The sequence below is a fragment of the Bidens hawaiensis genome, unplaced genomic scaffold, assembly GCF_021521415.1.
Source record: "Bidens hawaiensis isolate Kalapana, Puna unplaced genomic scaffold, B.hawaiensis_p1.1 tig00036417_1, whole genome shotgun sequence".
Lineage (NCBI taxonomy): Eukaryota > Viridiplantae > Streptophyta > Magnoliopsida > Asterales > Asteraceae > Bidens > Bidens hawaiensis.
Window position 1 is genome coordinate 66,721 of NW_027496365.1, and position 72,089 is coordinate 138,809.

At 35.5% G+C, this 72,089-nt stretch overlaps 4 protein-coding genes, 9 non-coding genes and 1 pseudogene across 15 annotated transcripts; 11 read left to right on the top strand and 3 right to left on the bottom strand.

The window, feature by feature from the left end:
- Positions 1–12,608: 12,608 nt before the first annotated feature.
- LOC143588497 (putative xyloglucan 6-xylosyltransferase 3) lies at positions 12,609–13,894 on the bottom strand. The gene has a single exon (XM_077069486.1). It carries the CDS (start codon positions 13,772–13,774, stop codon positions 12,704–12,706), a length of 1,071 nt encoding a protein of 356 aa, XP_076925601.1. The 5' UTR covers positions 13,775–13,894; the 3' UTR covers positions 12,609–12,703.
- A 4,353-nt stretch (positions 13,895–18,247) lies between these two features.
- On the bottom strand, positions 18,248–21,328 carry LOC143588502 (protein NEN1-like). The gene is made up of 6 exons (XM_077069490.1): positions 21,016–21,328; positions 20,088–20,245; positions 19,455–19,501; positions 19,302–19,365; positions 18,580–19,184; positions 18,248–18,488 (listed from the first exon to the last, which is right to left on the bottom strand). The coding sequence occupies exons 1-6, from the start codon at positions 21,293–21,295 to the stop codon at positions 18,248–18,250; spliced, it is 1,395 nt and encodes a 464-aa protein (XP_076925605.1). The 5' UTR covers positions 21,296–21,328.
- Positions 21,329–22,644: 1,316 nt separating this feature from the next.
- LOC143588486 (galactoside 2-alpha-L-fucosyltransferase-like) lies at positions 22,645–25,601 on the top strand. Of its 2 annotated transcripts, none has more exons than XM_077069471.1 (2): positions 22,645–22,970; positions 23,972–25,601. In XM_077069471.1, exons 1-2 carry the CDS (start codon positions 22,709–22,711, stop codon positions 25,462–25,464), a joined length of 1,755 nt encoding a protein of 584 aa, XP_076925586.1. In that variant the 5' UTR covers positions 22,645–22,708; the 3' UTR covers positions 25,465–25,601. The 2 variants fall into 2 exon arrangements, with proteins under 2 accessions (XP_076925586.1, XP_076925587.1); XM_077069472.1 differs by having other exon boundaries at positions 23,975–25,601.
- Positions 25,602–25,718: 117 nt separating this feature from the next.
- TRNAT-AGU (transfer RNA threonine (anticodon AGU)) lies at positions 25,719–25,792 on the top strand. Its single transcript has one exon. It is a non-coding gene; the product is annotated as a tRNA-Thr (tRNA).
- Positions 25,793–26,999: 1,207 nt separating this feature from the next.
- Positions 27,000–27,073, top strand: TRNAT-AGU (transfer RNA threonine (anticodon AGU)). The gene has a single exon. It is a non-coding gene; the product is annotated as a tRNA-Thr (tRNA).
- Positions 27,074–30,608: 3,535 nt separating this feature from the next.
- TRNAT-AGU (transfer RNA threonine (anticodon AGU)) lies at positions 30,609–30,682 on the top strand. The gene has a single exon. It is a non-coding gene; the product is annotated as a tRNA-Thr (tRNA).
- Positions 30,683–31,013: 331 nt separating this feature from the next.
- TRNAT-AGU (transfer RNA threonine (anticodon AGU)) lies at positions 31,014–31,087 on the top strand. Its single transcript has one exon. It is a non-coding gene; the product is annotated as a tRNA-Thr (tRNA).
- A 1,099-nt stretch (positions 31,088–32,186) lies between these two features.
- On the top strand, positions 32,187–32,260 carry TRNAT-AGU (transfer RNA threonine (anticodon AGU)). Its single transcript has one exon. It is a non-coding gene; the product is annotated as a tRNA-Thr (tRNA).
- Positions 32,261–32,633: 373 nt separating this feature from the next.
- TRNAT-AGU (transfer RNA threonine (anticodon AGU)) lies at positions 32,634–32,707 on the top strand. The gene has a single exon. It is a non-coding gene; the product is annotated as a tRNA-Thr (tRNA).
- Positions 32,708–38,872: 6,165 nt separating this feature from the next.
- Positions 38,873–38,946, top strand: TRNAT-AGU (transfer RNA threonine (anticodon AGU)). The gene has a single exon. It is a non-coding gene; the product is annotated as a tRNA-Thr (tRNA).
- A 1,748-nt stretch (positions 38,947–40,694) lies between these two features.
- TRNAT-AGU (transfer RNA threonine (anticodon AGU)) lies at positions 40,695–40,768 on the top strand. The gene has a single exon. It is a non-coding gene; the product is annotated as a tRNA-Thr (tRNA).
- A 3,015-nt stretch (positions 40,769–43,783) lies between these two features.
- On the top strand, positions 43,784–43,857 carry TRNAT-AGU (transfer RNA threonine (anticodon AGU)). The gene has a single exon. It is a non-coding gene; the product is annotated as a tRNA-Thr (tRNA).
- Positions 43,858–47,195: 3,338 nt separating this feature from the next.
- Positions 47,196–48,968, bottom strand: LOC143588487 (NAC domain-containing protein 79-like; annotated as a pseudogene). The gene is made up of 3 exons (XR_013145118.1): positions 48,532–48,968; positions 48,138–48,415; positions 47,196–47,985 (listed from the first exon to the last, which is right to left on the bottom strand). The product of XR_013145118.1 is annotated as an NAC domain-containing protein 79-like (transcript).
- Positions 48,969–61,762: 12,794 nt separating this feature from the next.
- LOC143588488 (pentatricopeptide repeat-containing protein At4g01570-like) lies at positions 61,763–64,632 on the top strand. The gene has a single exon (XM_077069474.1). The coding sequence runs from the start codon at positions 62,084–62,086 to the stop codon at positions 64,448–64,450; it is 2,367 nt and encodes a 788-aa protein (XP_076925589.1). The 5' UTR covers positions 61,763–62,083; the 3' UTR covers positions 64,451–64,632.
- The last annotated feature ends 7,457 nt before the right edge of the window (positions 64,633–72,089 follow it).

Consider the following 72,089-nt stretch of genomic DNA (forward strand, 5'->3'; position numbering starts at 1 on the left):
TTAGAACGTTCTAGTTTTACCTTCACTGTCTTCCTTGTTAGCATACCATGACTCCAAACCAGCTTTATTTTGATTTATTGAAAGATCAACTGCTGCAACTATAATTTTATACAGGGGTGTTGGTTAGGTATTGTATTATACAATTAAATTAAAAAAAGGTGTTTACCTAATTCATTTAGACTTCCTTCTTCAGATTGAGATCCAAATGGTGTTTCTTTAGAACAACCTTTTTGATAGAATTTAGCTTTCCAAGCACAACACCTATCAAATAACCATATGTTTGTTCCATGTTTTTCTTTACCTCTCTTTACCAACTCATTGATTTTAGAGACAATTTTATCAAATTCCTCTAACTTGTTGTCCAATTCTTTATTCCAATTCTGCAATAAATATTTTTGTTAATTTTTTTACAAAAATATATTTTTGTATGTTTAGAACTGTTACCTCTTCGTCTTTGATGAAACGTTCTTTTGGCATATATGCAGACGATCCAGACAACTCAGGTTGGGTATTTTAGTAGTCTATTATTTCTTGAGTTGCTGTTCCTATATGCATCTGGAAATAATCTTTATAATTTTTTTCATTTTGTTCTTTTTCTTTGGCATTTTCATTTTCTTCTTTTTCATTATCCTTGCCATCGCTAGTGTTCAAAATACCATTATCCTCTTCAGTCACATTTTTCCCACCTTTTTAAACACTGCTTTTCGCACGTTCACTTACTTGATCATATATTATTTCTTTTTCATTGCAAGCTCCAGTGATCATCAGAACCTTACCTTTTCAGTTGGTTCAATATTTGATGGAATATCGTTCACTGTTTTTGGTTTTTTCAATGATAAAATTAATATAGCATCAGTAGTAATACTTATCATGATCAATTTCAACTATTTCATTCTCGTTTGCAGCAGCAGTGTTCATCATAGCATTATCCGCTTCAGTCACATTTTTTTGCACTAATTGAGCATGGCTTGTTCTATGTTCACTCACTTTTTCATTGCAAGATACCTTACCCTTTTCAGTTGGTTCAATATTTGAAGGACCATGATTCACTGTTTAGGTATTTTCAAAGATTAAATTATTATAGCATTAGTAGTCATATTTTTAAAATTAGAAAGCTATAGTTACTTACTTGAGTCTTCGTTGTTCTCCTCGGTATCAGTTAATGGACCGTTATTATACACGTAGCTATCCATGCTCACAAGAGTTGCTGTGGTAATGTAACTAATTGTTGGTGTTCTGATTGGCTTCTCAAACGCTCCATGACGTTTCTGATACTCATGTGTGTAAATCACTACAAGCAATGTTGTTGGACCATTGAATTGTTCTTGTTTTCCATTTTCTTTTATACCTTTCCATTCATTTTTTGATCTCTTCAAATTATGAATCATGTAGCTACACCAATTCATATTTGAGATTTTTGAAAAGTCATCAATCGATCCGACGAACATTAAATTGTCTGTTGTTGATTTTGTTATCAACCCAATGCATGTGTTGAACAACACAAGGAAATTCAATTTAAACTCATCCCTTTTTTCATTATGTTTTTTCATTCTATCCAAGACGTTTTGAATACTTATCCTCGAATGGTCAAATTGTTTTAAAAACATGGCTGCACAAATGCTTGAGCCTAATCTTGGTCTGTTTTTTTCTACCACTGTTTCTTCACCAATTGGTATCCCAAAAGCCTCATGAACTAATTGAGGTGTTATCTTAACAATATGGTTTCACATATTTAATTCATTCAGATCAGGATCATAGTTCATAACCAACCAATATGCCAATCGACCAGGTATTGAGGCATTTAACAGTGACCCAAATCCTATTTCTTCAATCCATTTTTTTTCTTTTTCATTCATCACTTTAATTGCTTCATGAATATTACCTGGTGCACACCTCATCCAAAGCTTTTTATCTACAAATTCTTGAAAAGGTTTTCTACAACGTGTTGGTTGAAGGTTTGGCCTTTTGGCTTTTTTCTTTGGTGTTTCAAAGTCTGAATCAGAATTGTGAAACTCGGCTTCTGATTTTCCTTTTTTTTCTTTTTATCATGTTGCTTGTGTTCCACCTTTCTGTGTTTGAATTTCAATGATTTGATTGGTGTTTAAAAGTCGGAGTCGGAATTTCTTTCTTCGGCTTGTTTTGTTTTAACTTTCTTATTTGCACGTTCATGCTCATTTTCATCACTTGGTTCTGCATTTCTTTTTTTCTTTTCAACATCTTTATTACAAAAAAATATGATCAGTGTTTCTAATCAAAAAGATGTTAGTAACATCTTATGCTAATTTGTTTGTTGTTACAAATCAAAACAACAAACACAATTCACACCTAATTAGTAACAGCTTAACGTTCTCATGATTTCAACCTCTATTATTCCAAGCTTAAAACACCTATACATTTTTTAAACGTTCTAACACGTTCTGCTGATAATTCACATTAACCACCCTCTTTTTTTTACTAAACAAAATTGAACATTAAACACGTTCAGTTTCAAAGTCAAAAAAATTTAGTAAGAGCTTATGCTAATTTGTTTATTGTTACAAATCAAAACAACAAACAAATTCACAACTAATTCAATATACGTTCTAGGGTAACAATTTAGAAATGTATTACCTGATTTTTGTACGTTTTGATGTCTGTCGTTGTAACATCCCGAAATTTCCAAAATGATATTAATTATATTACTTAATAATAGAGGGAAAGTTTACTCGGGTTATCGGGAAATAAATAAATAGAGTAGGAGTTGGTATGGGTCGGGCTAGTGTTGGGTAATGGATATGGGTTATGGACTTGGATTAATGGAGATGGGTTAAATGAGAATGGGCCTTAGGTCCATAGGATTTAAGGGATATAAATATCCCCTAAACCCTAAACTATCACTCATTTCATCCTATCCTCTAACACTCCAAAACACACACACCACACACCAACACTGCCGGCCGAGGGAAGAACCGAGCCAGATCCGAGAGAGAGTGAGGGTTAGTTGTGATTAAACAAGTAAACGAGATCCAAACAAGCTCAAAAAGGTATGATTCTTGATCTTTGAAGTTTAAAGATCCAAGCTTTATAGTGTATAAACGACCGGAAACGGTTGGGGAACGTAGTGGGTGATGTTAAACCATAACAAGGGTGTTAAAATCGCCAAAATGATTGATGAAAACCAAAACAGCGGCGGAACTGGGCAACTTCGCCTGCAACTGGGCAACTTTGCCTTCAAAGCGATAACTTCGCCTTCAAAGCGATAACTTCGCCTAAAGCCAAGTTTGCCTGATGACAACTTCGCCTAAAGCCAAGTTCGCCTGATGACAACTTCGCCTAAAGCTGAGTTCGCCTAAGGTTTAACTTCGCCTAAAGCTAAGTTTGCCTAAGGTTTAACTTCGCCTAAAGTCAAGTTCGATTAGAGAATAGATTAAAACGATAAGTAAAAGTAAGCTAATACTAGGCCACCAGATTAGATCAGGCGAGTATTGATACGTGTAACTTATACAGTCAGCCGAGCACAGTTAAAGAAGGGATTTACAACTATCAGAGGAAAAAGCAGAGTTCAGGTGAGTTTCTAGCCCCATTCCTTGTTATGTTTTCGGGGCTGTGTGCATACTCGATGTGTTGTTAATACATTTATCATAAGTGATAAGTGTATGCCATATGTGATATATGTGATGGATATGAATGATTGCTTGTCGGTACGCGAACGATCTTCGGATATTGCGCGTACTGTCAGGTTAAAAATAAAGGTACGAATATTATATATCGAAGATGTATGAATATTACAAATGAATACTTGTCGGGGCGTGAACGATCTTCGGATATTGCACGTAACGACAAGGGGTATGGTTGTTAAATGAAGGATGTAGAGAACGCCTAGAGTGTTCTTATGCTATAATGTAATTATTGTATATGTGAAGTATGTGTATACAGGTACACGAATGTGAGTTCTACGTTCGACATAGTAAGTTAGGATGGCAAATCCCTCTAACTTCTGTTGGACATAGACTTGGCAGGTGATGGCGTAGTTAAGGACTGCGAGCCTTATACGTGATGTAGATGATAGATGTAGACGTAGATAGGGACGGTGGGCCTTATACGTGTTATAGGAGATAGACGCCAACGTAGATAAGGACTGCGGACCTTATACGTAACGTAGATAAGGACTGCGGACCTTATACGTAATTTAGATAGGCGTCAGCACAGGAAATGACTGTGGACCTTATACGTGCTTTAGCATAGGGGAGGACTGCGGACCTCGTACGTGCTATGAATTAGGTTGCAACATAGGGAAGGACCGTGGACCTTGTACGTGTTGTGGATGTATGATGGTATAGGGAAGGACCGCGGACCTTGTACGTACCATGAATGGTGAACATAGGTAAGGACTGCGGACCTTTTACGTGTTCACGATCGTGAGTACAGGTATAGACGGCGGACTATGAACGTACTCTCGGTAGACTGAGGTTAGTGATTGTAGATATGTATGTATGTATGGTAGCAAGTATGTATGTAGAACAGAAGGGTAACTAGTGAAGTATGGATATGTATCTTCGGATATGTATGTATGTGTTGTATTGTATGGCGTACGATTAACTAGAACTCACTCAGCGTAGCTGACTTTTAGTATGCACGCAGGTGAGTAGGATGAGGCAGCTTGCTTGAGGAGACACGTGGCACTGAATAAGAGGCTGGCATCGGAAGACTCAAGACGTTTAAGTTTAATGTTTCGTTAATTTTGAAAGACAAAATGATGTTTTAAGACAAGACGTGTTTTGTTATGAAATGTTTTATGAAAGTTTTTATATTCCGCGAAAGTTTTAATGAACTCTGATTTGTAAGAACTGTGTTTATGAGTAAATCCGACGCTAAAGTAAGGCTACCGGGTTCGGGGCCTTACAGTCGTTGTTCGCTTTGGGCCTTCGTTCTTTATTCTTAACAACAAGCTTCGTTGAATTAGGATTTCCGGCCGAGCTCGCATTCAACTCCATGGTTTTTCGAGGTACTCCGTTTACTTCAAAAACGTATTGACGAACAAATTGGGGGTGTTTGATAACTAATTTGGGGGGAACTGGAGAACTGATTCACGTAGTGGGAGGTTAAATTGAAATATTATCTGGACGGAATTGCCCTTTTGATAACCGGTATGTTGTCAATTTCCTTTTAATTACAACTTTGCCACCGCGTTCTATTGTACGCTCCAGATCCTCTCGTACGTCTTGTATGATAGTATATTAGTGTATATTAACCACCCCCTATATATATATATATTATACGTACATAATATAATTACAAAAACATATCAATAATTATGTAAAACAATTAACTATTTGGATAAAACAATAATGAGCCAACCTCAAACTAAAAAAATTATAAACGAGTTAAGCTCAAGCTTTGAACATAAAACTTGAAACGAGCTCTCTTAAATTAAACAGGCCGAGCTCAATTCAATGAACTAAAACTTAGACCATAATGGTATACAAAGTTCATTATAGTTCCAATTTGTGCATGGTTTTTGCCCACCCTTATCGAGGGATAAGCATATAGTACCGGATACTTGTATCAAACCGGTACCAAAATAAACATTTTGGTACCGGTATCAAATTTATAAAAAAGTCAGAGTCAGTACCATGGATATCGGTACTTACGTAATTTTTATCTTTGGTACCAAGATTTTAAGAAATTCAGGATTGGTATCGGCTTGATACCGAGCTCATCCGTACCCTTATCCAAGTATTTCCTACCCACCAACCATATGATATAAATTATGATTAGCACTTAACTTATGTTATGTTGTAATCTCTCAATCAAAACAAAAACAAAAGTAAAAAAATAAAATAAACCAACATTGTGTGGTTGTTTACTTGTATTTAACATAAATGAAAATACGAATAAAAGTCATAACTACTTTCTATACGAATTAATATAAAAAAATAAAGAACAACAACAACAATAATAATAGTAATCAGGTAAACATGGTTTTTTGGATAGTGACCTAATTATTGGTGCTTGTTTTCTAAGTTACCGCCCAACTAACTTTTTTACCCAATTCATTAGTCAACCGTTGACCATACCTGATTTTAATGTTTGTTTTGAATTTAGGTACAAACCATATTGCAAAAAAAAAAAAGGAATTTTCACTTTAATACTTTATTCAAGTATAATATATTTCTTTTTTTCTGGATTAGGCTTTTAGAAAACACTATATTTATGACAATAAAGATACGAATCAATAATTTACTACAAACCATAAGAACCAGAATTCGAATGCACTAAAAGCTACCGAAAATAGATTATTACAAATCTAGTAAAAAAATTAATAAGTCCTCATAGCATTGTTTTTCAAAAAAAATTATGTACTCATTCTAAATTGTTACTCCACTTGATATGTAAATATTAAATTATAAACCAAAATGCAAAATACAAAAACTTGCGATGATACCCATAGTAAAACTAAGTATTTTAAAAACTACAATGATAGATTTTGGGGTACAACAAATATACACGAGTAGATAGATATAACACCAAATTCTATCAGTCAAAGTGTATTCAGTAAGTCTAACCTTTAACTTATTTTAAGTTACGTCCCCAAGGGACATAGTGTGACAGTAAATGTGCTTCACGTCTATTATGAATATTAAGGGTTTAAATCATGCAACGTACATGCATAAAGTGATGTAAAGAAGTATACTAATTTGCCGTTAAAAAATGGAATATCATAGTTACCGATAACAATTATACACAATAAGATAGATATCGATGAATTCTTCCGAACATTATGATACCGAATTCGATCAATCAATGAATCGAAGTGTACATTGTATTATATTCAGTCTAGCAACTATTTACTACATGAATCTAATCCAGAGGAGAGTTCATCAACTCATTCTCACCCTGTGATTTCAATCCAATTCCAAAATCCAAAACAAAAAATAATAATAATAACAAAAAAAATATAAAAAAAATTTCAAAGCATATTTTTTTCCAAACACTTTACCAATACAACATCTTCTTTAATCCTGTTTGATTCTTCATCACCAATATTATTCTGATCATAAACAATTTTACAGTTCTTGAAGAACTCACACCCGATTACGACGTCGATTATGATGAGAATAGAGTATAAATAAGCAATGAATAGTCCTTCAAATACCATGCTTGAAGTTGGTTTATCAACTCCGGAATTGGAAAATGGTTTGATCACCCGGAACTGGAAAAGGAATTCAATTCCGGCCAATGCGATGTTAACCGGAAGTGATATCGCTAGTGCGATTGATGTTCTCCCTCTGATCATGACACAAGCTTTGAGAAATGAGATGAACCCACCACTCATTTCCATTCCTGAGAGAATTAGAGCAAGGTTGCATGTGATCAATGCATTGGTTATAACTATGGAATACACGATTCCGCCGAACAGAGTGATGATAGTAGAGTGGATGTTAATCATGTTAAGGTTTTGTAGACAGTTGAAAGCTATAAAAAGAACCCAAAAGGAAGTGGCATTTGCTGAGATTATTATTAAGGTGTTACAAATTTGTGTTTTGAGGATGGAATTGAAGATTCCGGAGATGGATGGAATTGAATTCCGGTGGAATTGGAATTGGATTACGGTTGCTTTAGCTAATAGTAGAAAGGATAATGAAAAGGGTAGGAGTAGAATGGAAGAGGAGATGGTTTGGGAGAGTTTGAGGTTGAGAATGGAAAAGAATTCTGATTCCGGGGGGAATCCGGCTGCGTCGAAGAGAGACCGGAGTCGGGTGTGGACGGAAAGGGAATCAGGGAGGAGGGAATTGGAGATGAGGATGGAAGTGGAAAATGGGAGGGCTAAAATGGCTGCAAAAGTGAAGTAATTGTAGTGATTGAGGAATGTGTGGATTGATGTTCTGATGATTGGAATGGTGGATTCCATTGGAATTGGAATTGAATTCCGGTGAGAAGATGGATGTTGTTGGAATTGGAATTGGAATTGAGGGTGGATTTGGATTTGATGATAATATGATATGGAGGGTGTTTGGTGCATTAGATGAATGGATGGGTAACCAACTAAAAGCTAACTAACAATATACATGGAGTTGTTTAGGCTTAATTTTATCATGCTAAAAAATAAATTTTGAAATAAAATATGATATTATTAGTTGCAAGGGTTTGGAATAATTAGGGGTTTAATAATAAAACCAAGAGTAGGAGTATTATTATTATATTGAAAGAGATAAAAAGTTGAAATGTCATGTGGGTTGCTTGGTGATGCAAAGAGGTTGATGTGGGGCTTTTGTTATAGGTTTGGGTGGAGTAGAATGGACTCATATTAGGGATCTCACCTTTCAATCATTACAAGTTAAACATTTGGGTGTTTATGGGTTAAGTTTCGGGTTTCTCGGTTTTGGTTAAATAAAAAACTTAGACTGAGCTTAGTTCATAGTGATTAAAAGTGAATTTGAATTTGTTTTTGGTTTTACACAGGAAACCCGAATTTTAACAAGATGAGTGTTCATTGGCTCTGGTTTTGGGCTACTCGGTTTGAATACATATAATTCAGTATGTTGTGAGCGTAAAGAAAGATAATTAAGTGGTTTGAGTTGAATCGGATATTGTTTATATGATGTTAAAGTGTACATTATTGTTGAATTTAGTCAATTTGGATTGGTTTCTCTAAGCTAATAAGTAATAAATATCCAAATTTCAAAACATGAAAATTCCTATAACAAAGAAATTATAAATATTATATATAATGATGAAAAGAATAAGTTATAACTTACAAACAGTTGGGGGGGGGGGGTGCGGATAAAAAACATGAAGGTAAATTGTATTTTTGAAAAACTAACTCTTTACTATAAGCATAAAACTAATATTAATTATACCAGTTTATATTTTTAGTAAGTGATAAGGAATAACTCTAGACCAAGTGGCATACCATGTATAGTTAGCTATTTGACAAAAGGAACAAAAAAGTTGTTTTCGTTGCTCAACTACCATGTCAAGTTTTGCATTAATTACTAATTATAAACTTAAGTAAAAAATTCAATTAGGGTATTCAATAAAGAAAGTTTACCCGTATGTAGTGACGGAGATTGCGTAATTTATAAGGTTATACTATGTGTTGATGGGGTTGCTTTTGTAAATCGAAAAGAAAGAAATAACTCAAAATATAGTGGTAATCAAGAGTTACATGACAACATAGTTGAGCCGGGCTAAATACAAAATACTAGGGGTGTAAACGACAAGTGTGTAAAAAGTTGTTTATGGACTTTTATGAGGGAAAAAAGTATGTTGTTTATTATACTATTTTCCATTTATTAATCACACTTAATTGTAGGCTTTGACCTCGAGCTTAAGCTTGCCTCAATTCAATCTTTTAACAAGTTGATATCAAGTAGCTTACGAGTTAGGCAGTGCCGGCCCGTTAATATTACAAAGTATGTTGTATTATCTTCCAATCAAGTTATTTTCATATCGTATTTCAACATGTTCGCTTTTTGTTGGTTTCTTTTAACAAAAAATCTAGCATTGTCATTAACTAGGTGTCTAACTAGATATTAAACTATTTTGATTTTATATTTAACTTATTCATTTAATTAAATGTAAAAAAGAATGATTTGAATAAAAATTTGAAAAGCGAAACTCATGTATTTTTTTTAAAGGTCCCGTATTTTTTGTTCGCTTTAGGCCATCAAAATAGTTGTGTCAGCCCTGAAACTAGCTTGGCTCATTTACAGCTCAAACATAAACACGTCAATTCTCCAAAACTTCACATCGAGAAAGTAATCAAGCATGAGTACAAAGCAACAATTATCACATGCATATAATGACTAAAATCCAAATATAACGTAATATTACATAACAACTTCAATCAAGGACCGATTACAGATAGATATACCACTTGAAGACATAACATAATGAAGTAATGACCCATGCTATTATAACTTTGTATAAGTATAAAAGATTTGTATCTTAAGTAACTTCTACCGTATCCATAAGTGATGTTAAAGTCATTGATATAACTAAGTTTTATATGTTACATAATGAGATTGGTGACAACATAAGTGATGTATATATGGTTTATATTATTATTAATTTGTGACGAGTGACAACGAAGTTATTTAACCATCTTTACCGGTTACGTGTGATGGTTTTAATAAAAGTATAAAACTATGATTTGTTATCATTTTCTTGATAGTGCTTTTAGAAGTTAAGTAGTTATAATTTTCCTTTTAAAGGTGGTATGGAGATGATCGAGTGGGTAAGTGACCCATCAGTAATCCGAATTGACCGTTAAAAAGAATTTGTTAGTCCAATCATTGCACATCGGCTTTTGATAGAAGAATATCAACATTTTACTTCAATGCGCCTTGTTTGTATATGCCTATATGGAGACAGTGGGATACTACTATACTAGGATGTGGGCTACATTGGGCTTAATGGGCCGGATCTCATTTAGCCCAAGCTGAAGCATTAAGCTTTATTTGGAGTTTTGGGCACCATAAGGACGCACCAACAAGTCAAACAACTGGCAATTCATATTTTCACATGAACCAAAAATGGCTGAAAACGAATATGTGTTATATATTCTAAAATACCAAGAAACAAATATACAAAACCAACAAATTCAACATATGCAAATTGACACTCATAAAGCAGTACACTAGGTAACATATATATTGGATATTTGATGGTCAAATGCTGGATCAAATAATCAAACATTGACAAATAATAATGTAGGCTTACTAATTGGATGAATACGGATTCAACATTTCCTTTGAAAGATATATTTCAAAAGAAAATAAAAAAGGTGATTGGTGTTTTTTTTAACTTTGAAAAGCAGTATGCATTTGTAGATGATGAATGCAATGTTACAAACATATTATATATCAAATGTTTGTTCTTACTTTCATTGCAAGGCATACTCTTGTTCTTCTACTTTCTACTTTCATAGTTTCGTGTAATATGTACACTCTTTTGAACCTATGCAATGCAAGAAGCATCAAATATTTACATATAATAATTGATTCTACAAAGTATATAACATGTAATTAAAGACAGACGTAAAAGATAAATTCTGTAATTTTGTCAATAAATTTCTCAGAAAGCTGAAGCTTTCAGGGTCTTTCGTCGCGGGCATAAAAAGGTATGAAAACTTGTGTTTGAATAGAAAGTATGATCTAGTTATTAAAATGTATTTTTTGGCTCAATTAATGATTCTAAAATTACTTGAGAGTTGTAAACGTAGGTTTGAAAGTTGAAGGTGTGTTGGGTACAAAACATGATTTTATAAGGATGAGAATAACATTAGATGAAACTGAAAACAAACACGTCCAGTTCCAAATTAAGACAAAGGAAGTATTTCAACATTTTCACATCAGTACAAGTGTTTACATTTGATTTGGTAACTTTCTAGAACATATGGATTACCAATAAAAACAAGCACAATATTTTCTATTTAAAATCATTTCCCATATCAATTTACTTTTACTGATTTTGGTTTTTAATTATCTTTTTTTCATATTAGTATCAATTTTGTGTCACGATCTATACATAAATTCTACCAAGTTGTCATAGGCTTTTAACATGAGCTGAATCATGACATTATTTTTTTGAACGACCAACAAATAGAATTGCCTAGGTACTTCGTACGGGGTGACCCAATGAAATCGTGATATATGTATTTTCATTATTATGTGATTAAGCATTAGAATTTTCGTTAAAACCTTGTTGACTTTATATTATTAGAATGTTCGTTAAAACTTTATATGACCCGGCCCGCATACAAATTACTCAACTTAGTCATGACATTATTTATGCGACTCCTAATACGTATTTTTATAATCCCAAAGTGTATATTATTAGAATTTTCGTTAACTTTATTGACCCGGCCAGAAAACAAATTAGTCAAATTAGTTGACATCATAGTTATTAATAGCGCTAGGCGCACTCAAGGCGCACAAGTCTCACCTAAGGCCTAGACGCAAAGCGCAAAAAAAAACGAGGGCTTGAGAAAATAAAATCGCACCTAAATGAATAAAATTAAAGATATGTATGTATTAGAAAAATAATACTATTATTCAAATATAAAAAGCAAAAGCGATTATGTAATATGCATAAAAATTAAAAAGTAAGTTTAAAATTTTATTATATAAAGATTAGAAAACTAAAAAGATTCATTAAAACTTGAAATTTATTTTAATAGTCATAACAGATAGTTTTAAAATTAAAATTTTATTTGAAAAGTACATAGATTTATTTATGTTTTTAGTTTTTTACTTTAAAAAGGTTGTTAAATTTAATAACTTATAGAAATAATAATGTCAAACACTTAAATAAAATGTGTATCGGATCGGATCTAGATCTTGTAATTATGAAAGAGATTCTTGTAATCAAAAATCATGATTTGAACCACATTATCAAATCAAAGTCAACCCGCCGGAGCATGACTCCCATTAACCCGTTACATCTTGCCCATCAACTATTCGATAAAATGTCTAACCGAAAACAAAGTGACACTCTATTCACTTTTATGATTTTTATCCAATAGAATCATTCAATATCCAGTTGTTTTATAACAATTTCAAAAGCTACAATATATGGTTCTAGTAAAGTGTAATAAAAAATTCTACATTGTTTTGAACCAAATCAAATACAGTGGTAACAAATTAAACTATAATAACTTGTTCAAAACTCAAAAACCCATAAAGATTATCACCTCTTAACAACAATGGTTGATCAGTTGCTACTTGCTAACCCGTTGAGCCGAATGCCGAATATCAAACTCGTCTACATACTTCAAGGGATTCGCGGTTTCATTCCTAATCCTTTTAATCTTCGGGCTCAAAAGTCCCCGATGCCTAAACCCGTACAACTTCAAAACTTGATTATCCGCAAAATTAAACGCCCGTTCCATACTACTCAAACACCTCTGCACCGGGTAATCCCCATAACTCCCACACGGCTTACACCCGACAAAATGCGTCACAAACGGCCATCTCTCATCACCCAAACCCGGGTGATACTTCTCCATCATTTCCTCATACCGATCCACCAAACCCGCCCAATACCCGTGTAGAAAATAAGAGTTTTCAATAAAAACCTTCTTCATCCACTCAGGTTTTGTAATCAATATATAGATTAAAGCCGACTGATCATCGGCTTCAAACGCAGGGCGCCCTTTCAAATTAGCCGTCAAAATCTTCCCCGCTTCCTCACGAACGGGGCCTTTCGGCCCCATTGGCGCCCAATCGTCGAGTAAATCCAACGACCATTGACGATTCCGAAACAAAAAACTCCCGGTGTTCAAAGCAATCCAAGACTTCTGATCAAACAACAAATCCGGGTACCCATGAATAACCATATTATGATCATTATACTTGGATAACGGAAGCTCGAACACCATATCCGTAAACAATGCATCACTATCCATCCACCAAATCCACTCAACTTCGGGGTGGGACAACATTAGCCTCCGAATCAAAGGCAATTTCGCCCAATAACCCGACAACTCCTTATCCAAATGAGCCATATTATACACAATCTCAATCCCATGAATCCTACAATAATCAATCTTATTCTTAATCGATTTCAACAAGTAATGATCACCAATTGCATTATCACACAGGCTCGGTGGAGACCCGGTGACAAGCATTATTCGGGCTTTCCCGTTAACCACATTCGGAAAATCTTGATTATGTTCAAGCCATAAACCCCTCTCTTGATCCCAATTTGAGATCTTGGCACCAAGGGTATAAGTGTCATTTAAATTGATACTAGTTTGGTTTAAAATGTCATCAGGATCGTCTGGATCCATATCGGACCGGATCTCAGCTAAGATCCGATTCGTTTCTTCGATAATGGCCTGGGTTTCCAGGTCATTATCGGAGGACAAGGAACCGAAGCCGATAGTGCCACGGAGGACAAGGATTGTGACTAGGCCACAAAGGATGGTGATCTTGATGTTGTTTAAGGTTTTGTGGATGTGGCGTTTGCCGCCACGGGTGGTTCGGGTTGTTCGGGTTGTGGTGCCCATTGTTATTGTTATGTAACCTGGGGTTTTGGAGATATGAGTGTGTTTATGGATATGAAGAAGAGTGATTGGGTACCATGATGAAGAACTTAGGATAATAATAATAATAATAATAATAATAATAATAATATTAGTGTTAATGATAATAATAATAATAATAATATGATGATTGGAACGTGAGAGATGAAGGACACCGACTGTTGTTGTTTGTTTATATTAATTGTTTGGGAGTAGATATAGGTGAAGAAGATATGAGACAAGATTAATGAGAGATTTGATTTGGTAAAAATGGTAACTTTGCAGCTTTTGGAGTGGATTTGTTTTGGTACGATAAACGCGTAGTAAAAGTATTGTGTCATGTTTTGTTTTGTGTTTTGTTTACTTTTGTTAAGGCTAAGGGGTGTGGGGGGTTCTAATGGGGGCTTCAGTGGGGGCTCCAGCCAATAATATTATGACGTGTGGCAGAGAGAGAAACTTGATAAGGAGGGTGTTGGAGCCCCTGGCCCTGGTGTGGAGAGGCTCCAGCGGATTTTTTTTTTATTTTTTTATAAATGTATTAAAAAAACGTATTATTAAAAAAACTCATAAATTATTTAAAAAAACACACATTAATTAAAAAAACACATTAATATCTAAAAATAAAATAAAAATTAAAGTACAAAAAAAAAACATTATTCTTATAATCTGAATGTTGGATGGTTGAAAGCCGGATGTTTCTTGCGGCCCCGAATAAAACATCGGTTGGTCTGGTGACGACCATAAATCGTCGTCAATATAATCTGAATCTAGGTTTGGGTACCAATTTCCAGACATTTTTGGGTATTATATAGGAGTTTGGGATATTATATAGGAGTTTGTAAGGTGAAATTGTGTTTTGATATGGTTGAAATGGGAGTAATTTGGGGTATTATATAGAGGTTTTTAAGGTTTTTTTTTTATTAATTCCGAGCTCAACGGCTCTTTTGGGCATCCACACCAGCTTTTTCTCTCTCTTCTCCCGCGACCACACTCACGCCTGCCTGGGGGCTCGCGCTCGCGCCCCGTTCGCGCCCCGGTGGTGGTGTGGGGTTAGCGCCTGGGGGCGCGAGCGGAGGGGCTCTCGCGCCCAGGTTAGCGCCCCACACCCCTCAGCCTAAAGCTAACTGGTGTTTGACTAGGACAGTTGTCAGTTTGGTTGGGATCCATGGCCATTTTACAAATTATTACTTGGTTATTATTTTATTAATAAATAATCAACTAATATGATTTTTCCACGTGACATTATTTTCGGGTCTCTACATAAGATGTCACGTAGATATCATGTGAACAATTTTTTATTTTATCAAGGCAATCAATTATGTTATGTTCAGAAGTTCCAATAAATAAGTTATAAAAATATTTTAGATGAATGAATAATTGAATATACATACAATTTCATGAATATCCTATTAGTATATTATAAGTTAACCTTTAAATATGTTTAATATAATGATCTTAACAGTTCCCCTAATCACACGGGGCACTATCCAATATTGTATTTAAAAAGGTTTTTAAAGGTTTATGAATTGTAAAATTTTGTTTATCATTATTTATATGCTATTAATCTATAATGTATGTTATTATGTATATTATTAAATTTAACTTTTTTATTGTATTTTTTTAACCACATGTGTATTACACGGGCTATATCCTAGTTCAACATTAATTTAACTATATTATTAAAAGAAAACTTATTGTTCTCATGACATTCAACTAGACCCTCCACATATGATGCAAGTGTACAAGTTTTCAATTTAACAAATTTTACTCTATTATCTATTTGGTTTAATTAAAATTGTTAAAATAAAAAATATGTTGTTGTGGGAATCGAACTCACTACCTTATTTTCAAAATGTTTAAGGCTTACATAATCACTAAGATGATTTGATGTTAAGCCTATATTTTCCTTTATAGGTATATATTTACAAAATTCTATTTTGATTTCTATTAAAATACAAATACAAATTATTTTTACTAATCTACGTATTTTAGAAATATTGCAATTACACATTCATTAATATTCATTATGTAATACCTTATATATAATTTATAAAATGTTAATGTTCATTATGTAATTTATATTTGTATATTTGACGTTTTTTTTTTATATTTTCCACATGTGTGTCACACGCGACACTAACCTAGTAATTTAGTAAAGTATTGGTTTCGTCAATCTGATTAGTTCATATTTACTATATTAATCCATTAGTTTAAAATTTCTTTTTGAGTACCTAAACTTTCATTTTCGTTGCAATCAGATCCAACCTCATTAACACCGTTAGAATTTTTTTTGTTCAATGCAGGGTATTTTGGTATTTTTGCATCAGGTACAGATACTAAAGCACCATGTGCAACCATACGCTTACCATCCCCAACTTACTCCCCGGCAATGCCCTTTCCCGGTGAGCTCTTTTCTTACCTCTTACTCCGTCTCTCTTGACATCTCTAGAAAGTGGGTTTCAAATTTGTTCGGACGACTTTAAATTCGTAATTTCACAAATCACAAATAATCTTTGTTTCAGCGATCCCAATCGTGTGGTTTACAAGATAAATAAGTCGATATAAAAAAAATAAGAAGTTTTTAAAATTTTTATTATGTGTATTTATAGGCCTCATACCTTTTATCAAGTGAAACATTTTAAGTAATTATACTTTAGATATTTGTTGATTATAGAGTTATGTGCATATTGTTTTCTTCTTAAGCTGATTTATGATACATCCAAACCATGACCATTCCTCATTATTGTGTATAGGACACTTGACATGTGACTGAACCAAATCTTGTAATCAAGAAACATGGCATACTGACTTCAAAGTATGATGTAACAACATAACATATTATTACTTACAACAGCAAACATTCATGAAAGCATTTTTCCAATTTTAAGTGGCACTTGACCTTGACTAGAGACAATACAAGGGTGTGGTCCTTTTCCCATGTTCCTCTTCTAGCATATAACAACCATTAAAAGCTTTGTTTTATACTGGAGAAGTTTTGTTTTTCAATTACCACTCACATTTACCAAAAACTGACAAGCATGTTTGCATCAAAGGTTCGTGTATCGGCAACGGTGGACCTAGCTAGGTTATAATGGTAAAAAAAAATTTATTTTGTTGTATATGTATTTCGCATTCGAGTTACATGGTGATACTGATACGGAGTTGGCCCAAAATTTGCAATATTATTATATGGACCAAGCAAACATATGCAAACAAGGCAAAAGATGAGCTTTTACTGACGCTGACTTGGTTGCTGAAAAGAAAGAATTAACGCTTAGGATAAGTTTTATGTTTGATTTTAATATACAGGATCCATTATGATAGGTGTTTTTTCAATCATCTAATATTGATGTAAACTTTAGGACTTGCACATGTGAAATCTATTCCCCGTATCATTGCTTTCGTTATACGCCATTTGTGTTCGTGAACGTTCAGTAATGTGTTCATTAATGTTCTTTACGTTTGTTTGTTTATGTTCGTAAGTTAAAGTTTTGTTTTATATTTTCATAATATTTTTATTTGTAATTATCAACCTAGCATTTAAATTTCAATTTTTTTTTCATTTATGTTTAGTTCGTTTCGGTAATGGTTTGTTTAGTAAAGTCTTGCTTTAACTAACAACAAATCTAATTTGTGCTTCGTTGACATTATCATAAGAAAACTGCTGATTGAGATATATCTAATTCAGACGATTATGCCAAATATTACATGTTCGTTTGCATTCATGAACAAGTTCAGTTCCTTCACGAACGAACACAGACAATATTGTTCGTTCGGTTAGCGTTCATGAACCGTTCTTGAACAAGTTTAATGCTAAACAAACGAACATGAACAAGGCCTCGTTCGGTTCAGTTCGTTTACAGACCTAATGGCACTTATAAGAAACTAGTCTATCATGATTTAGCACAAGAAATACCTTTCGTCCAATGGTTAGTGACCCATACATCATGTTACTAGCATTGCGTGCATTAACGACTTAAAAATCCTGTGTTTTTACTGAATCTGTTCATAACAAAACCAGTTCGCCCGGCCCATTTATTTAGTCTAACAAGTAATATGATGTTACATTCTTATGAACCAAAAACTTATGCATATTATATAAATGTTCATGATTTCCGATTATGAAAGGTTATAAATGTATCAAAGCATACGGAATTTGATATAACTGAGAAAACACAGATAGATAAGCTGTAAAGCCACTGATATCCTACATTGCACATCAACACTGTCAGCTAATGATCAGCAACTATGAATAATCAACTTCTTGGCGACTAAACGGATTCCAACGTTTTGTTGATAATTGTATAACTCTAAAGAGAAATATGCATCCACCAAGTACCCCGGACGAAACAACGAGTTAACTTGTACCACATCAGCATACCGATTGGAAACAAGTTGTTCGCTGCACGGAACTGATGATGAATTCATGTAGTAAATCTCGGTTATCCATCTGGTATTATCTTCTGCCATAGTTGGTAAACTGCACAAACCACATATTAACAAATTAACAAATTAACAAATTAGCATGTTTAATTAAGCAGCATTACTCGAAAGTTGAAAAATTAACTTACTGCAATCTAATGGTGGGCGAGTTAACAAAGCCCGGGTTTCTAGTTACAACGGGTCTCCACTGCGAGTTTCCATCAGAATCCACAAATCTTTTAGAAATATCATCACACGCATCGAGTATGTGACAAAGATTTGAAGAACTTGCATCGACTACAAAACTTAGGTGCGGGTTTCCAGCAAGATCAACAAACTGTGTGCTTAAATCAAACCGGATTTTCAAGCCAACGCAATGTATCTGCATAGGGGTGTCTCTGTGAAGTATTCGTATCTTGTTGGGCCCGTTAATAAAGGGAGCAACGGTTACAGTTATTGAAGCCAATGAAACCGAGTCAGGGTGTATGAATTCATTATTGTTGCTGTAAGCGGTAGATAGAGTGGTGGTAGATGATTCTTGCATCATAGCTTCATTTGACTGAAGGGTTTCGGTCTCCATTTGGTCTGCAGATGGGCCCGTTTGAAACGGGCCGGGTCGAGGGTTAACAGATTCAACTTGGTTTGGTAGATTTGGAGGAAGTGTATGGTTTATGGTCAAATTTCTGTTATTATTATTAATGGTACTAGCATTAAAAAGAGGCAAATTGTTTTCAGTATTTTGTTGGCTTGATTCCTGCATGAACATTTGAAAAAAGTGTTTCGTGTCAACCCAGCCAGTTTGACCGAATGCTAAGATAACAATATTCAATACTTCAAGAATAAAAAAATGAATGCTTTTATGAGAAATTACCAAGAAAAGAACCGTGGCACAACACTTGACGACTTCAAAATTTAATCGAACGTCATCTAAACTCCTGTAAGTAATTGTTGAAGAAACAGAAGTCAGTCTTAATTTTTTTTCCCTTGATTATATAAATTTTGATCTTAAAAAACGAAAAATTACCGGTGACTTTGCTGTCCAAGCCCGAAATGTGCAGCTATAGTGGCCATCTGAATACATACAATTCATTAGCAAAGGTAAAGCTAAATTACTAAATAAAGCCACTTACACAATCATATCAATTTTGTTCCTATTCCATGTTTATAATTTCTTTTTGCATTACAAGGTTTCTACATATCCGAAATGTGTACAAAAATCAAAGCTTGATCGCAAACTATACGGGCATTTCCCATGTGATAATTTCTAGGATTGACAATAGTGTGGGACCACAACTAATATATCTATTCAAGTCAAAGGTATCAACCATATCCGTTTAGCTAAACGAGTCAAACAAAGTTGTAAACAGATTGCCAACAGGCTTAATGGGTCATAAACGGGTTGTAACAAAAGGGTTAAATGGGCTTTAATTAATATTTTGAACGATTGTCAACCGAAACATGACACATTTATCAAACGGGCTAGAAATGATAACTAAAACCTGATTATCTCCATGTCTTGTTAGCAACTAATATGATATATTGATATTTGATCCTAAACAAATCTATGAACAAATTTTTTCAATCTATCATACATAAACATCATATATAATCTATTCTCATCAATATAAAGCTACATAAAAGGAAATTGAAAATACACCTTCATGTTACCGGCTCTCCTCCCAAACCTTTGAGTCAATAAAACCAATGTATCAATGGTTCCCTTCGGTACCGGAGGCGGCCTGTTTATCTGCTCATAGGCCTCCTTTAACCTCACACAATCAAACCTTAGTATATTGTGACCAGCCCATATTCTTCCTGCATGTCAAACAACCCATCAAACATTTTGAAACCATATTCACTGTTAGGATAGGTTAGACGCTGTTTTGACCAAAAATTTTCAAAGTCTAACCCTATATGTTCCGATATTAATCCCCTATTAATCGTTAGTTCCTACTTCACTGATTAATTTTGGGCTAAACGGTCAATGGTCAAATCCGGCCAAAATCAAGATTAATCGGACTTAATCAAAATTTTCTAATGAAATTCTAGCCAAAATCAGTGGTTTTCGCGAGATTCCAGCCAAAATCGGCGGTTTTCAGTGGGATTACAGTCAACTTCCGGCCAAAATGTGTTTGAATATGTATAAAACTGAAAATTACATATAAAAATGCATGCTTGTATATATAGAACTGAAAATTATACATTAAAGCGATTAATCACTAGTCCCCACCCCACCACCCAACTAGCGATTTTTATATCACTGGTTCTGACAATAAGTTTTCAAAGTTTGACTTTTTTTCGTTCAACATGGCCATGACCCAAAAAAACACAAAAATGAAGATAACTTTACCGTAAAAGATGTCATAAACACTAATCATTAGGCAACTACAAAAACATGGGTCACCAGCTATACAAACACCATGTGACGTCTAATCCCAAACCATTTCAAACGGCTGTCTGGATATGTCAGGATACGTCAGATGCCATTTCAAACGGTCGAGAATGATCATTGTGACCATAAATGTAGTTTACTTTTTTGTCAAAACGCCAATGACCCAAAAACACAAAAAAGAAGATAACTTTACCATGCAAGACGTCGTAAACCTTATCCGCGATCTCTGCGAACGTCGGGCAGGAAACGACATCATTAGCAGTGATACCATTGGCGTTAACCGAAGAAGGTGTAATGAGGGAGAGATCAAGTGGTCTAACGAGCGTATCGTAGCTGTCAAGTTCGGTTAGCTTCTTAGGACATATTAAAATGGACCCGAATTCCAAAATGGCATACGGCTGTCCGGTTCGGGTCGGGATGGTGGTTTCTAAGTCGAAGAACACAATCTCGGATCGGTCTACAAGAGAACCCATGTTAATATTATTGCAAGTGTGTGACAAAGAGATGGTTGTAATGAATTTGGTAACTTATAAGATGTGTTTTTGTAGTTGAATATAAAGATAAATACAAGAGGAAGTGGAACTCGTGAAGGAAAGTATAACGTGTAAATGAGAAACATCATGCAGAGATACTTTGCCCCATGTAACTTGGTTACTTGTGTTATAAGTTATTTGGGAGATTAGAGTAATATATAAAATTAAACTAGACGGAAACAAAAATCCTAGTAATTATATAATAGTTACAAATGTTCAAAGTTATATGCCCACGATGATTCGAAGTAACCACCCACTATTACCACAATTAAGTTATAACATATTACACATTTAATTGTCTTAAAATTTTGATATAGAATTTCAAAAGTCGACTTTCCAAATCTCATTGTTGTGTATTCAATTCATATTGGAATGAATTATGAATATCAACATGCACAACTTAAAATTTCCAAATTAAAATAATAAACGTGTTTTCGAAGATTATTATTGGCTTGCTTAACAAATAGGATACATGTCAGGCAAAGGGATCTACTAGGGTTCGAATCACATATGTGACAGGAGTTTTGTGAGAACGTTTATGAGGCCCTGGTTCGATTCAAATAACATTTTTTTAATTAATTTGCTTTTTAATTATTTAAAGAATATTATTTTAAAAAAAGGTTTAGAGAAGTTCGAGACGACACCATGAATTTAAGAAATGAAAAGGGAAAATGACGATTTCACGTTAATTTGGAACCGGGTTTCCTCCGTCCAAAACGGAGGACCATCAGGTTTTGGACCGGATCCAACCTAGAACTGAATCACTAAGTTTATTAAAACCGAACCCCATACCATTTTTAATGTTTGGATTCAGATGAGTCGAGTATTACTGGTTAGCCAGGTTTGAACCATTATATTATGAAAATGAAAGCTTGAAATACTCATTTTTCTAACACACATCTAGAGGTGCATAAACCAGTATTTTCTTAAACCAGAAGGAACCAGTTCAGAGTATAGTCGGGTTTTTGACTTTTTTTTTCCGGGTTTCATGCAGGGTCAGGTTTTGACCGGGTATTTTCAATTCCGGTTTCGAGGAGAAATCCTATATATTTCCTTGTTAAACTTATATTTGGGCCTTCTAAGTTGTTCTTTCTTGGGCTAAATCTAAACCTTAAAATTTTAACCCAAAAATCATCCAACGTTGTTTGTCACCGATCACGTACACACCGACACCAATAATTAACAGTCACCGTCAACCACATAATTACAACCCACCACAAAGCAAAACAAAAACAAATAAAAAATTAGCCGCAATCAATTCAACATTCAACCCATCAAAGAATCACACACTTCACCAATTTTTAACTGTTTCGATACAAAAAGTCAACACCTTTGACCTGGGTTTGGTTTCTTATGGTAGACATGAGAAGATTAAACAAGAATTCAAATGATCTACCCAAGTATTCGGATCTTGGTGACCCAGATGTAACCCGGGATCAACCCACAAGATTTTTTGGGTTAAACCCATTGAAGTTAATGGGGGGTTTTGTTGTTTGCTTGATGGGGTTTTCAGTTTTGTTCTCAATTTCTGTTATTTTTAGAGGTTTTAGTGGAAATAATAATAATATTTGGACTGTTGCTGATGCTAGGGTTCTTGATGTTGCTCATCCAAGAGGTATATTAATATTATTTGTTATTGTTTTGCATTACATTCTGTAAACAGTTATAAACTGAAATGGTCAAATGGTCAAATCTAGTGTAATATACAAGCTGTAAATATATAGCATATACCATTTCCAGATCTGTAAAGTTATTTTGGCCTTATATATATATATATATATATATAAAGGTTCATATGGTAAAGTTTTATGGATCTGAAGTTATGATATATCCATGTTGCAAAAAGTGTTCTGTTATTGGCAGGGACGTAGGCAGCTTTAGGGGAACTGGTTCGGCCGAACCCGTACAAGTTTTTGTTTTAGTGTGATATATTTGTGTATTTTGACATCGAATCTGTAGAAATTTCAACATCGAACCCGTAGAAAACCCAAATCTAAGTGATAAACAGTCGGTCATCCGTCCCTCGAAATTTTCTGAACCCGTAGGATAAATTTTCTGGCTACGCCACTGGTTATTGGCCTAAACCGAAACTGAAACCGAAGTCATCGGTTATCTTTTTTTTAAGCAGTTGGTTTTCAGTTAATCGGTTAGGTTTATTCGATTAGTTTGTTGGTTTTCAGTTTGGTTCTCTTATTAGCCTAAACCGAAACTGAAACCGACGTCATGAGTTAAACTTTTTTTTAACCAGTTGGTTTTCAGTTAATCGGTTCGGTTTATTCGTTATTCGATTAGTTTGTTGGTTTTCAGTTCGGTTCGGTTAATCACCAAAACCAAACTTGGGTTAAAATTTTGCTTATAAATACATAAAATACATGAAATGGAGGTATAGAAGCTAGAAATATATGAAAATATGAATGGTTCGGTTCGGTTAATCTCGGTTAACTGAGGGTACAAAATAAACCGATGACCGGTTTTTGGTTAATTTGGTTTTTGGTTGGTTTCGATTCAGTTTCGTTGGTTTTTGCTTCGGTTTTGGTTAACGGTTTGGTTATTGTTCACCCCTCATGTACGTTAGAAACTCAGTTACTTGATTATTTACTTCACTTTTTTGTGTAGTAGATTTAGTACAAGAAGATGAACCGTTGGCGGAATTTGTAAATCACCAGAAGAAGCTACATTCTTCAAGTTTTGAGAATGAAGACAAGTTACTTAACGGGCTTCTGTCGGGTCAATTTGATGAAGATTCTTGCTTGAGTAGACACCAACTAGCATTATACCGTAAAGAATCACCATACAAACCGTCTTCTTATCTTATTTCCAAATTAAGAAGATACGAAGCCCTTCACAAACGTTGCGGACCCCACACAGAATCCTACAAGCGACATGTAACAAACCTAAGGAACGGTGAAAGGAACCAAGAGACCTCAGACTGTAACTATTTAGTTTGGGTGTCGTATAGCGGGCTCGGAAACAGAATTTTGACTCTGGGGTCGGCTTTTCTTTATGCTCTTTTAACGGAACGTGTGTTGCTTGTTGACCGTGGAGTTGACCTTGATGATCTGTTCTGTGAACCGTTTCCCGAAGCCTCGTGGTTACTTCCGCTCGATTTCCCGATTATCGATCAATTCAAGAGCTTGAATCAGAAATCTCCCGAGTGTTTCGGTAACATGTTAAAGACTTCAAACACTTCTTCATCGCCTTATGTTTATCTTCATCTGGTTCATGATTACGATGATCATGATAAGTTATTCTTTTGTGATCAAGATCAAAGCTTTCTTCAAAATGCGACATGGGTAATCATGAAATCTGATAATTACTTTGTCCCGTCACTTTTCTTGATGCCATCTTACGAACAAGAACTTCATAATCTTTTCCCGGAAAAAGAAACGGTTTTTCACTTCATTGGACGATATTTATTTTTCCCCACGAATCCCGTTTGGGGACTTATAACACGGTACTATGATTCTTATTTAACACACGCGGATGAACGAATCGGGATCCAAGTCAGGGTTTTTGACACACGTCCCGGTCCGTTTCAGTATGTTCTAGATCAAATACTCGCGTGTTCGTTAGACAACAACGTTCTTCCAAATATCAACCAAAACGAGTCTTTTATCACCTCACCCGGAACCCAAAAGTCAAAAGCGGTTCTGTTGACTTCTTTAAGCTCCGGGTATTTCGAAAAAATAAGAGATATGTACTGGGAATACCCGACAGAAACAGGTGAAGTTATCAAAGTTGTTCAACCGAGTCACGAAGGGTATCAACAAACCGAGAAGAAGATGCATCACAGGAAAGCCTGGGCGGAAATGTACTTGCTAAGTTTGACCGATAAGTTAATCACGAGCTCATGGTCAACTTTCGGCTACGTAGCTCAAAGTCTTGGAGGGTTGAACCCGTGGATATTGTACAAGCCCGAAAATGAAACGACCCCGAATCCGGCTTGCACTCGGGCCATGTCGATCGAGCCATGTTTCCACGCTCCACCGTTTTTTGACTGTAAAAAGAGGACCGGGACGGATACTGGTTTGGTAGTTGCGCATGTTCGGCATTGTGAAGATATGAGTTGGGGTTTGAAGTTAGTTAATCCAGCAGTTGTGACAGCATAGATTAGTGCCACTTTATGAATTTTGTTGAGCTAATCTTTATTTGATGTATGTTGTAGTGGTTGTGCAAATACATTTTGTGGTTTGCTGCCTTATTGATATGTAGTGTTTTTTGGAATCATTAGTAGAACTGTAAACATGTTTTGACTTTTGTAGGGGTGTTTTAGGCACAATATGCAATGAAATAGTACTGTACTTTTGTGAGCTCAGTGGGTTCATAATAAATGAGTAAAAAATGTACGATTATATAACAAATAGCTTTCATAGCTCAGTTGGTTAGAGCACCCGTTTAGTAAGCGGGAGGTCTTGAGTTCGACTCTCAATGAAAGCAAACTTTTTTATTTAATTTTATAGTTTTGGAGATTTGTTATAATTTGTGTTTTATAACACTTGTATTATACAAACTTGTAGAGAACGAATTAAAAGTGAGTATGGGATATCAAAGCTACCATGAACAATAAGATTCATTTAGTATAGTTTAGAAGATGTGAAGTTTGAAATTAAACATGAACTTGTAGACATATTTCCTTATTGAGTATTCGGTTTGCTTGATCATGGTGCACCAGGCCTCAACCCGTCTTCTTAACAATAGAGTCACATTAATTCGGCGTTCGTTTTTTCTACTTGATCTTAATGAGAAAAATTTGTGTATATATTTAGTTATTCACTGCTTCATAAGACAAATAAACTTATACTAACAACCGTTTATATCGTTAGTAGATGAGGTTAAGGTCATGTCCAAGTTGTTGACTTTAGAATAGACCTAGATGATCATTGATCAATTCATCAGTTTGAATCAGCAATCTTAAGTAACATACTAAAGATTTCAAACAATTCTTCAATATCTTCATGATAATAAAGAGCTTTTCGTTTGCGATAAAGATCAAAGCTTTCTTCAAAACATTTCATGGGTAATCATGAAATGTGATAATTAATTGACCCGATCACGTTTCTTGATGCCACCATTTGATCAACGACTAAATTCCTTCCTTCCTATCGGGTTTTCACATTTTACGCCGGAATCTATGCTTCCCCATTTGTGGTCGTGTAGTGAGGCAGGAGGTATTATAGTTCTTATCTAGCACAAGTGAGTGTTACAATAGACATTCAGGACAGGGGTTGTGACACCCGAGTTGGCATGTTAAGGTATGCTCTAGAACAAATACTCGATTTCTCTTCAGACAACAATCTGCTTCCATGAATTATTCCAAACTTGCTATATGCCTTTTGTAATTGCAATAAGATAACAAGGACTGACTGATATTAATGAAGCAGTCCCTCATATTAAATACTGTGGTGGACATACACTTTTACGGTTTTCTTCTCTTCTGAGTCTTTGTTGATAAATTTTTTAGTAGTTATGAAATGCATATGTTCAAAGTTTGCTTCCACAGATATGTGATGTTGGAAACTTGGAATCATGTAATCTGTCTAATGGTGTGGTGCACCATTGCAACCTGATCCACTTGTTACGGTGAGAAATGAGAGTTTGTTTTAATGAAAGGAGATATATTATTATAGGGTATGTAGATCAACTTGCTTTCATAGCTCAGTTGGTTAGAGCACCCGTTTAGTAAGCGGGAGGTCTTGAGTTCGACTCTCAATGAAAGCATTTAATTTTTTTTATATCGGCTTTAAATGGAATGCTAATTCGAGCTTAATTGCATTTTGTGAAAATTGTACTTTTTGAAGGTGCATTTTAGAATTTACTTGTGTGGTATTGATAATTCTTTAGATAAACTCAATTAACATTGTTGCTTGATTTTTTTTTTTTGGCTCATATTGTTAGGGTATCATCTATTGTAATTTTGGTGCATCTTTTAAAGTTTAGTTTTTCACTTCAAGAACTGTTCTTGGATGTCAAGGTAACTAGTTTGATGGCATCATGTGACTAACATACAAGGGTGATGTGCTTAACATGTACATTAGCTTTGTGAATGCTTAGATTCATATCTAAAGCTAGATTTATATGTGAACTTGGTTTTGTGATGATGTTATTGAAATGTGTTGCTAAACATAATAACACGGGTTGTGTGACTCGATAATCGATCTACTGAAACCATGCAATCTGCTATGTCCAGCTCACGTCCGGCTCCCCGTTCGGTAGGAAGTTCGTTTATATTCGTTCGTTTAATAAACGAACCGGACACGGACAAAAAAAAAACTTTGTTCAGTTGCTTAACGGACAAACACGGAAAAAGGCCGTGTTCGTTCAACGGTGTCCGTGAACCTCTGGTAAATAGTGTTGTGTATGTTAAAATTCCTTGAAGAATGAAGAATTTGAAGCTTGCTTCTCGCGAAACACTAGAAGTTTGTGGATTTTGAACACCGAAACATTATTTTCATATGATTAAGTGTTTGGTTACTATGTTAAGTTTTTAAGTATTCTAGATATCATGTGGTGTAATGTCCATTAGTGTTTATGTTAACTATTTTGATATGTTTATGTTTGTTTGTCCATTAACATTGATTAGTGTCCATTGGTATTTGTTTGTCCATTAGTGTCTGTTAGTGCTCAGTTGTCTATTAGTGTTTGTTAACGTACGTTTACAGTTCTTTAGTGAACTAACACGAACATAAATTTTTGTTCGGTAGGGTGTTCGTAAACCGTCCGTTTGTCCGGCAAAAACTTAACGGACGAACAATGAGTATGCCTCGCCTGGTTCAGTTCACTTATAGCCCTACTATTTATAAAAGAACTAACTTTATAATTACTTTAAAAAAATAGAAATTTAGTAATGAACTTTTACTTTTTCACTTTCTCAAATATATATTTATCAACCATCGTAAAACTTAATAGTTAAAATGACTTTTGCTGAACTTGTAATTAACGAATTTTAGATCAACTGATATTGGAGGGGAAGTAGATATGTGGATGAAGGCCGCGAGTTTTCAAGTTTGAATCCGATCTTAAACGGGTTTTTACCCTAGTGGATCTTTGGGCAACGGTAGGTATCATATGGGTTATCTAGTGTTTGCGATCTTACAGTTGGGTTACCACAAGTTTTTTATTCAACGATATTTCATATAAAACACATAAACTGAACTGTGGTTTTCGTCCCTGTGGTTTATCCAAATATGCGGTTTTAGTCAAATGGTTTCAAATTTACGATTTTTGACCCCGTGGTTTCATTTCACTTGCAATTAACCCGAATTCATTAACCCGTTAAGTATGGTCTTTAAAACCATCAACATGCCCCTCACGTGAGGGGAATTTTTGTTCTTTTTCTCCACAAATAAACCCCAGTCGTAATTCGCAAGCCCCCTCACTTAGGGGCTTGGGTATATTTGGAAAAAAAAGACCAAATTGTCCCTTATGTGAATGGTACGCTGATGAGTTTAATGATCAGACTTAACGTGATTAACGAATTTGAGTTTAATTGCAAGTGAAATAAAACCACATAAACAAAAATCACAAATTTGACGTTATCAGACTAAATCCGTAGATTTGGACAACAAAACCGGAAAAAATAAAAGGAGAAGAAAAAAGAGTTGAATAGTATAACGTAATTCGGGAGTTAATTTGAAGGAATTATGAACCCTAATTCCCAAACTAAACTACAAAAGTCACCGTCGATCTCTGATCAGTGAATTCCTTCGATCTACCCAAGCTTTCCAATGGTATGCCTTTTATCTTTATAATCAATCAATTACTTACAAGCTACTTACTTTTACATTACATTACATTCTGTATTAGTATTATAGTTTCTTCAAACTGAAATGATCAGAATGGAGATTATTAATTAGTACAGTTTGAATTAGATCATGAACTTTCACACATATTGATTGTTAGGCTAGATAGTTAATTTTAAAGAACTTGATGAAGTCATGATCCAATCGATGCGGAGGAGTAGCAATTTCATCTAGTTGTTTAACATTAGAATCTCATTGATTATGTGTTGTCTTTTCCACCTGAATTTGATGATAGAAAATGTAGTGGGAGTACATAGTTATATACCGCTTGATATGAGTAGTTTGAATACGTAGTAGTAGTAGTAGTAGTAGTAGCAGTAGTAGCAGCAGCAGCAGCAGTGGTGGTGGTGGTAGTCGTAGTCGTAGTGGTAGTAGCAGTGGTAGTAGTAGTGGCAGTGGCAGTGGTAGTGGTAGTCGTAGTGGTGGTGGTAGTAGTAGTAGTAGTCGTGGTGGTGGTGGTAGTAGTAGTAGTAGTCGTGGTGGTGGTGGTAGTAGTAGTAGTAGTAGTGGTGGTGGTGGTAGTGGTAGTAGTGGTAGTGGTAGTAGTAGTGGTAGTGGTAGTGGTGGTAGTGGTAGTAGTGGTGGTGGTGGTGGTAGTGGTAGTAGTGGTGGTAGTAGTGGTGGTGGTGGTAGTGGTAGTGGTAGTGGGAGTGGCAGCAGAAGCAGCAGCAGTAGCAGTAGCAGTAGTAGTAGTAGTAGTTTATCGCTTGATGAGAGGGGTAAAATCTTGGCCTATTTGCTGACTGTGGTGCTAGGAGTAGACCTGAATGATCTCTTATGTGAACTGTTTCCAGAGGTTTTATGGTTACTTTTGTTTGATTCCCCGAAAAATTGATCAATTCGACAGTTTGAGTCAGACTTCTCTTAAGTGTTTTGGTAGCATACTAAAGATTTCAAACTATTTTGACATCATCAATGTATGAACTTATGATGATGATGAAATGTTTCTCGTTTGTGATAAAGATCAAAGCTTTCTTTAGGTAATCATGAAATGTGATAATTAATCTGTCCTAGTCGCTTTTCTTGATGCCACCGTTCGAATAAGAACAAAATACCATCTTTCCAGAATAAGGCAATGCTAAATTTGGCTTGTACCTTGCGAATTGAACTTTGTTTCCTCGCTCCACTAGGCTTTTTTTATTGCAATAAGAGAACCAGGGGAAGGGAACCTTGTGATGAACCTCTCGCTTATAAGTTTTGGCCTGCCAAACCGCCATTGACTTTGTTGATGAACGTTCGTTACGTTTTAATACTTATGATATGCATACATTCACTGTTTGCTCCCATTGGTATGTAATATTTGAAATCATGACTAGACTTGTAATCTTCTTATGATAGGGGACTTGCAGTGCACGGTGCACCATTGCAACCTGATCCACATGCTGTGGTGGGAAATGATTATAGTTTGATAAAATGAAAGTTTGTATATTATAGGGTATGTAGTACATTAACTTGCTTTCATAGCTCAGATGGTTAGAGTACCCGTTTAGTAAGCGGGAGGTCTTGAGTTCAAATCTCAATGAAAGCAAACATTTTTATGTTTTTTTTTACTTTTTTTATTTCAGCGACTGAATCAGTTAGTATGTTGAAAACCTCATATAGAATTATAGATGAGTCTTTCATTTAAATGAAAAGTAGTATCAAATTAACATAATATAAACCTTTAGTTCAGGTACATCTATTTTCTTATTGATATCTGATGTTATGGCTAGACCTATAATCATTTTGTAGGGATATTTTAGATACCAATATCATACCATATGCAACCAAATTGTCTGTAGTGCACCCTTATCCATTTTCTGTGGTAAAGAAGGATAACTTGTTAAATATAAAGTGACTGTGTGGATGAACATCAGCTTGCTTTCATAGCTCAGTTGGTTAGAGCACCCGTTTAGTAAGCGGGAGGTCTTGAGTTCGACTCTCAATGAAAGCATACATTTTTATGTTCTTTTTCTTTATTTTTTATATATTATTTTATTTCCTGAGTTGAACAGACCGAATTTCGGTTGAGTCTTTTGGTTCTTTTATCAAGTTCTGTCATTTTCAAGATTCTACACCAAATAGCCTTGTGCGGTTTCTGATACTACATACATATACATATTAGTTACTTGTACATTACTAGTCAATTGCTTTTACATTGCATTCTGCATTATTAAGTTTTGTTTAAACTGAAATGAGCCAATCTAATGTATTATTATACAACTTAAAAGAATGAAGTATAGGTGAACATAGTATATCAGAGGTAACTGGTTTGCATGTTGCAAACAAGGTTTTTGATGATTTTAATGCCATTGTTAGGTTCGATAAGCGCACACAAAAACTATTCTCTTTGACCTGGATGATATATTATTAATAAATCCGTTTTTAGTAGTTTCTGGTCACTTTTGCTCGGTGTAACCATATTATTGATCAGTTCAACAATTTGAGTCATGCCACTGTTGAACGATGACTAAAAACCGTCTTTTTTGCAAAAGAAACAGGGTTTCGCTTTTTTGGCAGGAATCTATTCTTCGCCATGAATCCCATTTAGGGACATTAAACAAGACCCTATATATACCAAACCTATATTAATCCTAACTAACATGATAAATAAACTCAACCTATAACACTATCGAATAGACTAAACAACTTAAACTCTAAAAATCTTTAACCTTAACTTCATTTTGACCCGTTTCACATGTGAATTCAGGGTTAACACCTTCACTGGGAACATCTAACAGTAACCATTGAATTGGTTGAAGTTTATCCACAACCTAAAAGAAGATGCATAACAGAAAAGTTTGGGCATTTGGTTTGACAGTGTACAAACTTAAGAATTAAACAACCCTGGATCTGGTGTGCACTTGTGCCTTCTTATTTGAACCTTGTTTCCTTGATCCACCACTGTAATAGTTTAGATATGATATACATACATTCAAGGTCAGACATGCAGTGCACTGTGCACCACTGCAACCTGATCCATTTGTTGTGGTGTGAAAGGATAGTTAGATAAAATGAAAGTGTATAATATTATCGGGTATGTATGTCAGCTTGCTTTCATAGCTCAGATGGTTAGAGCACCCGTTTAGTAAGCGGGAGGTCTTGAGTTCGCCTCTCAATGAAAGCATCCTTTTTATGTTAACTTTTTTTGTCCTGCGAGAAATGTTATGGCTAGAAATATAATCATCTTGCAGGCCTATTTTAGATACCGTATGTTGGTGCACCATTATCCATTTCTCGTTGACGGGAACCATTATTTGGTAAAATGTAAAGGGAATGCTCATCAGATTGCATTCATAGCTGATAGCAGTATAGCACCCGCGTTTAGTAAGCGAGTATTGATTTGTGATGTTATGTCTAGAACTATAATAATCTTGTGGGGCTATTCATACCATATGCAATGGCATTGTTTGTAGTGCCCCTTATCTCTTTCTTCTGGTGGCTGGTGGGAAGAATAATTTGATAAAATTAAAAGATCAGGTGCGGATACAAGTCAAATAGCTTTCATAGCTCAGTTGGTTAGAGCACCCGTTTAGTAAGCGGGAGGTCTTGAGTTCGACTCTCAATGAAAGCAAGAACTTTTTGTTACTAATTGTTTAATGACTTGTTGCAGCCTTTGGTATATGGGAATGGAGTTTTATCATTTAGAAATGGAATTGACTGTTTCTTGAAAACACTTGACTAAATTGATTTGTTCCTTGACTCCTAAATAATTAATCACCTATTTTGTTCTGAGAACATTGAGTAAAAGTTTATTCAAAACTAGTTTTTTATCCCCCGTATTACGGGGGTTGTTTTATGTTATTTGTTTTTAATATTTATTTATTTTTTGAATTTTTACTTTTTTTATTGTATGAAAATTAATAATATATTTATGGTTTGATGATAAATTGTTTCACAAAAAATGAGATGTAATAACCTGTTTTAAAAGCTATATGGGTTTGATGAGTCCCAAGACCCGTTTATTTTTTTTACTATAAAATTGGTTTTTTAATTATAAATAATATATATCTTTTTTAAATAAATCCGATATTAATTTTTAGTACATCCCTACTTTATAGGATTTTTATATAAAATATTTGGTGAGATTAGTTTTTAATTTAATGAGATGTTATAACCCGTTTAAAAAATATATGGGTTTGATAAGATCCATACCCGTGAATTTGAGTCAAATGCATTAGAAGCCTTCATTTAAAAATCAAGCAAATCTGGTGACTTCAAAAAAAGGTGGAACGAGCACATCGCGACACGTAGGATTTTTATGTTTCCGTTTATATATATTATAGATTATCGGTAATGAATGAATATATATATATACACACATACATATATATTTTCAAATATCAAATTATCACACTAACTTTTTGTCCATAACAAGCCTTGAACTCTCAGTATTTTGAGGGACGCCACTTAACAAACACTTTAATACTATTCGGTTATAAGTCCTTTGAAAAAAATGATATTATAATAAACAGAAACAAGGAATAGTTAAATTCTTAAATAATCAGAACTCTTAAGAGCACCCCAATAAAAAATTCTTAGGAATTCTTGCATCCTACATCATTGGAGTAACAAGATTTTTGAAAGTGTGTGATGACATTCTTTCACAAGAACGTACTTATACATGATAAGAGAGTGAACTTTATATTAAAAGAAAAAAACCTGTATTCTTTGTTTGAAAATATATAGATATTTTAAATTATATATTTATATATATGTACACTTTAGTAATAATATTATAAAATATATAAAATACTTTATAAATTATAAACAACAAATATTATAAACTAATATAATTAATTATTTTAGAATTTAAATTAATCAATTACTTTAGTAAAATTTATTACTTTTTTTTATCATTGAACACACACTTTATACTCTAAACTACTAAACTTCTGCAAGTAATTTACTACTTTTAGTAATTCTTTGGTAATTAAAATAAATGTTAAATACAATGATGAAGGGATAATGTTTTTAAGTTTTCTTATTGGACATATTTTTAAGTGGCTTTGCTATTTAAAAATGGGTTGCGGTACAGTTTGTTGTTCATTTGTCTGTCACTTTATTGTAATCATTTTGAATCGAGTAAAGAGCCATTTTAGTCCTTGTGGTTTGGCAAATAATGCAAATTTAGTCCAAAAAGTTTATTTTTTGCATATGGACCCTCCACGTTTCCCAGTTCTTGCCAATTACATCCAAATCACTAACCCCGTTAAATTTTATCGTTAAGTCAGGGGTAGACATGTCTTTTCACTCTTTCTTTATTATAATACTTATTTAAGTAAACTGCGGTTTTCGTCCCTATGGTTTGTCCAAATCTGCAGTTTTAATCCGGTAGTTTCAAATTTGCAATTTTCTTCCTTATGGTTTCATTTCACTTGCAATTAAACCCGAATTTATTAGCATTGTTAAGTCTTGTCGTTAACCCATTTGCGTGCCCCTCATGTGACGATCAGTTTTGTCTTTTTTATCTCCAAATAAACCTCAGCCCTAATTCGCAACCCCCTCACATGAGAGGCTGGTGTAACATCCCCAAAATTTTGGTCCAAATTTGACAACTTAGTAAGTTCAAGGATCAAATTATTCTCTAATAAGTAATGAGAAAATTCAAATAAAGAAAATAAAACTATTCTATAAGGAAATAAAAATATTCCATGAATAAAGTTATCTTATGTTAAGGATATGGAATAAGGAAATTCCATCCCACATTGAAAGATGTAAGAAAGTGCAAGCATTCCACACGGGTATAAATAACGAAATTAAAACCCATCCCACATGGAAAGTGGTAAAGAAAAATGGAAGCTCTTTATAAGGAAGAGATTTTCCATAATAATATTCTTATATGCCTAGCATGCACCCTGTGGTTCTAGCGGAGGGTGCGAAGCACCCGACGCGCACGCGCACGCGCTCGGGCGATGGGCGCAATGTGGCGCACTTTGCACTTCGCATCGCCGTGAGCCGCCTTAGTATTTTTGGACAACGAGAATCGGACTAGAAATGACAAGCTATCAAAGACAAGGGACTAAAAGTGAAAAATAATATTCAATGACCCATCGCGCTACGCGACGAGTCCAAGAAGACGGTCATCGCGTACCGCGATGGACCGTGATGACTCAGGGACACGTGTCACACCCAGGTGACACGTGGCAGCAAGGCAGGACACGTGGCGTTCATGCATAAGTGGCGGCGTCACGGTACCCGACGGCCACATGGAAGAACTCCATCGCGTACCGCGATGGAGTGCGAGATCAGCTATAAAAGGGGAGGCCACGAGCTCATTCCCCACACACCAAACACAGCCTCTATCTCTAGAAATCCACTCTCTCTACCTCGGTTTGCGTGTCAAGCATCGTTTTGCGTGCCACCAACCCGACAATCATTACCTCGTAATCTGTGCAAATACTCGACGTGTTCCTTGAAGTGTGTGTCATCCGAAAATAACCCGACGTTCTACCCCGAAGTACGTGCACATCACGACGGCCACCATATGTTGCCTCGTTTTGCGTGCCAACCTCGAAGTTCGTGCTAAGCCCCGAAGTGCTGACAATCTAAGCACCAGTATGCGACATAGAGTAGAAGTGCTGCTCGTACGAACTTAGGTATCTAACTTCGAATACCCGTGTAAGGTAAGGGTTCTGACCTAAGTCATTATGGTATTATTATTATATGGCTTGGACCATAGTCAGGGGTATAGCCCAAACCTTGATCATAATTATGTTTACATAAGCTTTAAAGATACAAAGGATTATAATAGTGTTTCTTTACAACTAAGAAACATCAGTTTTACATTCATAAGGAAATATAGTTTCTTCACGATTAAGAAACATAGCATTCGTATACAAAGAATATAGCTAAAACATTGTTTCTTCATGTATAAGAAACATAAGATTTTACATGCATAGCAGTCAATGAATGTTTCTTCTTGAAGAAGAGACAGATTATAGATGTTTCTTCATGAAGAAGAAACTCATCATATGATTTGGTAAATAAACAGAAAGACTACGAGTCTAAATATTCTATTCAAACAAATGATCAATCAAGGTTTAAAGCTATTTAAACCCGACTAAAGGTCTATAGCCGGATCAAGAGACGATCTGGATATTTATATAAACCTATTTTATAATAGGTCAATCATCAATCAATCAATCAATCAGTCAATCATTCACAGTCAAGGTTTCAAACGAGATCACCATATCATTCAGAACAGTCAATCGCAGGTGAATACGTTAACCTTTTCAATCAGTCAAAACATATTATACTCAATGAGACGAACGGGTGTTTGTCTTAACGAGTCAATCAATGCTTACATGAGATCATGCAATCTCTAAAACGTTATTATACAAAGTAGAGAATAAAATCAACTCAGACCGAATACGCATGTGTCTGTATCCAAACATAACTGTTAAAGCCCAATCAATCAATCAAATGCAAAGAAGCCGCGGGCTGCAACGGTCATGACCAGTTCTCTGTTCAGGGCCGTTTGGCTCGGATAATACTGTTATGTGTGTAGGGCAGTGGTACATATACCGGAAGTAGAAATGCTTCCGCTGAGATTGTCAAGAAAACTATGTTTGTATTATAATGTCATTCAAATGTTTTATAGAGTCATACGTGTTCACCATCATTTAGCTGACGTATTTTTCTCCACATTTCAGGGAAACAGATTAATACAGGTAGCAAGACATTCATGGAGTTAGATACTCGCAAGGTAATGATGGCTCAATTTTAAATTATTAAAATATTTTAACAAGATTTAAACATGATTAATAAATCAAACACTTGGGTATTTATTATCCGAGAAGTTTTCAAATAAATTAATATTTTATTCAACCAAAGTCTTCGGCTAAAATAAACCGCAACTCTGATGTATTTATAAAACAGGTACCAACTATTGGTCATACGCCTAGGCCCTAAGCCGGAGTGTAACAGCTGGGGTGTATTTGGGGAAAAAGGGAAAAAAGAATGAACAAAATTGACCCTCACGTGAAGGGCACATTGATGGGTTTAACAACCAAACTTAACGAGATTAGGGAATTCGAGTTTAATTGCAAGTGAAATGAAACCATAGGGAAGAAAATTGCAAACTTAAAACTGTTGGACTAAAACCGCATATTTGCACAAACCACAAGGACGAAAACCGCAGTTCACTGAAATAAATATTATAATAAAGAAATAGTGAAAAGACATGTCTACCCTGACTTAACGATACAATTTAACGGGTTAGTGATTTGGATGTAATTGGCAAGAACTGGGAAACGTGGAGGGTCCATATGCAAAAAATAAACATTTTGGACTAAATTCGCATTATTTGTCAAACCACAAGGACTAAAATGACACTTTACTCTTTTGAATTTAATGATAAAGAAAGTTATAAAAAATAAAAAATTAACTTCTCTCAATATATTAAGGTTATCATAAAACTATAAAAAAATCTAGAACTATACACAAAAGGACTTTTGTTTCAAGAACAAGAACTATTTAAGTTGCAAGAAGTTATTTTTTGGACTTATTAATTTGAACCCTAAAGTACATGTCAGCGACACTCTTATTTCTGATCATGATCGATCATGATCACCTGCTGCCGATGCAATTAAGGACTTTTCGGATCTGGGTTTAATCAGATCAGATCAGATCACATTTGGGCTGTTATTATGGTTCTTGATGTGCCCATCCAACCAAAGGTAAACACACATATTAATATGGTTCATTTAAGGATCTTTACTTTTGAATTACACCATGAACTTGTACACAGACATATTCTCTTATATACTATTGGCTCTGCTTCAAATTAGTTATGCAATGGGATCATGAGCTAATCGAATAGCAATCAAATGGCTCAAGAACTAATGATTATATTCAAAGGCTTTCCGAACCGAAAGTTTAACTTGAATCCAAGATATAAAAATAGGTAACTAAATATCCACCAAACGATAAAAAGATAAACTTTATCTTGAATTCAAATAATTTGTTCCCAGGGGTGTAAACGAGTCTAGCCGATATCTGCCTGTTTTGAATTACAAGAGCTCGATCTCGAGCTCGGCTCATTTCGAGCTATTTCTAAAGCTCGAGATCGGCTCTTGAGTTGTTTTTTCAAGCTCGGGCTCGGTTCGTTTGCTATTTGTTTATCAAGTTATATAAGTTTTTATTTTTATATACTTTAAAATAAAACAAGCATAAGCCTGGCTCGAGCTCGTGTAGTACCTTAAATGAGCCAAAGCTCGGCTCGAGCTTGGTTGTGTAGTGTAAAATAAATACATAGAAGTTTAAAAGAGGAAAAACTTAAAATTACACAAGGCTCGATGAGCCTAAACGAGCTTTCCATACAAAGCTCGAGATCAGGCTCAATAACTATACTAACTTTATTTGAGGCTCGGGCTCGAAAAATCTCAACTTGTTTCGAGCTTTTTATCGATCCGAGCTCGAGTAGCTCGTGAGCAGCTTGGTTCATTTGCACCCCTACTTGTTCCCACTCCAATTTTTCCTCTAAACAGGCTGTCTATAGGGTCGGGTCGAATGCTCTTGCATCAGAACCTTTGTAGATGAATGTTTGTTTTAGTAGTTACTAGTTATGATGTACATACATTCAAGTTGCTTCGTTGATATGTCATATTTGATAATGGCTCGACTTGTAGTCGTCTTATTGTGGGGATTACGCACCATTGCAACCTCATCCACTTTTTGTGGTGGGAAATGATAATTTGATAAAATGAAAAGAAAATGTGAGGGTGTATATTAGCTTGCTTTCATAGCTCAGTTGGTTAGAGCACCCGTTTAGTAAGCGGGAGGTCTTGAGTTCAAATCTCAATGAAAGCAACCCTTTTTATCTTCTTTTTCTTCAATATTTGGAACATCTCATGTAGGATAAATCTAATATTAAAGCTAAAAGTGGTGTCAAAATACATTTTATAAATCTTTAGACTGTAGTTCATATATTTTCTTATCCATTTGTGTTGTTATGGCTAGCAGTACTATAATCATTGCGTGTGGCTATTTTAGACATAACTTATTAAATAGTAGCATACTTTGCTTAATAAGTTATAGTTGTTGGTTAAGAGGGGTAAAATCATGCCCTGCTTTTTGAAAGTGGAGTTGACCTGAGTTCACTAGCCTATGGTGTCAGCAAGTACCATAATTCTTATATAGCACGAGCGGTTGTAAGAAAGACAGTCAGGTCAGGGTTTGTGACACCCGCGCTGGCTGGTTCCGATATGTTTTAGAACAACCTGCTACCATAAATCATTTTGACAAAGATGTTCTTGGTTTTACTTAAGCTCTGGCTATTTTGGGAAATAAGAGATGTGTACCGGGAACATCCAGCAGGCACCGATGAACAAATGTTGTTTTCATGGTTCTTGTTGTCCCCTCCTGAGGTATATTTATAACTTTATTAATATTAATCAACTTTAATGCATTTTAATCACTAGCTTCTTGCTTATAAATTACATTATGTGTTATGCTGCTTGTATAAGTGAATATAGCATGTCAGAGTTACCTAAATTTAACTATTCTAGAACTATAATAAAGCTTTTTACTTGCCCTTATTAATGTTAATGAGGGTTCATTCATTTAGTACCGAGTCTGCTTCAAATTGGTTATGATCATGAGTTGGGGTTGAATTTGAATCTAGTTAATTCACCTGTTGACGTTAAATGGCTCAATAACAAATGATTATATTTAAAGGCTTTATGAACCGAAGTATTTGGTCGGTAAGCTTAACAGCTTATGCTTATTTCTAAAACATCGATTGATTAACTAGACATTAAATCCTAGCCCTCTGTTTATACTAAATAATTCTAGATATAAAATAGGTAGCAAATATCCAACAAAAGATAAAAAGATAAACTTGATCTTGAATTCGAATAAGTTGTTCCCAGGGGTGTAAACGAGTCAGGCCAGGCTCTGCCTGTTTTGACTTGTAGCTCGAGCTCGAGCTCGTCTCATTTCGAGCTATTTATCTAAAGCTCGAGATCGGATTGGCTCTTGAGTTGTTTTTCAAGCTCGGTTTAATATTTGTTTAATTAAGTTATATAAGTTTTTATTTTTATATACTTTAAAATAAAACAAGCCTAAGCTCAGCTCGAGCTCGTGTAGTATCTTAAACGAGCCAAAGCTCAAAAGGCTCAATGAGCCTAAACGAGCTTTCCACACAAAGTTCAGGCTTAGGCTCAATAACTATACGAGCTTTATTTGAGGCTCAGGCTCGACTTTTTTCGAGCTTTTTATCGACGAGCTCCCGAGCAGCTCGGCTCATTTGCACCCCTACTTGTTCCCTTCTCCAATGATTCTTCCTCACGGGCCGGCTATCGGGTCGGGTCAAATTATGGGCCGGATGCTCCTGCATCAGAACCTTTGTAGATGAATGTTTGTTTTAGTAGTTACTAGTTATGATGTACATACATTCAAGTTGCTTCTGTTGATATGTCATATTTGATATTGGCTAGACTTGTAGTCGTCTTATTGTGGGGAATACGCAATGCACCATTGCAACCTCATCCACTTTCTGTGGCGGGAAATGATAATTTGATAAAATGAAAAGAGAGTGTAGGGATGTATATCAGCTTGCTTTCATAGCTCAGTTGGTTAGAGCACCCGTTTAGTAAGAGGGAGGTCTTGAGTTTGACTCTCAATGAAAGCAATTTTTTAATGATTTTTCTTTAATGTTTTGAAAATCTCATTTAGATAAATTTTGTTGAAAAAAAGTGGTGTTAAAATAACATTTTGGTAAACCTTTTTGTTCATATATGTTTATTGGGTAAATTTAAAATACAAAGAACAATAAAAATGAGAAGGGTGAGAAGGAATTTAGTTCATTGATCTTAAATTTGAATGACTGAGATTAATTTAATAAATAAAAATTGATAGAAAAGACATGAAAGTAATAATCCACCTTTGTTGACTTTCTCTCTCCACATGCAAGACACATGCCAATTCCCCTATCATTTTAAAATTTTCATAACTTTTTCATACGACATTATTTTTTAAAAAAAAATTCACCATAATAATAATCGTTTTTTTATCTTTAATATGAGTATCATATTGTTATATATAAAAAAAATTAATGGGTTTTAATTGTGTCTTTTGTTGTTCATTGTGTAATATGTTGTTTCCATTATGTTATATATATTCACCATTGTGTCTTACGTTTTAGGTCATTGTGTTATACGTATTCACCATTGTGTCTTACGTTTTAGGTCATTGTGTTATACCTATTCACCATTGTGTTTTACGTTTCAAGTTATTGTGTAACATGTATTAATCATTGTGTTTTATGTATTAGATAATTTGTTGTTATTTTATCGTTATTTTTACATATTCTTATTACACAACGGTGTTATTAGTATTTAAAAAACATAATGATGAGTTGAAAGACACAATGACGAAAAAAGGCACAATGATATGCGAAAAGACACAATGGTGTGAGAAAAGACACAATGACTAAAAAACACAATGACAAAAAAAGACACAATGATATGCGAAAAGACACAATGGTGTGAGAAAAGACACAATGACGAAAAAAGACACAATGGTGTGCGAAAAGACACAATGACGAAAAAAGACACAATTATAAGCGAAAAGACACACTGGTGTGCGAAAGGACACAATGACGAAAAAAGACACAATGATAAGCGAAAAGACACAATGGTGTGCGAAAAAGACACAATGACGAAAAAAGACACAATGGTGTGCGAAAAGACACAGTGACGAAAAAAGACACAATGATAAGCGAAAAGACACAATGATAAGCGAAACGACACAATGGTGTGCGAAAAGACACAATGACGAAAAAAGACACAATGATAAGCGAAAAGACACAATAGTGTGCGAAAAGACACAATGATAAGCGAAAAAACACAATGGTGTGCGAAAAGACACAATGACGAAAAAAGACACAATGATAAGCGAAAAGACACAATGGTGTGCGAAAAGACATAATAACGTAATTTTTGTTTTAAATTTTATATAACAAAATTATACTCATATTAAAGATAAAAAAACGCTTGTTATTATGATAAAGTTTTTTTTTTAAAAAAAATATCATACGAAAAAGTTATAGACGTTCTAAAATGATGGGGGTATTAACATGTGCATTGCATGTGGAGAGAGAAAATGTGTACAATTACCTCTATACTCTTTTCCTTTTGGTCCACACTTGACACATGTTAATTATTTATGGCTTCTCACACTTCTCATTTTTGTAACCCTTTGTAGAATAACTTGACCCTATGTTTATTTTGTGACGTGCTGTTATGTCGAGAACTATAATCTTTGTGTCTGGCCATTTTAGATACTATATGCAGTGCACTCTTATCTTCATTGTTTTTTGGTTAAGAATGATAGTCTGATAACATGAATCATGGACATAGGATGTATATCAGAGTTTTGTAGATTATGAGACTTCTTAATAAGTACATAGGGTATTGCTCTTACTGATATCACTATATTGTTAGTTAATTGCTTGTTAACAGTCTGGATTATAACTTTCGTGAGCCGTTTTCAGAAGTTTCTTGGTTACTTCCGCTGTAATAATTTATCAATTTAACAGTTCCTAATCATCATCACATTATGTTTATCTTTATCTGGTTCTTGATTATTTATTAATTAGTTGCATACTTTGCTTAATACGAGAGGTAAAATAGTGCCCTGCTTGTTGACAGAGGAGTTGACCTGGATTATTATTTGTTGTGAACATTTTTTGGATACATCCGCCCGACTCCGTAAAAATGATGAGTTTAGCAATTCCTAATCAGCATCACTTATGTTTATCTTTATCTGGATCATGATTATGATGATACTGTAAAGCTTTATTCAAAGTGCTTTGGAGGGCAATAATGAAATGTGATAATATTTTATTTATATTCCATTTCCATCCTGTCACTTCTCTTGATGCCACAGTTTGAACAAGAACCAAATACCACCCTCTTTCCCAGAAAAGGAACGCGTTTTGACTTTTTAGGCAGGTATCTATTCTTCCTCAGTTGGGGACTTGTAACAAGGTACCGGTCAGTGTTTGTGACACCAGGTTGGGCTTTAATCTTTTATGATGAATGTTTTGTAGCTATGATATACAGACAGTATTGCATCATAGTAGCCTGATTCATCATATGGTTTCCTGTTAATAATCTTGTAGGGGTGTTTTAGATATGATATGCAATGGCATAGCAGAGCAGTGCACCCTTATCCGTATTTTTATATTTCTGGCGGAGATTGATAGCCATCTTATTATGTTATTTTTATGCGTGCTTAGACTTATGCTATATGAATATATGATGATGCTTTAATTGCCATATTTCTATTTTACACCTTTGGCTTTGTTTGGTATTTATGTTATCTAGTACGGACATACCAGTTTACAAGTCTATCTCATGTTCGTTTGGGGAGCGTCGATGAGATAAGAAGAATCGATGAAGTCTCCCTATAATATGAAAGAGATTTAGCAAGCACCGTCTCCGTGATGAATGCAAACAAATACATCTTGCTTATGTTGTACTAGCCAAACAAGAAAAGGAATGAATGTAGCGTATTGTATGGCAAATTGGCTTTATATTCATTTCAGGGTAGCATTCACCATTGCAACCTGATCCAGTTGCTGTGGTGGGAAATGATAGTATGATAAAGTTAAAAGTGAATATAGGTTTTAGCATTTAAAGTTGCTTTCATAGCTCAGTTGGTTAGAGCACCCGTTTAGTAAGCGGGAGGTCTTGAGTTCGTCTCTCAATGAAAGCAGTATAATTTTTACTTTTTTTTTGATTTTTTTGTTTCAGAGGCCGAAAATGCATAGGTAGCTTTTGTATGCAGAATTGACTTTTACCATATCACAGCCTCACAGGACAGTTGTTAGAATTAACTAGTTGACCTTTGAATGTTTTGATAAAAAACTGGTTGAAGATAAAAAGGAAGAAGATACTAGAGAGTGTGTATGAACATAAGTAGGGTGTATTTTTTTTAATTTAGTGTGTATTTTATAAGGTGCAACTTGAGAAACCAATTTAGTTGTTTAAACTTTTTGTATTTTAGACTTTTAGTTCAATATTTTAAGGCACATGTTGTCATATTGTATTTTGGGTGTTAATGAAGATGGTCTTTTAAATACATTCATTTTTACATGCATTTGTTGATTTGCTTTCAACCCACCTGTACTATTGTTGTAAGCTTATTTCTTAAAAATGTTGATAGGAATCATGATCTAGTTCTGATCTAAATATCAATTATCTATTTTGAGGAGGGGTTAAGTACAATTTATATTTCTATTAATAGGTATTTATAGCTAATAAGGAGAGGGAGTATGTTTTATGTTGAATATGGCATTGTCATGGCTCCTGCTTATGCATTGAGATAGGGCTAGGCCTGGAACTTATAACCCTTACGTTTTCGTTAATACATTCGTTCTTCCATCTTATTCCTATTATCCGATCTTCACTCTATCACAATCATCACATATATCAAACCCTATCAAATGTTTATTTCCTATACACCATGTGCTCTCTTTTGTTCTCTTTTCACTAATAATGAATGTTTTGAGATTACATACATTTAAGAGCATCCATAAATCACAACAAGCACCACTTCTTGAGGTCCGGGGTAGGTGGCCCTGCAGTGGACGACATCACTAACCCCATCGTCTTGGAGTCAAGTCCACCTTGGGCGGTTTGTTGTTGTAAACATGCAACGAACATATGATGTGGCATCCCTCTCACATACACACATGTATATTATATATATATACATATTTGATATTTTTAATGGGGTTTGTGGATCTTTGTTGTGAAAGAAAGTGAAATTTTTGTAAATAAATTGGAATGTAATGTGATGATGATGTAACAGTTTGTAATTTGTTTGGGTTTGTTAATATAGATGCTTTAAGAATCACCTTCCTTTCAGTATCATATTTCAAAATGAGTTATTAGACCTATATAAAATGCAGAAAAATATATATTCATTAAAATATAAAATCGAAATTGACATCGAACTTTAAAACAAAACAAATTTTGTATTTTATTATCATTCAGGAAATTTTTAGAAGTATTAAAGTAATATTTTGATTTCTTAATATTATCTAGTACTTAACGCATTCGTTTTGTCATTTTCACCATTGATTAAAAACATTTAACAAAATGAGGGCCCTTACCAAATTATGGATGATTCCAGAAAACAAATAATATGCCAGGTAATTTAGAACCACAAAAGTTACTATTAATTTAATAAACCACAATATATGGTCTAATTTGATTTGGTGGATTGCTAAAATTGCACCAAGCATATTGTTGAGGGTATTAATCCTTTTGTATATATTTCCATGAATTTATGCATAAAAAATATTTATAATAAATAAAACTAATCTTGCATATGTCCAACCTTAATTTCAACATTCCTATATTTTTCTAAAAATGTTCTTTAACTATAACACGTAAGTTTTAATACTAATCATACCAACTTGATTTATACATTTATGATTAGATAAACTAGGTGACATAATTGTTTCAATACGTAATTTCAAGTTGTAGTTTTTAAAGCAATACTAAAAAGTAAAAAAGAAGTTGAAGAAAAGTATCAAATTGACCGAATCAGTTATACACGTATATAGGCATGTTCAAAACGGTTTGGGACTAGGAACCGGAACCGGTTCCTAACCGGTTCCTATATTCAAAACCCCCTTTTAAACCGGTTCCAGGCTCGAACCGGTTAGGGAACCGAACCGGTTCTCCCACCCTCGGACCCCTAACCTATCTAACCGGTTCTTACCGGTTCCTAACCCGGTTCCTGTACCGTAACCGGTTCCAACCGGTTACAGTGTAAAAATTTTTATTTTTTTTTTTCGTTTTTCGTTTGCGATTTGGATTCTAAACTACGATTCGTATTTGTTTAAATAAATCCCACAAAACTTGCACCGAGCCTTCAATGAATGGTTATCACTCAATTCAACCAAATCCCAATTGCACCAAATCTCTTGATTACGATTATGAGGTACAATACGAACGAAACTTGGTTCGGCGTTGGAACCTTGACCAACCGATGATTGTGAGGCAGCCATAACAACAAATATGAATATAGAAGAGAAAACAAGAGATTAGAGAACTTAAAACGTTGTAATAGCGTTTTTTTGTATTCTTTTGCGTTCGGGTTTGCGTTTTGAGTGTTGTGATGAACCCATGACACCAAATACCTATTTATACTAGTAGTGGGGTGCTTGGGGGAGCCAAAAAACGGCTATTTTTGACCCCAACGGTCAAAAAGCGGCCAAAAAAACGATTTCCAACGGCTATATTCGATCCAACGGCTAGAACCGGTTAGGAACCGGTTCCGGATGGTTCGGTTCCAGAACCGGTTCCGGTTCGGTTCCGGTTCCTACCCGCCCCCACTCAGAAATGCAAGAACCGGTCACGGATCATCGGGTTGAATCAGATAGGGTCCGGTTCCTACAAAAAACGGGTAGGAACCGGTTCGGGTCCGGTTCGGGTCCACCGGTTCGGTTCCAGGAACCGGTTTCGTTGAACATCTCTACACGTATACACTGTACATATCTAAGGGTTATTCGACCATGTACAATCTTTAACATAACATAAACTTACGTTTATAAAAAAAAATACAACTTTGTCATATTATACGCTAGTTGTGAATTCTATGTAAAGGTAAAACTAATTTTAACTACGCGTGTTTTAACAACCGGATATTGATGTTTTCTTGATGACAACAAATCACAAAAATCAATTTTGATGTCAATATATGTAGTTTATTTCGTGGAGGATTCTTTGTTTCTATTTATGAAAACTCCATGTGACAATTTCAGAAGGTTCATTCGTCACAACACTTGAAGTAGTATCCGATCATTGAATGTGTATCATTACTCTAAATTATTATTATTATTTTTATTTCTGATTAACAATATTCACATATTTAACAAAAAGGTTAAAACCATATTAGAATGAGTTGGTTTATGTAATGATTTCACATTTTATAATTATAAAACTTTTAAAAAACAGAATAAATTATTATTAACAATAACAACCACTTCTCATTATCTATGTTGATTTATCAATTAAAACATGTTACCTAGGATTCTAGGAACTAATACTATGAAACAAAATCATATTTGTCAACATAACAACACTCCTTACCAACCAATTAGATATCTCATGTCTCAAGATGCATGAATAATATCATATAATGTTGATGATTATTATAATATGACTACTTACCTCATAATTAATACAAAATTAAGTACTAATAATAATCTTATCTACAATCTCTTAATTTTTTTTCTTTGTCATATCATATAAGTTTGCCTCAAACTCAACCATCAATCATCATACCCTTTCAAGCTTTCAACATCAACCAGCAAACATACATTCATCATCCAAACAACTTGTTGTTCCCAATTATTAACTTCAATAACTCCAAAGACAATCCAAATCAATTGGTCCACCTGAAGTTGATGGAGCTTCTTGATCTTCAATTCCCTTTGTACCCTTTTCAATATTCACCCCCATGTCCTCTGACCCTGACCCAGTTAACACCTCCGTCTCCATCTTTAACCCGTGACCATACATTAAACCCCTCAACATCGCTTGATCGCACATTGGAAACCGTGAACCTGAAGGGAATTGATGCATAATTGGATCCGATTGGACGTCGAACAACATATTGGAATTGGATTCGATGGCATTGGAGAAGCAGGGCACGTGAAACGACTCGGGTATGTTTTGATTATTAATCTTGACGCCTAAACCCGTCGGAGACTCCAATGGCGGTAGAGAAGTAGCAACGCCACCTGAATCCGTCTTAATCAGCTCCGAAATGTTCACTTTCTTTCCCCCCTGAAGTCTTGTAAACCACGCGAGAGATCACCCATTCATTCTACAATTCAAATCACACATAATCAGAATCATTAATCATATACATCTTAAAAAAACAGAGCAAAACAGAGTAAAACAGAGGAAAACAGAGCAAAAACAGAGTAAAGCCAGAGGAAAAACAGAGTAAAAACAGGGGAATCAAGAACAAATTACCTTAGTTGATGTTGGCAAGTTTGACATAGATGATTTACCAGCTAATCTATACTCATGAATCACCCAATTAGTCTTTTCTCCTTTTGGAGCTCTTCCCATGTAGAAAACCAATGTTTTCTTCATTCCGATCAGCAACCGCTTTCGAAAGATCTCCTTATCTTTCCCAGTAGCTTTCCAATAACCAGCCGCGGTTGCTCGGTTTGTCCTTAATCCAGTTGGGTACTTCTTGTCCCTAACACAAAAGAAATACCACTCTTTCCCTCCTAATTTTGCCATCCCTTTTCAAACAAAAGTTTAAAAAATTATTAAGTTGTAACAAACAAATTAAATACAAAGTTACAACTTACAAACTATAAAAGTTAGAAGTTAGAAGTTAAAAGGTTAAGGAACTCACAAGGCAATTCCCAAGGTTCAGTTTTATTCATATCCACCTCACCAATTGCCTTAGCAACAAAGTTGTCATCAACAACTTTTTTCAACAAATAATGAGTGATTAGTTCTTCATCGGTCGGGTGAAACCGGAACCCGGGTGGCATATCCATTTGATCATCCACTTGATCATGACCAGAGAGCTTATCCATAATACTTGAATCTTTAAAATCTTGAAACTGAAAAAGATGCAAACTTTATACAGAAAATGAGTTTCTTAGCCAAGATTTTATATGGGTTGAGTGAGAACATATATAAGGGTGTATTGATCTTGAAAGCTATGTGGAATCATTGAAAAAATGAGCCATGATGATATAAAGGTGAAACCAATAGATGTGTATGCTGGAAGATTGAAAGACTTATTAAGGAAAGAAAGAAACAGAATGAACAACTTATGGACATGGGACTATAGGAGGGTAGATATGACATTATTTCAATTAATTTATATATACTAATACTATGACTAATATTTTGAATCCAAATTACTTGTATTATGTTATGACTTATGGTGAATGAACCTACAAAATTTTATATTATAAGTGTAAAAGATTATATTATTCAATATTAGTTTTCATGTGAAAAAAAATTGAAAAAAGAGATTTAGAGGGAAATGAATTGTACACTTCCCACATGTATTATATTCATAAACATTGCTCTAGGTATAAAATAATGTGCAATTTTAACGATAAAAGGAATTTGATTTTCTTTTGAGTTAGCTAAATATATACAATAATAATATGCATATAGATATAGATAGGAAATATAATATTATTCTTTGGTAACAGAATTTGGCGTGACACATCTGTGACTTTCATGAATAAGTCCATGCATTATTAAAAGGGATAAAAAGAATGTTGGAAAATTAAATTATAGAAATGTCGTTTTCGTAATAAATATGAAATTGGGTTGATTTTTAAGTTTCATGTACTGGATTAAACTTTTAATGTAAGTTGTTATTAAAAGTGTTCATGGTGTTATAACTTTTCTGAATTAAAATTAGAGAGAAACTCTTATACATATATAAAGTATAAACATACGAACTGTAATTCTTATAAATATGACTAAGAATATATACGAGAAAATACAAGATAGTTACAATGAAATGAGATGGAATCTTTCTTTTAGAAGTTTCCTTGAGCTACACCGATGATAAGTGGATTTAGGATTTCGATCAGGATGATATTTTTTCTGTGTTCATGTTCCTTCGGTTAATTAAATGAACATAAATTTTCTGTTCATGTTCGTTCGTTTATTAAATAAACGAACTTCCCGCCGAACGATTTACGAAAAGTTCACCGAACTTTCGGTTCGTTTACAAGCCTAATAAGGGGTCTAAGAATTTTATTAACTCCACTAGATGGGTGAACAAAAAAATGAGGCTGTTGAGACAATTATTTTTACTACATGGTGGATTATCTGGAGAGCTTGGAATGATGCAATTTTCAACTCATAAATCAACTCTAGTTTGATTCGATTATGTTGGTTTTTTGTTGTGGTTTTCGTCTCTTAATTATATGTAAACTTCAGTTTAATTAGATCACGTGACTTGAAAACCTGTTACTTATCATGTAATTTTGATTTTGTCCCTGAATTTTGTACCTTCATTTGAAAAAAAAAAGTACCCACACACTGTAAGGCCCCAGCACCGGTAGCCCTACTTTAGCGTCGGATTTACTCATAAACACAGTTCTTACAAACCAGAGTTAATTAAAACATTCGCGGAATATAAAAGCTTTCATAAAACATTTCGTAACAAAACACGTCTTGTCTTAAAACATCATTTTGTCTTTCAACATTAACGAACATTAACTTAAACGTCTCGAGTCTTCCGATGCCAGCCTCTTATTCAGTGCCACGTGTCTCCTCATGGGAGCTGCCTCATCCTACTCACCTGCGTGCATACTAAAAGTCAGCTACGCTGAGTGAGTCTAGTTAATCGTACGCCATACAATACAACACATACATACATATCCGAAGATACATATCCATACTTCACTAGTTACCCTTCTGTTCTACATACATACTTGCTACCATACATACTGTAACACCCCGACCGATGGCGGATTATACATCGGGGCGCTACGAATTGTTTCATTACTCGTGACACTATTTGGGTGTCAATATTTAATAAATACATTTCATTGCGCATGCGCATAACACACCATAAAGTAACATAAATCACATATAACTCATAATATTCAAATACATAAATTTGTCTTGTTATATTTTAAACTAGGTCCAAAGTAAAAGAAAACATCCTACGTGTCCTCGAGTTTCCAAAAGCAGCTACAGCAAACCTGAACATGTGTTAAAATAAAACGTCAACACTTGCGTGTCGGTGAGAAATCAAGTTTAATAGATATAAATAGATAATAACAAAGCACTGCGCGCAACATGTGTATAACTGGTGTTCAACATAGTGTGTAAACAGATTGTGATCAAGCCTAAATAGATCATAGCTCATAGTTCATAGCGTGCTCCAAATCGAGCAAAAACAAATAATCATTCGTGTATGTGCAAACAAACCAAGAAAAATCGTAACAATAGGTCTCCCGTGTTCATCTAATGGATCCATGAAAACTTCGGAATAGGCCGATCAAAGCGGTTAATGATCAACACATACAAATATACAACACTAGTAAATGTCCATAACACATGGGTTTTGCGCACATAATTTCATAAACAAGTTTAAGACTCAAGTTGTACGAACACATGAACATCCCAAAACGTTAAAAATAAAAGGGGATTAGGTACGAGATTACTCACCTGTAAAAGGTGCGTTGAAAGATAACGCAAGAACCAACTTTTAAACAAGCGAAAGTTAACCTATAAATAAGAGGTTATTGGTTTAACGATTGGTTTTTATGGTTTTTATGTCTTGAATATATGCAAGTCACTTAAACAAATTATTTAAGAAAAATTATATATTATATATTTACCGAGATTTCTGGGCAGAAAAGAAGAGAAGACGGATTGCAAAGAGGGGAGTGGAGGCGTCGCTGAGGATCTTCGGCTGAGAGTAAGGGCGAAAGATTTTGGGGAGTGTTTAAGTGTTTGAGTGTGGTGTTTAATTATCCAAGAAATTAGTTTTATTTATAGGAAAACCCTAGGGAACACATCCCTTGAATTGGGGAAAAAGATCTTATCAAATCAAAGCAAAAGATATCAAAAGCAAGAGATATGGTGGCAGCTGCTGGGGATGGGGAAGGCTGACAGGTTACTGTTCATAGCATGGGAGGGGTCAGTCAAAGTACTGTTCAAGACATGGAAAAGAAGATTTTAAAAGATTATGCCAGTTACTTTTTCTAACAACCAAGAGGGTTGGTAAGCAAGCTGCGCCGAAAGTGACTTTTCGGACAGATGTCAGATCTGGCCTACTGTGCCCATACCTTGGCAGGTATAGCACAGAAGATAAGATATTTCAAAAGCATATAGGCTGGCTTAAACTGGAGAAAAGACTTAAGTGTCTAGCGCGAGAGGCTTGAGTGCGCGAGGGCGAAGGCAGACAGAACAATCCTTAGCGCGCCGCGGGAAGAACTACAATCCTTAGCGCGCCGCGGGAAGAACTACAATCCTTAGCGCGTCGCGGGGAGAACTACAATCTTTTGCGCGTCGCGGGAAGAACTACAATCCTTAGCGCGTCGTGGGAATAACTACAATCCTTTGCGCGCCGCGGGGAACAGTTCGCCTCGCGTATCGCAGGAACAGCTGGTCTTCACGCAGGCTTCCTTGTAAGGAGTCTGGCGCGTGGAGCTGCGCAGACATCCTTAGGCGGGAAGAACCAAAGGACAAGCAAAGGTTAAGAGAAAAAGGGGCGGGACGGCGGAAGGGAATTATTATTATTAGTAATATATATATATATATATATATATATATTTGATAAATTTATAAAGATTATAATCAAATTTTAAATCTTAAAATCGGATCCGAAAACGGGTACCTGGGTCGGGTCGGATTTGGGCAGTTGTCACACATACATACATATCTACAATCACTAACATCAGTCTACCGAGAGTACGTTCATAGTCCGCCGTCTATACCTGTACTCACGATCGTGAACACGTAAAAGGTCCGCAGTCCTTACCTATGTTCACCATTCATGGTACGTACAAGGTCCGCGATCCTTCCCTATACCATCATACATCCACAACACGTACAAGGTCCACGATCCTTCCCTATGTTGCAACCTAATTCATAGCACGTACGAGGTCCGCAGTCCTCCCCCATGCTAAAGCACGTATAAGGTCCACAGTCCTTTCCTGTGCTGACGCCTATCTACATTACGTATAAGGTCCGCAGTCCTTATCTACGTTACGTATAAGGTCCGCCGTCCTTATCTACGTTGGCGTCTATCTCCTATAACACGTATAAGGCCTACCGTCTCTATCTACGTTTACATCTATCATCTACATCACGTATAAGGCACGCGGTCCTTAACTACGCCATCACCTGCCAAGTCTATGTCCAACAGAAGTTAGAGGGATTTGCCATCCTAACTTACTATGTCGAACGTAGAACTCACATGCCATTCGTGTACCTGTATACACATACTTCACATATACAATAATTACATCATAGCATAAAAACATTCTAGGCGTTCTTTACATCCTTCATTTAACAAACATACCCCTTGTCGTTACGTGCAATATCCGAAGATCGTTCACGCCCGACAAGTATTCATTTGTAATATTCATACATCCTCGATATATAATATTCGTACCTTTATTTTTAACCTGACAGTACGCGCAATATCCGAAGATCGTTCGCGTACCGACAAGCAATCATTCATATCCATCACATATATCACATATGGCATACACTTATCACTTAGGATAAATGTATTAACAACACATCGAGTATGCACACAGCCCCGAAAACATAACAAGGAATGGGGCTAAAAACTCACCTGAACTCTGCTTCTTCCTCTGATAGTTGTAAATCCCTTCTTTAACTGAGCTCGGCTGACTGTATAAGTTACACGTATCAATACTCGTCTGATCTAATCTGGTGGCCTAGTATTAGCTTACTTTTACTTATCGTTTTAATCTATTCTCTAATCGAACTTGACTTTAGGCGAAGTTAAACCTTAGGCGAACTTAGCTTTAGGCGAAGTTAAACCTTAGGCGAACTTAGCTTTAGGCGAAGTTGTCATCAGGCGAACTTGGCTTTAGGCGAAGCTGTCATCAGGCGAACTTGGCTTTAGGCGAAGTTGTCATCAGGCGAACTTAGCTTGCAGGCGAAGTTCATCAGGCGAACTTAGCTTGCAGGCGAAGTTGTCGTCTGCAGCTACTGTTCGTTCTTAAATCCCTTAATCACCTTCGTTTCTTAACCAAATATCTCGATTTAGGTACCCACGGGATCGTCTGACCAGCGCCTACAAACCCCAACCATCAAATCGACCTAACATCGATGTTTAAAGGGTGCGATTTAGGCATATAGGTTACGGGTTCTTTTTATCAATCGATTAACCCATCAAATCATAACCATTTTCAGTAAGATTAGCTTTGTTGGATTCGTTTTTACCATACAAACTCAGATCTATCATTTCTCAAATCAAACCGAACCTATACGAACGATTTCTAACTATAAACGTACCTTGAACGAGTCGAACTACGAACCCGGTTAAGCCTTGATGTTGTTTCGGTCCGTCACGACGTTCCAGCACTAACAAGCTCGGGTTTTCGCCTTCGGATCTTGGTTCGGGTTGTGTGTGTTTTGGTGGTGTATGAAATATGTGAGAATGAAGATTAAATGGTGATTAATGGTATTTATATTTAGGGATCATGGGCTTAAGCCCATGGACTCTCCTTCCTTCTTTCATAACCCAGGTCCATAACCCATATCTATTACCCAACACTAGCCCGACCCATACCAACTCCTACTCTATTTATTTATTTCCCGATAACCCGAGTAAACTTTCCCTCTATTATTAAGTAATATAATTAATATCATTTTGGAAATTTCGGGATGTTACACACACACATACAATTGCATATATCTTTATAATTTTCTGCTAATAGACTAATAGTTATGCAGACACCAATTTTAATAGGACAAAAAACATCCTAAAAGAAATTGTTACGTACACTATAACATCTCTTTTAGCCTTTAACCCCCACTAATTCACCAAAAGAGAGATATAATTATTTGATTGCACAACTTTTTTACTTTAGGTTGTTAGGCACGGTCAAAACACACTCGTGTCAACACTATACGATCTTATCATGCTTTTGATTTTAATTAGATATTTTGATAACCAACTTTCATAGGTATTGTCCTAATTAGTTGTTTTAGCTTTGATTTGTAGCATGTTAAATCGTTGTTTTTAAATGTATTATTTCTATACATAGGACTTGGATTAGTGGTGAGAGAATTAATTAACATAAACGAAACCGAATTAACATATAAAATGACATCAAAATATCAGCCTAAACAAATAACCAACGAACCTGTTTCTTGTTTTAACCAAATATTATACTCCCTTCGTCCCTTTGAAAATGTCCACATTTTCTTTTTAGTTTGTCCCATTACAAATGTACACTTTCAAAATTTATTTACTAATTTTCAAATTTACCCTTACACAAATACAATCATTCAAACTCTTAAATTTTGTCTTTTTATATATGTCAAGGGTATTATAGTCATTTTTAAAGTAAAAAATGCAATCATTCAAACTTTCTTAAATTTTGTGTTTTTCAAACTATGACACTTATAGAGAGACGGAGGGAATATGATTTATGCTTTAAACTCATTATTTTCTCTCAAATATTTTCAAATCCATTATTTTTTGACAAGGGTTTTTTTTAACCCAAACATTTCACATCCAAAGTAAAATCGAAAACCGGTATCCATACGTAAAACCTAAATAATAAACAAGTCAGTTTCCGAAAATAAGAAAAAAAAACCATGGTTTTGATTTGATTTCAAGTCCAAAGCTCAATCAAACCTAGCCATAGAAACCGTATCCAATCCGCCACTATGTTGACGTACAAAAACTGGACACGGGTAAAGATTTTAACAACTTATATTATTTACGTGTCATCAATAACAATACTATCGACATATTTTATACGAATATTTCATCGAAAACTATTAAGTTGATTTATTCTAACTAACAAAATTATATATATTTGTAATTTTTACGTCTTATCGAGTTGGTGAGATTTATTCTAAAAGATACCATTATTCTATGTATCATCAATATAATAATGGTTGAGTCTAAGGCTGAGGGGTGTGGAGCGCTAGAAAGGGCGCAAGAGGGCAGCCGCTCGCGCCCCGGGGCGCGAGCACCACACCACCGAGGCGCGAGAGGGGCGCGAGAGGGGCGCGAGCGCGGAAAAAGAGGCAGGCGCAAGGGGGTTCGCGGGACCTGTGTGGCGTTAGGGCTTGGGGAATGGTGAAAAAGAGCCGTTGGTCACCTTTTATTGAGCCGTTGGCTCTTTAATTTAAAAAAAAAAAAAAATTTTCTACTCCTATATATTACCCATTTTATACAACACTAACACAACTTCAAAAAAACCCAAACTTACCCATTTCTTTATACAACACTTCCTATATATTACCCATTTCTTTCAAACTTTTTTAAAAAAACCTTTACAAAATCCTATATAATACCCTTAAATCAACCAATTTTTACCATATCAAACACAACTTCAATCTCCAAACAACCCATCGTCCCAATTTTTTTTTTAAAATAATGTCGTCGTACTCGTCTGATTCCGACTCCTCCGAAGAGGATAATTTGCTTCTTCATGTAGGGGGAGTTTTGACCGCAACCGTGGTCAATCTCTTGCAAAATCAAGCCCATCAACCCCGACTCCCGAGGGTTAGAGCACCACCTCGTGATCGTGATCGATCGGGTGCTAACGATACTTTGATGAGGCATTATTTTAGCCCTCAACCGGTATACGCGGAGTCGGATTTTCGAACTCGTTTTCGAATGAGCAGGCAATTGTTCACGCGTATAGCGAGTGATTTAGAGGCACGGTATCCCTTTTTTCAACAAAGGGAGGATGCTAGGGGTCTTCCCGGTTTTACCCCTCTTCAAAAATGCACGGCTGCTATCCGTCAATTAGCGTACGGCATCTCGTCGGACGCTTTGGATGAGTATTTACAGATGTCGAAAAGGGTTGCACGTGAATCCCTTCATTTTTTCTGCCAAGGTAAAAAACATTAATTTTACTTTTTATTAAATATTTATTACATTTTGTAATATATATTGTACGTAGGAGTCATATTGACTTACGCTCGGAGATATCTGCGTAAACCTACAACGTATGACATCCAACGCATATATGAGGTGCACGCAGAAAAACATGGTTTTCCTGGGATGCTAGGTAGCATCGATTGTACGCATGTTGGATGGGCTATGTGTCCAACGGCCTGGCGAGGTCAGTTCCACCGTGGTGATCATGAAGGGCCGACCCTCATACTTGAGGCGGCGGTTTCACAGGATGGATGGTTTTGGCATGCTTTTTTTGGTGTTGCTGGGACAAATAACGACCTTAATGTTATCGATCAGTCACATTTGATCAACGACCTTATCGACGGGGTTGAACCACCTCAATCTTTTCTTGCAAATGAAGAACTCTTCAAGTACGGGTACTATCTGGTCAATGGTATTTACAACGAATGGGCTGTGTTAGTTCAAGGTTTTACAGATCCAGTCGCCGACAAACGGAAGTATTTTACGAAGAAGCAAGAGTCTGCTAGAAAAGATATTGAAAGAGCTTTTGGAGCTATAAAAAAACAATATTATGTTCTGGCGAACCCGATACGTTATTGGACTCGGGAGAGGATAATGGACGTCGTCTACACGTGTCTTATCCTACACAACATGACGTTAGAAGACGAGGGCAAAGCTATATGCCAAAACTACCAAGGTGACATTCCGCCACAACCGTCCACAATCAGTGATCAACAAAAACTTCATAACATAGCAAATATCAAGAGCCGTGAGATACACGGGGATCTTCGACATGAGTTGGTTGAACATTTGTGGGCGAGGCGACCAGATGATCTTGTATTAGATTAGTTTTATTATTAAATATTATTGTTTGTTTAATTTTTAGTATGTTTTTTTTATTATGAATTTTAAAAAAAAAGTGTGTTTTTTTAAATAATTTTTGAGTTTTTTTAATAATACGTTTTTTTAATACATTTATAAAAAAATAAAAAAAAAAACCGCTCGCGCCCCCTCTCGCGCCCCTCCACACCATGTCCCGGGGCGCGAGCACCACTACCAACACCCATCTTATCAAGTTTCTCTCTCTGCCACACGTCACAATATTATTGGCTGGCGCCCCCACTCGCGCCCCCCACACCCCTCAGCCTAAGAATAAAACCCGTTGAATATATAGTCATGAAGTAATGTCGTGTTTGATATGTTTTTACAAACATGGAACAGTGTTTTACACCTAACAAACATTGATGAAGTCGAACCAAGTCAGACTTGTCACTTTTATGTTGAATCTTAATTCATTATCCACTAATTGATAGGCTGGATCGAAACATATAATGCCTAACTAGTTTTTAGTATAATGTTTTTATTTTTATTTATTTATTTTAATTTGCATTTCTTTTTCGACATTTTAGTATTTTAGAACACCAAAAATTGGAATAACTACAAGGATTTTAGGTTTGATCTATTTTGAATCACTAGCTAGAATCATATATGATTCCATAACACGTTTTAATTACATAAAGCTATTAAGATTTCAATTATAAGAAAGAAATGTAAGAAATGCTAGAAACTAAAATTTTGATTTATGTTTTGAATTTAGTTATTTTCTATGACTAATACACACTCACTAATTCTAATGTTGGATCTACAACTTTATTCATCACGTAACTTGAACCTTTAATTAAATAAGGATGGATGTTTTTTCTACATACACTTAAACAGTAACACCGTTAAACCACATGATCTTTGATATTTTGAATTAGGTCGAGGTGGGGTCCTAACAATATGTGTAAATTTTAACGTGTTATGAAAAAGGCAAATTTTAATAGTATGTAAATATATGAATATATTTGTGAGCAACATATTTTTTATATTTTTATTTACAATATTAATCTTATAAATAAACTAAAATGAAAAAAAATAATAAAATTTAATTGACTGGTAACAGTTTCCTTGTATCTTTTGTTGTTCTCTCATGAAGCTTTCCGGTGTTTATATAACGTACAAATAAATGAATAACATTTATCGTGCAAACGATACCAAGAGAAGAGAAACAACTAAGTGGTGACATTTTTGTGATTATGCTACAAACATAAATACAAGTAAAATAACAATAACTATGCTATACTTTACAAAGAACATAATTACAAATACTATACTTAAGTATGTTGTAGAGTAATTACTATTACGCACGCCACACCTCTAGTATTTTGCTATGGCGTGGAAAATGAAATCACGCCCTTTGTTTCTTCAATTCAATTCGTATTCTTCTCACATAAAACTGATTTTTTATTGTTGTGTAAAGATGAATGTTGGTTTTAAACTATTGCATAACTCGCTACTATATTCTGTTGGTTTCGTTAAGTTCTGTTTAATTGATCGAATTCAATAATTTAGGCATAGTTAAGCAACCCCATATTTGACTATTTCAACATCTTTGCTCGTGGTTCCTTTTCACCAGACATGTAGCTTGAAAGGTGACATTTTGTATGTGCCAAGTGCCAACCCTTATTAGCCTAACCTGAGAAACCGAAAGAACAAGTATATAGTTGATTAATAGTTTTTGGAAAAAAAGAAAAGAAATTATTAAGAAGTTGTAGAGCTCTTAGCCATCGACCTTTGCGTACCAAGAATGCTCCCTTGAAGACAATCTAGAGGGTCAGCTGGTCAAGTTACAAGAAAGCTTCTCAATTGCATATACCGATGAACCATAAATCTGACTATCTAGAGATTCATCAGACTCCAAAAAATAAGCAAAGAAATTATTATCAAGTTGTAGAGCTCTTGGCCTTCGATCTTTGCGTACCGAAAATGCTCCACTGAAGACAATATAGTGGTTAATTGGTCGAGTTACAAGAAAGCTTCTCGATTGCATATACTGGTGAACCTTAAATATGACTGTCTAAAGAGTCACCAGACTCCAAAAAATAAGCAAAGAAATTATTATCAAGTTGTAGAGCTCTTTGCCTTCAACCTTTGCGTGCCGAAAATACTCCACCAGGGACAATCTAGAGGGTCAATTGGTCGAGTTACAAGAAATTTTATGTATTGCATATGTCGATGAACTTGAAATCTGACTACCTAAAGAGTCATTGAACCGAAACTTCCTGTTGCTCCATCACTGAGTGGGTCAATTTTGTTTTTCATATAATCAATGGGTCATGCGTCAAAAAATATTCAGACTGTTGAAAAATCCGTAATTATACGTTCTTCTACATAACCAACAATATGAAAACTGTTTACATAATTCTAAAATATTTCATTCTAATGAAACACAAACTTTATAGACGATGTGCGTTTTTTTCAATTTACTGTCGGTACTGTAACAAACTTAGCTCATAATACACCGTCGTAACGCAACGAGTACAACCCTAGTTTAAACCTAAAGTAGCTTGGAGTTAACTCTACTATTTTACACCTCTACACGGGAGGTAGCTTCAGGGATTGGTCACTTCACATGGCTTTCTATGTCATGTCATCCCACCCACGTGGAATCACTTGCACCCAGGAGTACTAATCCACGTGCTCAAAATCCGATATTATTGATGTATTATTATGTGTACATAAGATGATACTTTTGTTGTTAAGACAAGATATAAGGATTACAAATGACCACGTCAAGTTTATAAGCTCATTAAGATAGACATAAATGTTAGAAAAGTCTTGCAAATTAACAATAGTATTATTGTCATTCCTCTCATTATTTGATTACTAGTGTTTAGGGTTTAGGTGCAACCATAAACCATAGTCAAAATCTAGTGATTTATATTCTTAAAGCAACTTCAAACCCGCTATTTAATCTTGTGGGTTAGATCCGTGGGAAGTCGCTTTCCGATATACATTTATCAACATGATAGTAAATTGACTGAACTATCGATATACTGAAAATTTAAATGACTAAAAGTTTTTTGTTGGATATGAAATTATTATTTTGCAATTTGATATATACAAGAGAAAAAGGGTTTTAGCTGACTCGTTTTCTTGTAACACTGCAACAAGCAAACACGTAACAAAGCATGAGCTATCTTATTATCTTAATAGATCATTCGACAACCAAATGAAGTGTCGTTGAATTATGATTAAACAAACAAATCAATCTATGAAGTTGATAAATGCGCGTTTTACCAATAGATGAGTTATGATTTGATAAGAGTTCAAACATCGATGACTTTTGTCACGAAAGTTTTTGTGTAATACTGAGAACATGAGGGGTTTTTCTAGTATCGCAAATTGAAGTTTAGCTGCTACATATAAGCATATTTGTAACCTATCAAAGAGACATAAGGAACTCTAGTCGTCATATGTCGGGATCTTCAAGACCTTTAAGCAGACATCTTTCTGAATAGTCATTATGGTTCATTAGTGTCAACCGAAATGTCACAACCTTTTTAAACTGCGCATACCAACGTGAACCGTTCACCTAACGTCATGACCCGTGAGTCGAAAATGGTCAAATGGATCTAGCAGTCATAACTCGTTCAAAGTATTATTCAAATTTACCACGTGACATCCTAATTATTCCAATTATTATTCCTGGGTATTTTTTAATTAGCCCAATAGGTTGAAGCCCAAATTTTTGTAATTTTTGAATTAGCCCGATAAGTTGAAGCCCAGTTAATATTTCAAAGTTCACAATTGTACATGGGGTTTTGTTAGGGGCGTACACTCGTGTACGGTTCAGTTTGGTTATTAGTTTCAATCAAATTAACTGATCGGTTTTCGGTTTAGTTTATTCATTTATTTTTTGATTTTCGGTTCAGTTTTGTTAATAATCAAAACCAAACTTATGCTAAATATTTTTTCTTAGAAATACATGAAACTGAACTGAAATATGAATTGAAAATATAAATATATAAAATGATAAATGAAAGTATAAAAGTTAAAAATATATGAAAATATTAATGGTTCGGGGTTCGGTTAAATTTGGTTAATAAAGAATTAAAAAAATCAATAACCCATTTTCGATTAATATGTGTTTGGTTTTATCGGTTTTCAGTTCGGTTTCGATTAACTTTGTTGTTACCCTGTTATTGCTCACCCACCACCGACCACTTGAAATTGACGGACGGCTACTAACAAACCCTAAATCAATCTTCATTCTTCAATAATCGGCTGTAAGTCTTAAATTTGTATGATTCATTTTGGGTTTTGGATTGTGAATTGTGAATCCGGCTCATAAATCTTAATTCCTTGAAAACATCAGTTAAAGTTATGATTTTTATTAATATAATTCACTCAGGCATTTCATCAAACAGTTGGCAGGCATTGAACATTTGAACAAATGTGAGATACAGACCAAATGAGTTAATGAACAACTGGTTTCTGGTAATTTGCAATGCTATATGGAAAACAAATAACAACATCAATCAACAAAACCCTTTTCAGATTACTATGCATTCGACACAAAACCACGATTACTCAACCCGACACGCCAACGACAAAATTGGGTAGTTTTCTTGTTGTTGCTTCCATAGTGAAATCCTTATCCGAGCCCGGAGGCACTCGGAACCTTAACGATGTGGAAACGAGTCGGTTTCAGCTATCGGATTCGTTGGTTCTTGAAATTCTTTCAAGAAAGTCTCTTGATGTATCGAAAAAGATTGATTTCTTCAAGTGGTGTTCGCTCCGGCGTGATTACAAGCCCTCGGCTTCTGCGTACTCCAAGATGCTTAAAACTTTATGTATAAACCCTGTGGTTTATAAAGATTTAATCTTTTACTTTCTTTCCACCATGAATCTTGAAGGCGTGATTCTTGATTCATCAACGTTCAAATGCCTCCTGGATTCGTTCATAAAGTCCGGTAATTTCGACTCTGCGCTTGAAGTATTGGATCATGTGGAGAATATTTTGGATAAGTTGAATCCGGATGTTTATAATTCGGTTCTTATTGCGCTTGTTCGTAGTAATCACTTAAATATGGCTGTGTTTACGTTCTTTAAGCTCTTGAATTCGGTTACCGATCAAGAAGTTAGCTTTATTGATCTTGCTGCGTGTAACGAGTTGCTTGTTGCATTAAGAAAAGCCGGCATGAAATCAGAGTTCGCAAATGTTTTCAACAAGTGTAGAGAAAAGGTTAAACGTTTCCCGGTTGATGTGTGGGGATATAATGTGTGTATTCACGCGTTTGGTAATTGGGGCGAATTGGAAACTTCGTTGAATCTTTTTAAAGAGATGAAGGAAAAGAGTGATTCTTCGGGTCCCGATTTGTGCACTTATAACAGTTTGATTCAATCTCTTTGTTTTAACGGGAAGGTGAACGATGCTCTTATTGTTTGGGAGGAGTTGAAAAGCTCGGGTCACGAGCCGGATGATTTTACGTATCGTATAATCATACAAGGTTGTTGTAAATGTTATAGAATAAACGATGCCACCAGAATCTTTAGTGAAATGCAGCATAACGGGTTTCGCCCGGATACGATTGTGTATAATTCCGTGCTTGACGGGTTTTTGAAATCCGGAAAAGTTATGGAAGCGTGCCAATTGTTTGAGAAAATGGTTGATGACGGTGTGCGTGCTTCTTGCTGCACTTATAACATATTAATCGACGGGTTGTTTAAAAACCGAAGAGGCCAAGCTGCATACACGTTGTTTGGAGAGTTAAAGAAGAAAGGTCGGTTTGTGGACGGGATCACTTGTTCCATTGTCGTGTTTCATTTATGTAAAGATGGAATGATTGAAGAAGCATTGGAATTAGTCGCAGAAATGGAATCGAGAGGATTTGTCGTTGATTTAGTTACAATAACGCATCTTTTAAAAGCTGTTAACGTCGAAAGTCGAACGGATTTGACAGAGAGAATCTTGAAGCATATTAAAAATAGTAATCTGGTTCCGTCTGTTCTTGAATGGAAAGCTAATATGGAAATGATAATGAAAGATCCGAAAAACAGAAAGAAAGATTTCACACCCATGTTTAAAAAAGGTGATTTTAAAGATATAATGTCTTTAATTCCTTCACATGAATCGGGCTCTTCTTCAAGTAACGAAGTTATAGACCCGTGGTCATCATCGCCATACATGGATCATTTAGCCGATGAAGCAAAGTCGCAGAGTCGGTTACTGATTTCATCAAGGGGAAAGCGCGTTAATGAAAAAGGAGTAGATTTGTTTGATATTAATATGGTGAACACCTACTTATCAATATATCTAACGAAAGGAAAGCTAAGTTTAGCCTGCAAGTTATTCGATATATTTACTGATTTAGGTATTGATCCTGTGAACTACACTTATAATTCGCTAATGAGTTCGTTAGTGAAAAAGGGTTATTTAAACGAGGCGTATGGAGTTCTTTCAGAAATGGGAGAGAAGGTCGGTTCTGCTGACGTGGCAACGTACAATGTGATATTTCAAGCGTTAGGCCAAATGGGTCGGGCCGATCTGGTTGGTGCGGTTTTGAGGAAACTAACAGAGGGGGGGTTTCTTGATGTGGTTATGTATAATACTTTGATTAGTGTGTTGGGAAAAGGTGGACGGTTTATTGAGGCGAATAGGGTCTTTGAGCAGATGAAGAAAAGTGGAATAAACCCTGATGTTGTTACTTATAATACATTACTTGAGGTTAATAGTAAAGCGGGCCGATTGAAGGAAGCCAGGCGGTTTTTGAAGACGATGGTGGACGCGGGTTGTGCTCCAAATCATGTCACGGATACAATTCTCGAGTTCTTGGAGAAAGAAATTAAAAAGGAGAAACAAAAACAAAAGTGAGTACTTTTTATTAGTTTTTGGTTATTTGCATTATGCAAACATGTTTAGAAGGCCTTTAGTTGTAATTGGATGTTCTAACAACCTTATTTTGATAAGAATGATAGATCAACAGTCACATACAAGGCTACAAACAATCAAAGTCTAATGGTGTATTGGTTTTTATTAATCCCAACTATCATCTTTTGGTCAAAAGATCGCTGCCTGTCCAAACTAACGAATTGACTGATAAAGATCCCACCTTTTATTATCATATTTGTTCCCAAGCGACTAACAGAATTCTAATGTCGTTAGTTGTAGGTCGCCGGAAACACGTTTTCCCCCCAGAAAACTCGCATTTTAACCGGAAAACTTAACATTTTCGCCCCAAATATAGGACCTTTAGGAACCTTTTTTTAGAAAGCCCCAATTATTGAGGTTACCGAAAGTTCGAAACCCTAGAACCATCGTCGAATCGGTTGGTGGTGAGTCATTTGGTGGTGGTGGCAGGCTCAGGTGGTTAAGATTGAGTTTTCCGGCAAAAAATGTGATTTTTCCTGCGACCTATAAGTAACGTCTTTTGGATTTCGTAGTAGCGGACCGCTGGGAACAAATACGTTAAAAGGTAGGACCGTTATCAGTCAATTCGTTAGTTGGGACTGACAGCGACCAAAAGATGATAGTTGGGATTAATAAAAACTAATATACCAAGTCTAATAATATTTTACAAGTCCTGGATTATATTTAAATTTTAATACTTAATAAATAAAGATAAAAGAGCAATTCAGTTTGACTTTAAAGATGAAGAAGCATTTATGTTGTTGCAGTATAAAGAAATAGAAAGAAAGAACATGAAGTGAATGTGTATGACTGTATGTATGTTGGACAATAAATGGTCCCATGATCATGGTCACATGTTGTCTTTGGTTTTGTTGTGTTTCTCATGAGGTGGTGTTCTACAGTACAACAGTCTGCACCTCCATCAAGGGTATCTGATCTGAACCTCATGATCAAATTTAATTTGTCATAATGCATGAATCATGACTTGAAACTAATGTACATACATGATTCATGTATGTATGCGTGTGACATATAAATCGTAGTGAAAGCAACAAGTGTATACATGTATGACACTATTTTACCTTTGGGTAAAGAATAGATGGATACAAAACATGGAATTTAGAGTGGACCGCTTGGTTTGTAATTGTTCATTGTGTGTTGTCCTCTAGTTTCTTGCCTCAGCCTCCATTGTCTTTAGTAAATCTCCGTCGTTTTTAGCACAACTTTCTTGTGTGTTAAGTCATTGCACTCTCTAATTTAGAGAGCCCACGTGGTCTCTCTCAGGCCAGATTATGTTGTCTTAATCGGGCTCACTCTGGTTTCAGAGTTTGAGTGAGTGTTCCCCTGGGAGATCTCCACCGTTAAAATGAAATTAGTTATTTAAGTACTCTAATTGTTAGCTAAAAATACAGTCTTTTTATAAATTGTAATGCCTTGTTCGTTTATAACTTGTCTTAAAAAAGTCCCCAAAAAGTATTAACTGAAAGCTCGGCTCCACCATATCAGTGTCACGTCACATACTCTATTATTTCCGTTCCCCTTTCCTTCCTTAAGGAATGTTGCTGTCTTTAATTTCTGTAAACCTTTTTTAAATAAATAGGAGTAATTCTTTTCTTAAATAACAAAGTAAATTTCTTTAAGAACACAAAGTTTTAATTTAACAAAAAAAAACATCTTATTAGTAATAAAAAATAAAAAGAAACTAGATAATAAATGAAAAATATAACAGAAAAATAACATAGTTAAAGTGTGAAACAACTCTAACCTTCATTGGTACGATTATTCATGTTCGTATCCCTCAAAATACTACTACAATTCTTATTCACTTGGCATATGATGCAATCTCTTGATCCACTTTCTTGCACAAAATAACCGAGCACTCGTTTTCAAAAACCATATGATCTTTCTTAATTTCTGGTCACATGCTCTTTGGGAACATGGATCCAAGCTATTGTCAATGCAGTCTCTTATTGATAGTTTCATGCTCTTGTGCTCTTCAAACTACTCGACTCGAGAACGAGATTGGGTGGTTTTGTGCTCTTGGCTGATGTTATGTTTGTAAGAATAAATGCGTATAAAAATAGTTTATAAGATTTGTATTTACAGGGTTTAAACTTTCCTTTAAAAACTATAATATAGTCGTTGTCGCCGGCTTGCTCGGCATAGACCCCCCCCCCCCCCTTTCTTGAAGCCACGAGCATGGGGCGGCATTCGTCGCTTGACTTCTTCGCCAATTCATTATCCCCTCCTCATTCTCGTGTCGACACCCTTCACCCTTAAGGTACCTAAAAATTGTATGTTAAAATCCTATAACAAGCTATCTTTTAGTAAAAGTAAAATAGGTTTATCATTTATGTCAAACATGTTTAAAATTCATTTCAAGTAAAAACAGTATAATTCATTTGTACATAATGCTTGACATATATTACAAAAATTAGAAGAAAGTAAGTAGAACATAAACGTTTTATCCATCACATTAAAATTAAAATATTTAGTGTCCTAATTTTCTAATTTAAATTTTATAGCGAGTGTATACCTGTTTATATATACAATTATACATCGAATGCTACTATTAGAATACGTTATTAATATTAACCGCTAGAGTTGTTATAGAGATAGGAGATTCCTTAAATTCATAACATATTCCATAACATGATAGTTTAAAAAACATTGATTTATGTTGTAATATTTTATGCAAACTTTGATTCTGTACTATAAGTTATTATAATATATTATCGAGTAGAGTAGAGGATTGGAATATTCGATAAATATGGTAGTCTGGAGACGGTTTCTTCGGTTTATCTTCCACATCACAAGGCCATAACATGGCATTGAAAATTGAAATTAGATTAAAGTGAGTGATACTGATGAAATGATCAGTTAGTAGTAGTCATCTCATGTGCCACAACCAACGAATTAAGTTTATAGGAATATATAACAACCAATTTTATATTTTATTCTTCATTTCTATTTCTTGTTTACGTTTTGACATAGCATCTATAAGAAGGTCCTTGGTGACGGACAGTTCGCTAGAGGTGTACAAATAAACACGTAACAAAGGAGGAACCGGTTTGACAATAACCGGAAACGGTTTAATGTCCATGACTTGTATGATGGATTCTACGACAGTGGGATGAGACAGGAAAACGCGTGGCTGTGCAGTCCGTGGTGTGTGAATGGTTCTTAGGGTTGGTAATTTGTGTCTTAACAGGTTTAACAGTTTAGAAACGATGCGCTTAACACAAGTTCAAATAAGAATACGATTCGTTTAACTACTTTATATGTCAGACAGTTTTAAGTTTCATGTGCCAATAATGGAATATGATGTAATCTAGACTACTACTTTCAATTATGTAAGGAAACAAAAAAAATCTCATACCACATATTTTTGCTTAACATGTCTTAAACATGTACCCAATTGCCATTGGTTCGATTTCGGTCGGTTTTGAGATTGATCAAACCAAAAACAAAAACTTCGGTTTTTAGATTTTTGAAAACGTCCAGATTCGGTCTTTCAGTATTTGGATTGGGTCCGATTCAACTTCGATTTTTTCGATTTTGTCATTTGAGGTTGAAATCTTTGGGGTCGAAATTTTTTTTTGGCTAAAAGTAGTGAATTTTGGCCTAGATCATTTTGCTAAGTAGTAAATGATTGGTTATTGTACATTTGGGTTAAAGTATTTGAGTTGCATGGGATTTACAAAAACATAAACAAAACCCGTTGGTTTTTGTTTAGGTTCGGTTTATTAGGTTTAAGATCGTATTTTTTCGGTTTCATGCGCATCCTTAAGTGGAGAGGAGCGAGCGGGATGAAGTTTGTGAGGAAAGTCTCAGGCACTCTTACATGTGGTTCGAAAATCTTCCCCGAAGTGTAGACGATCTTCGACTTGATATAATGTTGTTATTACATTACAAACATTTTTTAAAATCATTTACTAGTTGTTTGATAAATGATAGGTTCTACTTGCTTAGATTTGAAAAAAATGTTAGTTTTAATAATCAGTTTATCACAACACTTTTAGAACCAGATTCCAAACTGCTATAGTTATTTTGTGTTTGAAACAGGACCAGCTATACTGCTATAGTTATTCACACGCCCTTTAACTTATTCAAACACTCATCATATGTGTTGTGTTAGACCTATACAACTTTTATGGTGAGTGTATGATAACATGGAAAGGACAAACTATGTATGACTATAACACTCATTATTATAACCAGATAGTATTTATGTGTGTGGTAATGAAATAGCAGTATTATATTACTAGCTTCGTCAGAAAATGAAAGTGAACAAATATTATCTTTTAATCAGGAGTAAAGAAACAGTTAGCATTGAAATTTTGAATCAAGCATGGAGGATGTGGAGCACCCTTGCAGCCTGCTCAAAGCCTATAACTTTATACCCAGTTGGTCATTTATCCACTATATTTAAAAGGCACTTTAGATTTTAAACTTTAAAGGTAACAAACTTTAAAACTAGTCATAAGTAGCTTGTGCCAATTTTTTGCGTTATGTGTCAATGTTGCTTGAGTATACCAAGTGCTAATTCCACATTATTTCTTAAGGTTTTCTCGATGTTTTCCGTTTTTCATCTTTTTTACATGTGAATGATTCGCCAATGACAAATCTATGAAGGACTTAGGGAAGCTCGGACTACCCCTCAACTTTGTCGCGAAGTACAAAATTAATGCATTTTTTTTCTCCATTTGAGATACCCCTAAGTAAATATTATGATACTCCAATGTCAACATTTTGTTCTTTTAGATGCCTGTGTCTTTACCTTCTAGACCCACCACCGGAAAATAGTACATACTTAAGGGGGGTGGGGTCTCGGCAAACCGTTCAGGCACCAACTTTGCCGCTCGACTACACCGCCGCCGGTCACGCAGGTAGGCCGGCCAAATCGAACGTTGGGAAATGACTATATAGGTGTGAATAGTTATAGAAAAGAAGTTTATCAAAACCTTTAAATATCCAACTCTTTAGCAAACTTATAATACACCAAAACATATATTTTTCAACCAATATTCTAAACACAAAAATCTCTATGAATTCTTGAAATTCAAATGTCGATGGAAGCAAGAGAACATGAGCCGGCTCAAAACAAGATGTTTCGAGAGGAAGCGGTTCGAGGTTGAATCCAACACTCTTACAATGGCTGAAGCCATTATATGCCATCTTAACACACACCTTGATCCGAACACAATCGCAACTGAAGAAACACTAATCGACCCCGGGCAGATTACGGGTAATCTGGGGGTTAAATAGATGTTTCCCACGAGGGGTTAGACCCGGCAAAGATGGTTCTTCTGATAACCTGCAAAACAGACACCGTGAGCTCGTCACTGAGAAGGGGGGGGGGTACCTCCTTGTGACCACCCTCCGGCGTGAGAATCAGACTAGATTGCTCTTGAATATAAGTGTATATTAAGAGATTGCTAGAGCAGATATCAGGTATAAGATATAAGATATAAGATGAGATGATAAGATGATATACCATTCCAAGGTGTTGGAGTATTTATAGCCGAAGGTAGGTTTCCAAGAAGGTACAGCCGGCTGAATAGTGTTTCTGTTCTGCCAACTGTGGGCTACGCACATGCCATGCTAGTAGTTGGTGGGTAGGCAGCGGCTGATAGTGACCAGGCCGGCTGTGTACTATTCCTGTTCCACCAACTGCAGGCTATGCACGTCCTCCGACAGGTTGGTGAGTAGGCAGCGGCTAATAGTGACATACAGTACAAGAGCGTGCTGCTCGTCATACTGTTGTCAGTGAGCTGTCGTATCTTTGGTCAGATCTTTTGTCCATACCTCGTCAGGTACAGTACAAAAGATCTTCCAGTATCGTACGGACTGGCTCATTTGGGCGGGAGTTCTCCCGGCTTTGTGCGGGAGAGTTCCCGGCTTTGCTCATTCCTTCTTCAGGTGACATTACTGAATTATTATGAGAGCTAAGTGCCTTGTGCGTGTAGCTTTGCTGCGCAGGTAGCCTTCCCTGATGGCTTGTATCCGCAGCTGCGGGAATAGGCAGAGTACACCATTGGGAGGCTTTTCCTGCGGGAACAGCTTGCGTACTGCGCGTAAGGACGTCACGTCTCTGAGCATGGTGGGTCCTGCGGATCCAGTTGGTCTCTGCGCAGACGTCCCTTTTCAAGGTGAGTCTTGCGGGTCCAATTGGGCTCTGCTGGTACCTACCTCTTCAAGTCCCCCCAGTCCAACGTTCTTCTCATGAATTGTTAATAAGTGAGGTGAACTTTTGGACTTAAACAAGGGGTTTTGAAAAGGTTTTAGTTTTAAGGTTTTCCATGGGGATTCTTCCCGCGAAAGTCCTAATGTCACGTGCAGAAATTCCCGACTTTTCTGCTTGATCTTTGGGTGTGATGCGGGTAGGTCTGTAACCTCCTCGCAAGTCAGGAGCGTTGAGTTCCACTTGTGTAGATTCTCCATGAGGTTTTGGTAGTTTTGAACATAGTGATCAATTATGTTTAAACAACCAATTCCATCTTGGAGATTCAAACAATCTAGTTCTCCACGTTCCCGCTATGCGGGGATGTTATTCCCGTTTCCGCAAGCACTGCCCAGAAGATCCTTCTTGGTTTCAATTCCCTGCGGAGTGCTAGGTATGTGAAGGGTTTTGCCTTGACACTGTACCCGCACTCGTCTTATAGTTACTTTACTTCCAAGGTATTCCTGGCTTCAATTCCCTGCGGGTGCTAAGTATGTGAAAGGTTTTGCCTTGACACTGTACTCGCACCCGTCTTATGGTTACTTGGTTGCCGAGGTGTTCTTGGCTTCAATTCCCTGCAGGTGCTAAGTATGTGAAGGGTTTTGCCTTAACACTGTACTCGCACCTGTCTTATAGTTTCTTGGTTGCCAAGGTAAGGGGTATTTTCCCGCTTAATTTTGAATCTTTTTGAAATTCGAATAGTTGGTGAAAGGATAAGAACAGTCCAAACTGTTGAAACGTCGTCCGACGGTTTCTTCTGACAGTGTCAGGACGTGCAGGAAGTTATGGCGACGTGACGGTATATGGTCATTCCAGGCGCTTTTTCAGGCGCATGGGCGCGATTTTTCGGGCGCGTGGCCGCGAAATTAATGGCACGCGTCCTTTCAACAGCTGTTGCCAGCTTGCACTTTGCCACGTGTCATAGTTTCATTGCACCTGCGATTTCTCTCTCTTCCGCATTAAATTCATCGCATTAATTGCGATGAGTATATAAAGGGGGAGAGGGTCCTTTGTAATCCACACTTTCACTTCTCTCTTTATCTTCTAAACGATTTCCGGCGAATACTCACTATTCCGTCGAGCATTCTTCTGAAATCGCTTCTGTTCATCCGAAACATGTCTTCTACCCGTGATTTTGAGGCCACTGCCGAGGAGTCGGAGTTGTTCGTCGAGAACCCGACGTCGACGTCCGAAAAGGACGACAAGAGCACTGCTGGCGAGTGCCAGTGTGCTCTTCCGGCCGAGCTTTTTCAGTACATCGTCCAGAAGTTCATGCTCGAGTCGTTCGAGCCTGAGTTTCCGGGGCCACACCAGACGGTGTACGATGCCCCCAAGGGCAAAATAGGGGTGTATGCTGCATTCTTCGTTTATGGGAATCTC

Coding starts and splice junctions, on each gene's coding strand:
- LOC143588497 (XM_077069486.1), bottom strand. CDS start 13,774: ATGGATCCAGACGATCCTGATGACATTTTAAACCAAACTAGTATCAAT.
- LOC143588502 (XM_077069490.1), bottom strand. CDS start 21,295: ATGGGTTCTCTTGTAGACCGATCCGAGATTGTGTTCTTCGACTTAGAA. Junction 19,502..20,087: donor GGAGAGCCGGTAACATGAAG/GTGTATTTTCAA, acceptor GTATGTATTCAG/ATGGCCACTATAGCTGCACA. Junction 19,185..19,301: donor GTGCCACGGTTCTTTTCTTG/GTAATTTCTCAT, acceptor ATGTTCATGCAG/GAATCAAGCCAACAAAATAC.
- LOC143588486 (XM_077069471.1), top strand. CDS start 22,709: ATGGTAGACATGAGAAGATTAAACAAGAATTCAAATGATCTACCCAAG. Junction 22,971..23,971: donor TGATGTTGCTCATCCAAGAG/GTATATTAATAT, acceptor TTTTTTGTGTAG/TAGATTTAGTACAAGAAGAT.
- LOC143588488 (XM_077069474.1), top strand. CDS start 62,084: ATGCTATATGGAAAACAAATAACAACATCAATCAACAAAACCCTTTTC.